At 38.8% G+C, this 72,089-nt stretch overlaps 1 protein-coding gene across 2 annotated transcripts; it reads left to right on the forward strand.

Annotated features, from left to right (window-relative positions):
• The first annotated feature begins 932 nt into the window (after positions 1-932).
• Wsck (tyrosine-protein kinase Wsck) lies at positions 933-60,074 on the forward strand. Of its 2 annotated transcripts, XM_053772430.2 has the most exons (5): positions 933-1,036; positions 3,917-5,347; positions 7,095-7,394; positions 44,954-45,010; positions 56,211-60,074. In XM_053772430.2, exons 2-5 carry the CDS (start codon positions 3,917-3,919, stop codon positions 56,754-56,756), a joined length of 2,334 nt encoding a protein of 777 aa, XP_053628405.1. In that variant the 5' UTR covers positions 933-1,036; the 3' UTR covers positions 56,757-60,074. The 2 variants fall into 2 exon arrangements, with proteins under 2 accessions (XP_053628405.1, XP_053628406.1); XM_053772431.2 differs by lacking the exon at positions 44,954-45,010.
• Positions 60,075-72,089: the final 12,015 nt, after the last annotated feature.

A 72,089-nucleotide genomic window follows, 5' to 3' on the forward strand; every position in this document is an offset into this window, starting at 1 on the left:
CGCACATCCGACCACTGACTTTTCTAGACTGAGCACCACCTTCCTTGTAGGAAATTAAAGTATGGGTTGGTTGATAACATCCTCTACTTACATACTGACTGTTCGAGGCTCGATCCCCGGCATGAGTAGAAACGTTGCGCACGTTTGCTTACACCTGTCCCTGTTCACCTAGCAGTAAATAGGTACCCGGGTGTTAGTCGACTGTTGTAAGTTGCAGTCTGAGGGACAAGACTAATATGTACTAAAGGACCTAATGGCAATAAGGTAGACAGTCCCCGATGACGCATTGGCTTTATTGGGTTATCCTGGGTAGCTTTCCTTTCTCCAGGATAAAAAACCGAATAAAATGTTAACTCGATTAGATAATATAAGTCAGACCCATTAGGCCTAACCTACTTCATCTATTTGCCCCAGTTCATAAGTGACCTCGTTTATAACTGCTGCATCACTACACTTCTTCCACTGGTTGCACTATATAAGGCTCAGTACTCATGTCCATATTAGATGATAAACCCCTGGTGGATGAAGTGTCTCAATGATACGCAGATGTGGTACATGTACATGTGTCTTATTAACATATAGTGAAATGTACTTTCATTAAATGAAACTACTGACCATATTTTCCTCTAAGGTCGTCAAAAATCCATATGCTATATGATCTTGTATGTGTTGTGTGTGTGTGTGTGTGCAGTAAACTTACTTTCACAATACATAAAAAAAATGGATAGTTTAAACTTTCCCGCTACTCAACATACCATCAGACCTCACCAACTCGTCCATGCATGTCAGACCATCCTATAAACAGTCAGAATAGAAAACCAACATTCTTCAAAATTAAAAGGATATACAAAAATCCGATACAAAAAAAAATGGATGAGATATAGGACAAATATATTTATATAAATTGAAAAGCATTGGAAGGGTTGGCCAACTTTGTTGTTTGGGTTGAGCAGCAGGTGTGGTTCAGAGGGAGGGCGAGGCGCTCATATATTGCAGTCATGGAAGGGTTTTAAAACGTTTTTTCCACGCTGCAAAGGTACGACCGGTATCAGTTTTTGTACCGTGGATGAACGTGATGCTAGAGGATGAGTTTTGTAAATGGGAGAAGGTAGGGAGGGAGAGTAGCGTGGTGGTGAAGATGACACTGATGATGCCTTGTTGACGTGCTAACAGGTGATTCATCTCTTGAGATGACATGACGACCTGCTCACTTACTTACTACCTGTGCCATAGTACAAATAACTGGCTTGTTGGGTGCTTACCTGGTCAACCAGGCTGTTGCTGATGGCAGGAAGGTGCTTTGGTGACGGTGAAGGGCTCTTGGTCAAAGAAATTTGGAGCCATCCTTTCCTTGGACCGGATCTGACTACCATTAAAGGAGATATATGACCCCTACGGGTTTAGCGCTCCCCACGAATAGGAGGAGGAGTATGGAAGAAGTGAATTTTTTTCAGATATTTGTGAGTTGATGTGTCAGCGGATGGATTTATGAAAGATGAGGTTAATCATAGAATTGATGAAGGAAAAAAGGCAAGTGGTGTGTTAAGGTATATGTGGAGACAAAAAAACGTTATCTATGGAGGCATGTTGGTATAGTAGTACTAACACTCTTATATGGGTGTGAAGCTTGGGTTGTAAATGTTGCAGCGAGGAGGCGGTTGGAGGCAGTGGAGATGTCCTGTCTAAGGGCAATGTGTGGTGTAAATGTTGTGCAGAAAATCCGGAGTGTAGAAATTTGGAGGCGTGGAGTTAATAAAAGTATTAGTCAGAGGACTGAAGAGGGGTTGTTGAGGTGGTTTGGTCATTTAGAGAGAATGAATCAAAGAATGACATGGAGAGTATAAATCTGTAGGGGAAGGAAGGCGGGGTAGGGGTCGTCCTTGAAAAGGTTGGAAGGAAGGGGTAAAGGAGGTTTTGTGGGCGAGGGGCTTGGACTTCCAGCAAGCGTGCGTGAGCGTGTTAGATAGGAGTGAATGGAGATGAATGGTATTTGGGACCTGACGAGCTGTTGGAGTGCGAGCAGGGTAATATTTAATGAAGGGATTCAGGGAAACAGATTATATTTATATAGCCGGACTTGAGTCCTGGAAATGGGAAGTACAATGCCCACACTTTAAAGGAGGGGTTCGGGATATTAGCAGTTTGGAGGGATATGTTGTGTATCTTTATACGTATATGCTTCTAAACTGTTGTATTCTGAGCACCTCTGCAAAAACAGTGATTATGTGTGAGTGAGGTGAAAGTGTTGAATGATGATGAAAGTATTTTCTTTTTGGGGATTTTCTTTCTTTTTGGGTCACCCTGCCTCGGTGGGAGACGGCCGGCTTGTTAAAAAAAAAAATGTACAAGGTATACGGGTCTAGCTGACATCAATGACATAATACTATTTAGAAAGCCGTTTGTTATGCAGAGCATTTCGGGCAAATTAGGTCAGTTTTATCCCAGGATGCAACCCACACCAGTCGACTAACACCCAGATACCCATTTTAAACTGATGGGTCAATCTCTGAATGTAAACAGAGGCACACATTTCTACTGCTGGTGGGGTACTTTAAGTTGGGATAGGTTGTGTTTAAGTTTCTTTTATTTGCACAATATAAGGCAGTGTCCATGGGAGAACCAACCTAATATTGGAAATGTTTAGGAATAAATTGTAGCCATTCTCACATATGGACTGGATCCCCATAATTACCAATTAACTTAGTAATCCAGAATTCTAGCTCTAGTTTTATAAAATAGCAATACGTATGACGTAACTGTACCTGTTAAATTTGCAACCCATGTCAGAACCAGTGTAGCGAGTGTAATACTAAACCCCTCAAGAAAAGTGCCTCAATGCTAGTGAGGGGCTCTTGATCCAAGGAATTGCTCCAGACTGTGGAACAGAACTTCCCCAAGCTGAGGGACTGACCACTTCTAAACTGCTACTTCATGGGTGATGGACCTTGTACATGTACTTGTAGAAATATATTATTGTTATTGCATCTCCACTGTTTCTGCTGTCTCCTCTGTATTTAAGTGAAGAACTTACTGTGTATGCAAAACATTTTAGAATAAAGATACCTAACTGTTGCACATGTGTCTTATTTGTGGACATTGTATATCGCTATTATATTCAGCATGGTAATTACTTTGAACACAAGAAAATATTCTGGAGACCCTTAACTTTGTTATGTATTTATGAAATTTGATCTGATCTTTAAGGGAATTTGTACTAGTCTGACCATCAGGCATTCAGCATGAGTCATCAGGAACAAATAAAAAAAGTTTATTTCTTTCTGCAGTATAAAAATGTAGTTTCTACATGTAATGAAATTCTGTTAAGCACAAAGAAAACCATCATTCATGAAGGGCACAAAATGCTGAACTATTTTCTTTCATGCAGTGAACAGTGATGCTACTGTGAAGAAAAAGTAAATTTAACCCAGTGTCCTGGTTTTATTTTAGAAAAATTGGACCACCAAGTGAAGTTTGTGTTCAACTGAGAGCTAGATAAGATTTTGTTTGGATTTTTAAACCCAGAGGGTTAGCCACCCAGGATAACCCAAGAAATGCAGTGCGTCATCGAGGACTGTTGTATGTCTCTGACCTCGTGACCTAGGTGACCCTGATCTCTTATCTTATTGTAACTTGCCCACTTTAGGTTGTTGCAGAATGAAGTATCTTTACTGCATGTCAAAGTGATCTCTCATTATTTTTGTATGAGACTTAAATACAGTACTGTATATATGTATACTCTGGTACATGTACTGCGTATTCTATGTTATATTGTAGTATAAGCTTAAGATGAGAATTTTGTATTTTTTAATGACATAATGTTTACTCACTGCTAGAAATACTAAATCTTCATTGACTTTTCAGATTATTTTGTAAATGTAATTGTTGTTTTTATAATGTGACTTTTTTTTGTTTACAGATGGGGAGGAGTACAGGAGATTTGTTATTAGCAACAATACTTGCTTATTGTTGCTATGTGATGTCACCGGCCGAAGAGATTTTGCCTCGAGGGTGTTTCACAAATGATGCAGAAAGACCTTTTATGTATCACTCATCCAGTGCAGCAAGTGGAAAGAGTGTGACTGCCTGTGTTGATGAGTGTAGAACCAAGTTAATGAGATATGCTGGATTACTTAATGGCAACAAGTGTTTGTGTGGAGATGTTGTTAGTGGCAATCCATCAGATTTGTGTACTGTGCAGTGTTCATCAAACTCTTCACAGGAATGTGGTGGTGATGGAGTAATGAGTGTGTATGAAACTGGCAAAGGGATCCTTGGTGCCCCAGTGTCTCTTACGCAGGTGGACAGTGGTCCATCTAGTTTGCATATTAACTGGGAACCTCCTGCTGAGGGACTTTCAGAAATTCTGGAATATTATGTAAGTGCTATTCCTGTTTTTACCTATAGTGAGAGTGACCCACCTAGACCAATGAAATGGGTGTACTCTGCCCATACTGGCACTGCTTGGCTTCATGGCGTACAACCTGGCACTAAATACTTGGTGGAAGTTAAGGCTGCTTCAGCTGCTGGTCTTGGTTACCCTCAGTCTAGGGAAATGTGGACCAAAGTTGGAAAACCCGAGACGCCTGCATCTCCGGAACTTATAAGCCGGACTTCCTCCACCATGACTGTGCAGCTCCAGTCTGTTCCTCCAACTAATGGTCCCATCACAGCCTATCAGATAGTGGTTATAGATGAAACTGTTACTGTTGAGTTCCAGCCCGAGCTACTTGAAGATTATCATGGAGCTATGGAGAAAGGTCTTCCATTTTACATAACAGCTCAGTTCCCTTCAGAAAATTTTGTGACCACATTTACAGTTGGTGATAGACAGCTTTATGGTAATTACTACAATGCTCCATTAAGTGAAGGTATAGATTATCACATATTACTTGGTGTTCTAAGTACACTTAATGAAACAAAAGCAGCTTATTCACCTTCAAATCATGAACAGCATGAAAGTACCATACTTGATGAATTTGTACATAGTAATGAGAATCCCAATATTAATATCCATTTGGCTAACAACAGGAAGCTGATCTTAGGATTGTCCATTGCTATAGGCCTCTTTGGCTTTCTTCTGGTTGCATCCATTGTTTTGTATGTTGCCTTGAGAGTGTTGGTCAAGAAAAATCGCCGGTCCTTAGAAAATCAAGAGCTTGCCATTCATGCTCATCAACCAAATCAAGACATTGAAAATGGCTATGCAGTGGGTGCTCATTACGTGGATGAGGAAACACCCCCAGCAGATCACTACCGCCAGTTGAAGGAGAGAGTTTGGATCATTCCTCACCAAGGACTTAACATTGTTGGAGACATTGGCACTGGGAAATTTGGAGATGTGAGAAAGGTAAGTGTCCACAATTCTATCATCTGTATATAGTGTATCTCAAACAGAAAAGATCCTGGGCACATATTGCATTTTAAGCATTCTTTATAAACCTAATCCCTAAGGAAAATCTTTCTTTCTCCTGCTCACTCATTCTTCTATTTTTCTCCTCCAACTTCAGGTAATAACTTTTTTTCTTTTGTACATCTTAGAAATGTCAGTATACCTGGAGGAGAGTTCCAGGGGTCAATGCCCCTTGGCCCGGTCTGTGACCAAGCCTCATGGTGGATCAGGGCCTGATCAACCAGGCTGTTACTGCTGGCTGCATGTAATCCAACATATGAGCCACAACCCAGCTGGTCAGGTACCGACTTTAGGTGCCTATCCAGTGCCTGCTTGAAGACAGCCAGGGGTCTACTGGTAATCCCCCTGATGTATACTGGGAGGCAGTTGAACAGTCTTGGGCCCCTGACACTTATTGTGTTGTCTCTTATCATGCTAGTGGCACCCCTGCTTTTCATTGGGGGATGTTGTACCATCTGCCAAGTCTTTTGCTTTTGTAGGGAGTAATTTTTGTGTGCAAGTTTGGTACTAGTCCCTCTAAGATTTTCCAGGTGTATATAATCACGTATCTCTCCCTCCTGTGTTCTAGGGAGTACAGGTTTAGGAATTTCAAGCGTTCCCAGTAATTGAGGTGGTTTATCACAGTTATGTGTGCCATGAAGGTTCTCTGTACATTTTCTAGGTCAGCAATTTCACCTGCCTTGAGAGGTGCTGTTAGTGTGCAGCAATATTCGAGCCTAGATAGAACAAGCGATCTGAAGAGTGTCATCATGGGCTTGGCATCCCTGGTTTTGAAGGTTCTCATTATCCATCCTGTCATTTTTCTAGCAGATGCGATTGATACAATGTTATGGTCCTTGAGGGTGAGATCCTCTGATATGATCAACCCCAAGTCTTTGACATTAGTTTTTTGCTCTGTTGTGTGGTTGAAATTTGTTTTATACTTTGATGAAATTTTAATTTCCTCACATTTTCCATAACCTTATCACAGGTCATAAGCTTTCCTTTCACAAATACCTCTTGATTTCTGGTTCCCTGAATTGAGCCTGAATAACTTCCATAACCCCCACCACCCACAGGTGCTGTATAATCCTACAGGTTTAGAGCTCCCCTATGATTATAATAGTTTCACAAATACCATACATCATAAATTGTTCATTTGAATACCCTTCATTGGCTTTCACATGGTGTGAAGCTTGTTGAATGACTCATCAGGAAATGTGCTTAAGTTCTAAAGATAAAAGACTTTCAATGTTGAAATTCCTTTATCTTTAGAACTTAAGCACATTTCCTGATGAGTCATTCAACAAGCTTCATATCATGTGAAAGTTATAAAATCCAGGAACAAACTACAAAAGAATAAACACCTCAGCAAATTATTATGGTTAACAATGAAAACTTGGATATTTAATTTTAACATTTACAGTGATAATATTATGAGCAGCATTATATAGGTAATGTGTATGCCTCAAAATTAACATCATTTATTGGTATTTTAGCTGTAAAGTGAAATATTAGCTCCTGGTTGTACCATGTCTCAGTGTCGGCTACTACACATCCTCTTTTCTTACATCCTCAATATAGTATATTTCATGTCACTACAGTACTTTATTCAGTAAATAAATGTCTGTGGAATTTGAGGGTTTTCATGTCAGAAAAGTTATAATTTTCTTTGGTATTATATAATCTATTAACTCTCTTTCAGGGAGTGGTGGTGAACAAAGCTAACCAAATAAATGTGTTGGTTCAGCGAATAACAGATGATACTCTGGATAGGAGTAGTAAGGTACAAATGTTGCGTGAATTTGATGCACACATACGCATTGGTTCCCATCCACACATCATCTCTCTTGTGGGACTCATGGAGGAACTCAGCATAATCTCTGTGGCCTTTGAATATGAAACTGCAACTCTCAAAACCCATCTAGTTGAGAGCCGTGCTGTCCAACACTATCCTGTGTATGCTGAGAAGAACAGAAGGTTTTCAACACTTCTGGAAGGACAGGTTAGTCAGATTCCTGCTTGATATCCTAATTTAATTTTCTTTGCAATTTATATAGGTTACTTTGTGCAGAAAAAACTCTGTAAGAAAAATATAAATCCAAATTTGTAAGTGCTACTATTTATTACATCATCAATGACATGGTCCATAGAAAGTAGCTGTGTACTTGCCCACTTGAAGATATGTAATATATGCTTGAGAAATTTTGAATTTAACTATGTCTTTTCTGTTTTTTCTGCATTATGTAAATTTTGTAACATATTGCAGATTTGCTTTAATCTGTTGTTTCTTTCCTTTGCCTTTGGTAATAATTATTTTAAAATACAGTGGATCCTCGGTTATCTGCCGTTCCGGATATTGGCCAACTCGGTTATCGCCTGTTTTTTGGGCCAAAATTTTATTTTGGTTATTGGCTGTTATTTCACTTATCGGCTGTATTGGACGCGTCCACCACCCGCCCGCCAGCTGCTCGCGCATTCGTGAGTCTGTCTGGCTGTGTCTCTGGGCGAGGGAGGAAACTTCTGCTCATTCATCCAAATTTTTTGCTATAATCCATTGTTTTTTGTGGTTATTAATTGAGTGCAACTGTGAAATAAGCAACCAGGGACCCAAAGAAAGTTCCTAGTGCCAGCCCTATGGTAAAGAAAGTGAGAAACACGATAGAATTCAAGAAAGAACTCCTAGCAAAGTACGAAAGTGAAGGAGGAAGAGAGAGGGGAGAATGTGCCGCCTTCAGTGATTCTGCGATATGTATGATACTAACGCAGCAGGAATTGATAAAGGCTATAGCGCCAGCCAGCGATAAAGTGTAGCATTAACAGTGTAGCAAGTGAGTTAAGCAATTAAGCAATAGAAAAAGGACACAAAACTAACTCCATCAATGTTGTTGGAGGTATATAGGGCCACAACAACATACACTGCCTGTGTATCTTCCACCACCCTAAACCAATGCCAGCATCTCCTCCAAGGTAAGTGTAAATATTTCTTATTTATAAAGTGTAAGTATTTCTTATTTATAAATAAAAGTGGAAATATTTCTTATTTATAAATTATGTACATTGTTTCAGTGTGAATAGTGGTGGTGGCCTCTGCTGCCCACCACCACCACCACTGTATGTACAGCTTATGCTGTCAGTGGTCCTTATACACCCAACAACAACAACATCACACCACTCCTCACATATGTAATGACATATTTTATTCATTCTAGAGTATATATCATATTTCTGTGTAATTAATATTGTTTATTATGTCATATTAGATGAATTTTGTTATAGAAATATGCCATAGAGTTGATAATAGCGTCATATTTAAGCATTTTGTCCTGTCTCCAAACAATAAACTCGCCTCCCTCTCTGCTCCTCGACGTTTTGCATATGCCAACAAGACTTCAGTAAAAGTAAAAGTGATTTAAATGTTCATTTATCCATTTCATTAGTCATTTTATTTAGTTCTCATTGTTTTGTGTATGTAAAACTATAGTTAATCTTTAAAAAATGTGTTTTTTGTTAATATTTTTGGGTGTCTGGAACGGATTAATTGTATTTACATTAATTCTTATGGGAAATATTGTTTCGGTTTTTGGGCATTTTGGTTTTAGACCAACCTTCTAGAACGGATTACGGCCGATAACCGAGGGCCCACTGTATATTTAGAATTTGAAAGAGGCCATTTAAATTAAATGAAGAGGAATCAGGCTAAGAGAAAGGTAGAAAACATCATTAAAGATGGTGTTCTAATCTTAAAATTGAAAGCTGGAATGGCTAAACTAAAAAAAAGAGGTGAAGCAAATTAGAATCTTGTGAAAGAATATCAAGAATAATGTATGGTAGGGTGCTTGGAGTAAAAATAAAATTTTTTTAGTTACACAATGTTTAAATGAATATCTTGTTATGCTCAACATGAACTGATTACACACTGTAAGGTGGAGTAACTGGACCACATTTTCATAGGCTTTATTAATGAAAAAGTAAGTGTTAAAAAGACTAGTAAATTTGTATTTGTAATTTGTGTTGTGTGTAGATAGAGCATCCAGTAAATGTTTTTTCTAATGTAACAGTGCATATTCATTGTTAATAACTGAAATTATAAAATGAGTCTAAAAAATGTATTTTTTATACACAAAAAACAATGAAATGGTTGTTTTGACACAGCCTAACAAAAAAATTCGACATTTTGACATGCCATATAAAGTAGCTATCTACTACATTAAGAGTTCCTTCTGGCACCTCATGATCTACGTACTGCACATATCACCACAAAAATGTTGCAAGGTATTTTAATTTACTTTTGCAGATGTTAGACACAGGTAAGATTTTTACAATTTGGTTAACTTTGAGGTCCATAATATCAGTATGAGTGGCTCCTGAAAATAAAAATACAGCATTCTGATGACATGCTGAAATCACATCTTAGGTATTTTATGTCCCAGCAAGTTTTTTCTGGCTCTACCAAGTTCAATAGTTTTTCCTCTTAATGAAATTCATGCTTCTTCCCTCTAAATTTCACCAGTACATAACCACCTACCTTCATAATGTGGTTGTCATGTTTCTGTTGCTGTCATTTGTGCCTCGTGCAGTTAGTGTGTCTTTTTCCTCTGTCTCTGTACAAGTTCAGCCTGATTTTTTTTTTAACACACTGGCCATCTCCCACTGACATAGGGTGACCCAAAAAGAAACCTTCACCATCTTTCACTCCATCACTGTCTTGTCAGAGGAGTGCAGACACTACAGTTCAGATGCCCTTCCAAATTGCAAATATTCCCACCCCTCCTTCAGAGTGCAGGCACTGTACTTCCCAACTCCAGGACTCAAATCCAGCTAACTGGTTTCCCTGAATCCCTTCACAAGATGTTACCTTGCTCACACTCAGCAGCTCAAGACCCAAAAGCCATTTGCCTCCACTACATACAGACATTAATTAGAAGTAGCCCAGTTGTCCTACCTGTTCTTTGAAGCTCTTTGTTTATCACCGTTTTCTCATTACTAAGTTAAAGTTTCTTATTCAGTTGATTAATCTTCAAAAGTTGGTGTGTGCACAACTTGGTAAGAAGATATAGCAGTTAGCCTTATCATTTCCATACTTGGAATGTGCAACTGTTTTAGATGTTCTTGCAGTACACCATTGTAAAATATGCTCTTAGTTGTCTCAAATCACTCTTAATGGAGTCATTATAAAATGTTCTTTATAAAATAGAAAAAATGTAAGCCAAATGTGTCCAGGAATTGAAAATATGACATTTTTCAATGTGTGGCCAAGTTACCTCACCTTATGGTATATATGAATACTGAATTGAATGAACCTATACATTAACTGTATGGGTAGTACACTTGAATAACTCACATTTATTGATACAGAAATGACACAAGAACATTTTGGTCTAAGTAGAGACCCTCCTCAGGCAATACTAAACTAGTTAAAAGAAACCCTTAAATATTGACACAAGTCAGGTGCAAATGAAAGCACCAGCATTGTAGCAGGCCGCCTGGCTCATGCCAGGCTAACTGAATACTTTTTTCACATTTTGAAGTCTAAATTAATCAGATTCATAAAAGATGGTAGTTGAATGTAACATTTACAGAGGCTTACTTTTTTGTTGGTCAGTTATCTTCCTTATTAATTTTTGAATTGTAAGTAGAAACATGTTCAGTAGAGACTCAGCATCCTCGTTTATAATATTGAAATGGGAAAAATGTTAACCCTTTAACCCTTTCAGGGTTTATGACGTAATAGTACGGCTTACACACCAGGGTTTTTGACGTACTAGTACGCCTAAATTCTAACGCCTTCAAATCTAGTGAGAGAAAGCTGGTAGGCCTACATATGAAAGAATGGGTCTATGTGGTCAGTGTGCGCAGTATAAAAAAAATCCTGCAACAAACAGTGCGTAATGAGAAAAAAAAAATTTGACTGTTTTTGGTTTAAAACAGCGACTTTGCACTGTATTTTCGTATGGTATTTATGATGGTATTCTAGTTTTCCTGGTCTCATTTTATAGAATGGAAGACATATTACAGAAATTGAGACGATTTTGATTGGTTTTACAATGAAAAGTACCTTGAAATTGAGCTCAAAGTAGCAGAAATGTTCGATTTTTACCAAAGTTCAAAAGTAAACAAATCATGCTAAGCGTCAATACACGTCAACTGGCGAGTTTGATATTCTTTCACAAGTGCGCCGATATTATTTATACCATTTCTACACTAATGCAGTAGTCTGCATAACAGTAAATCTTATTTTTTTGTGAGGATAATAAATCAAAGTGGAAAGCAAAAGAAATGTAAGAGGGGCGTGGGGACGTGACTAATGAACAGAGCAAATGTTATTTTAGTGCCAGGAATGTCTTTCTTGTTTATTCTGGACCCTATTTGGAAATTGGCATCTTTTGAAATTTGTGTGAAATTGGCAAAATTGCTAAATTTTGACCACTTTATTGGATAGTTGAAATCGGTAAATGGGTGGTTTCTTGTACTCATTCGATAGAAAAAATGGAGTTCTAGTGAAATAGTTATGATTTTTGTCGACTAGTACACTGGAATTGGCCGAAAATAGGGCTTAAAGTGGGCAAAATAGCCGATGTGTAAACATCGTCGAGACTGCTAACTTCGTGAGAGCATAATTCCGTAAGGTTTCCATCAAATTTCATACTTTTGATGTCATTATGATCGGGAAAAGATTCTCTATCTTTTCATAAGAATTTTTTTTTTTTTTTTTTTTTTTTTTTTTTTTTTTTTTTTTTTTTTTTTTTTTTTTTTTTTTTTGAAAATTTGTCGACCCTGAGAACAAGTCTGGGAGAGGGCCTGTCGACCCTGAAAGGGTTAAGCTGTCCTCACCCCAGGTTGAAATTCCCTACTATGGCCACAAATTTGAAACAAAACACTAATTTTGGCTTCAGAAACAGTAGAGGATTTTTTTTTTATAGACAAATTGACATAAAATATGCAAAGTTTGATGAAATGCCTATGAAATTACTCAGGCAGGAAGTTGGAGGTTGGGGATCACTTTATGCAAGTGCAATTTTGCCAACTGAGGCCAGTTTTAGTCCATTCCTGGCTATTTTGTTAGTATGTCTTCTGTGCTCTCCATTGAGTGCAAGAAACTGTTCATTCAGAAGTATCAGAACTACCCTATTAGTAGCCCATAATTTGCAAATTTGGCCATTTTCACACTATTTTCAACAAATTCCAGTTTAAAAACAGTCCAAGACAAACACTGTAGGTATTCCTTCCACTAAAGCAGCCTTCCCTCCATTCATTAATCACATCCCCAGGCCTCTCCTGTGTAGGTAGCACTTGCCCTCCATTTTGAATCCATTCTGTAACAAGTTCTAACTGCCTAGATATGGAAAGAATAGAGAGCTTAGGAGAGAGACTATATACAACATGCAAGATCACCAAATAGAAAGAAAGGAACATGTGAAAGATCTGGGCGTAATAATGTCAGCTGACCTTTCTTTCGAAGAACCCAAGTAAGGCAAATATCACAAAAGCCAGGAAAACTACGAGGTGGATAATGAGAATTTTCAGAACCAGGGAAATACTGTTAATGGTGACACTTTTTAACCCTTTCAGGGTCCGTCCCGTAGATCTACGGCTTTACATTCAGGGTCCAAACCGTAGATCTACGCCATGAGCTCAGCTCACTCTGATAAACTGTGAGTGGTACATTTGGGCGTAGATATGAGAGAATACATCTATGTGGTATATGTGCACCACATAAAACAGATCCTGCAGCACACTGTGTATAATGAGAGAAAAAAAATGAAATCATGATTTTTCGATTAAAACAGCAACTTTGCAGTGTTTTTTCGTATGTTTTTTATAGTTGTATTTGCGATTTCTTGGTCTCATTTGATAGAATGGAAGACATATTACAGAAATAGAGATGATTTTGATTGGTTTTAGCACTGGAAATGGCTTGAAACTGAGCTCAAAGTAGCAGAAATGTTAAATTTTTGCCGATATTCAAGAGTAAACAAACGACCTCACACATCTAATACACGTCAGCTGGTGGGTCTAATATACATTCACAAATATGGTGATGATATTTATACAATTATTACAGTATTGCATAACAGTAAATCTTCTATTTTTTGGTGTGAATAAAAATTCATTGTGAATAAAAAATCAAAATGGAATTTATTTGTAAAGCCTCAAAACATAACTAATGAACAGAGGAAATGTTAGTTTAGTGCCAGGAATGCCTACATTGTTCATTCTGGACCCTATTTTGAAATTGGAATACATATGTATTTTGAACTTTGTGTTAAATTGGCCAAATTAACAATTTCCGATTACTTTATTTTGTAGTTGAAACAGTTGACTTGGCGATTTCTTGTGCTCAATCGATAGAATAGAAGTAATACTAGTGAAATAGCTAAGAATTTGGTTGATTGGAATAATGTAATTGGCCTAAAATGGGAGTCAAAGTCGGCAAAATCGCCGATTCGTAAATATCGCTGACACATCAAAATTCGCGAGAGCATAATTTCGTCAATTTTCCACCAAATTTCGTACTTTTTGTTTTATTACCTTCACAAAAAGATTTTCTACGATTTCATAAGAAAAAATAACAAATTTTTTTTTTGAAAATTCTTGGACACTGGTGCGTGACTCCAGATTTGGGCCTTGGACCCTGAAAGGGTTAAGTCACCTGTACTCTGTTGCTTAGAGTATTGCTCTATGTTGACAGCTCCTTTCAAGGCAGGAGAGATACCAGAGCTGGAACAGATACAGAAATCATTTATGGCTAACATGGAGCCAATAAAGCATTCAGTTCCTGGGAATGCCCCTCAAAGTCCTACATACAGTGGTCTCCCCGTATCCATGGGTGATACGTTCCAAAACCTATCATGAATGAATGACTAAAACCACGTATAGTAGTGAACTCTGTGTACAAATTGTTTTTCATTTACATACATACCTATGATAAAGTTTAATTGATAAATTACACACAATAAGACATTACCAACATTAAATAATAATAAAATGCATTGTATATTATTATACTTGTACTCTCTCTCTCTCGAACAGGATTACGATGTTTTTAGCTTAACCCCTCAAAGGACGATGGAGCAATGAAAAATATCTTGCGCGCGCGCACACACACACACACACACACACACACACACACACACACACACACACACACACACACACACACACATACAGAGACAACATGGTTTCAGAGACGGGAAATCCTGTGTCACAAACCTACTGGAGTTCTATGACATGGTGACAGCAGTAAGACAAGAGAGAGAGGGGTGGGTGGATTGCATTTTCTTGGACTGCAAGAAGGTGTTTGACACAGTACCACACAAGAGATTAGTGCAAAAACTGGAGGACCAAGCAGAGATAACAGGGAAGGCACTGCAATGGATCAGGGAATACTTGTCAGGAAGACAGCAGTGAGTAATGGTACGTGGTGAGGTGTCAGAGTGGGCACCTGTGACCAGCGGGGTCCCACAGGGGTCAGTCCTAGGACCAGTGCTGTTTCTGGTATTTGTGAACGACATGACGGAAGGAATAAACTCCGAGGTGTCCCTGTTTGCAGATGACGTGAAGTTGATGAGAAGAGTTCAGTCGATCGAAGACCAGGCAGAACTACAAAGGGATCTGGATAGGCTGCAGACCTGGTCCAGCAACTGGCTCCTGGAGTTCAATCCCACCAAGTGCAAAGTCATGAGGATTGGGGAAGGGCAAAGAAGACCGCAGACGGAGTACAGTCTAGGGGGCCAGAGACTACAAACATCACTCAAGGAAAAAGATCTTGGGGTGAGTATAACACCAGGCACATCTCCTGAAGCGCACATCAACCAAATAACTGCTGCAGCATATGGGCGCCTAGCAAACCTCAGAACAGCATTCCGACATCTTAATAAGGAATCGTTCAGGACTCTGTACACTGTGTACGTTAGGCCCATATTGGAGTATGTGGCACCAGTTTGGAACCCACACCTAGCCAAGCATGTAAAGAAACTAGAGAAAGTGCAAAGGTTTGCAACAAGACTAGTCCCAGAGTTAAGAGGTATGTCCTATGATGAGAGGTTAAGGGAAATCAACCTGACGACACTGGAGGACAGGAGAGATAGGGGGGACATGATAACGACCTACAAAATACTGAGAGGAATTGACAAGGTGGACAAAGACAGGATGTTCCAGAGACTGGACACAGCAACACGGGGACACAGTTGGAAGCTGAAGAGACAGATGAATCAAAGGGATGTTAGGAAGTATTTCTTCAGCCACAGAGTAGTCAGGAAGTGGAATAGTTTGGGAAGCGATGTAGTGGAGGCAGGATCCATACATAGCTTTAAGCAGAGGTACAATAAAGCTCATGGTTCAGGGAGAGTGACCTAGTAGCGACCAGTGAAGAGGCGGGGCCAGGAGCTTGGACTCGACCCCTGCAACCTCAACTAGGTGAGTACAACTAGGTGAGTACACACACACACACACACACACACAAACACACACAAACACACACACACACACACACACACACACACACACACACACACACACACACACACACACACACACACACACACACACACACACACATACACACACACACACACACACACACACACACACACACACACACACACACACACACACACACACACACACACACACACACACACACACACAGAGTTTAAGTATATTTTTACATTTATTTCTTAAAGGGGAGGTAGTCCTAAATATTTTTGTTTCATTGTTTATCATCTGATTTTGAGATGTTCGAGGAAAATAGGGGTAAGCACATTACATGTACTTGGGAGAAAATATTTCCTTTTTATTTTTTGAGAACAATTGATGCTATTTATCTGTAAAAGCACACGAAAGGAGTGTTTTTCTACACTTCTTCTGCAGTTACCCCTAGTCATAAACACACATTCTCTAGTGGTAGTGGGTCAGAGAGGGCTTAATGTTATAATCATCATCATATTATTATTATTACAGGGGACCCTCAGTTAATGATGCTATCAGATAGCAATAAAATCGGATACCAATGCGTTTTTGCGTCAGAATGTTGGCTCGGCTAATGATGAAAAACTCGGTTAAGGACATTCGTCCTGAACATGTACGTGCTGCCTGAGCCCATGTAAAGCCAGTGTACCATTGTTTACAAGCCAGGGATATATTTTGTTATTCCATTGCTTTTAGTGCTTGTAACTGCTAAATAAGCCACTATGGGCCCAAAGAAAGTTTCTAGTGCTAGCCCTGTGATAAAGAAGGAAAGAAACACGATAAAATTCAAGAAAAAACTCGTAGCAAAGTGTACCAAAGTGGAGGAAGAAGAGAGAGGGAAGAATGTGTCTTCTACAGTGATTTAGTGATTCTACAATATGTACGATACTAAAGCAGCAAGTATCAATAAAGGCTATAGTGCCAGCCAGCAATAAAGTGTAGAATTAACAGTGTAGCAAGTAAGTTAAGCGAGTAAGCAATAGAAAAACGACACGAAAGTAACTCTCCAATGTTGTTGGTTGTGTATCTGGCCAATGAACATACGCTGGCCTGCTACGTATCTTCCACCACCCTAAACCTCTGCCAGCATCTCCTCCATCAAACTAACTAATTAAACAAGCGTCTCCTCCAGGGAAAGTGTAAATATAAAAGTGTAAGTATAAAAGTAAATATAAGTGCAAATATAAAAGGACTCCAATGGAAATAAGTCACTCTGACTTTTTTGGGTTATCCTAGGTACTTTACACACATGCTGCTATGTATGATAATCTATGTACATAACTGTATTTGTGTATACCTGAATAAACTTACTTATTTATAAATTAAAATGTAAATATTTCTTATTTATAAAGTAAAATGTAAATATTTCTTATTTATAAATTAAAATGTAAATATTTCTTATTTATAAATTAAAATGTAAATATTTCTTATTTATAAATTAAAATGTAAATATTTCTTATTTATAAATTACGTACATATATTGTTTGTGGATAGTGGTGGTGGCAGAAGCCTCCTCCACCACTAATATGTATGGCTTCTCTCATTGGCCATTGTAAACCCAACAACAACACTTCCACCACTTAGTACTCTTCACATACATTATGACATATTTTATTCATTCTAGAGTATACAGTTTATCATGGTTTCTATGTTATTAATATTGTTTATTTTGTCATATTAGATGAATTGTGATAGATAAATAAGCTGTAGAGTTGATAATAGCATCATATTGAAGTACTATTCTGTCATGCCTCCTGACAGCAGGAACGGATTAATTGGATTTCCATTATTTCTTGTGGGGAAAATTAAATAGGATAACGACAAAATCGGTGAAGGACAAGCTCTCTGGAGTGGATTAATATCATTAACTGAAGGTCCACTGTATAATTAGCAGCGTAGATTGCAGTATGCACTGTGCTCGTGGCTGCCACAATCCTATTGTGTCAGTTTCCTCCCTCATGATTGTATTAGGTTTTTATGTGTAGCATGTTTCTTATATAATTCTGAAAAACTTTCCTTCTTTCTTTCAACACACCGGCCGTATCCCACCGAGGCGGGGTGGCCCAAAAGGAAAAACGAAAGTTTCACCTTTTACATTTAGTAATTTATACAGAAGGGGCTACTAGCCCCTTGCTCCTGGCATTTTAGTTGCCTCTTACAACATGCATGGCTGACAGAGGAAGAATTCTGTTCCACTTCCCCATGGAGATAAGAGGAAATAAACAAGAACAAGAACTAGAAAGAAAATAGAAGAAAACCCAGAGGGGTGTGTGTGTATATATATGCTTGTACATGTATATGTAGTGTGACCTAAGTATAAGTAGAAGTAGCAAGACGTACCTGAAATCTTGCATGTTTATGAGACAAAAAAAAGAGACACCAGCAGTACTACCGTCTTTCTTCTTTCAACAAACCGGCCGTATCCCACCAAGGCAGAGTGGCCCAAAAAGAAAAACGAAAGTTTCTCTTTTTAAATTTAGTAATTTATACAGGAGAAGGGGTTACTAGCCCCTTGCTCTTGGGATTTTAGTCGCCTCTAACAACACGCATAGCTTACGGAGGAAGAATTCTGTTCCACTTCCCCATGGAGATAAGAGGAAATAAACAAGAACAAGAACTAGTAAGAAAATAGAAGAAAACCCAGAGGGGTGTGTGTATATATATACTTGTACATGTATGTGTAGTGTGACCTAAGTAGCAAGACGTACCTGAAACCTTGCATGTTTATGAGACAGAAAAATGGACACCAGCAATCCTACCATCATGTAAAACAATTACATGCTTCCATTTTACACTCGCTTGGCAGGATGGTAGTACCTCCCTGGGTGGTTGCTGTTTACCAACCTACTACCTATAATTCTGAAAAACATATATGTAAAATAATAAAATTGTCAATCATAACGTAAATATACAACTTTATAGCATACCAGAGTGACATACTTCTTTATGTCATGGAGTCTCAAGCACTGCTGTGCATCTTAGCTCTCCCTTGTCTGGGATAAGCTACTTCCACTTTGTATTGATGCTGAATGATGATTTTAATATGCATACAGCCTTTCCTCACTTAACAACGGAGTTCCATTTCTAAGACCACGTTGGTAAATGAATTCGTTGCTAAGCAAGGAGCATACTATAATGGTAGTGGGTTTGTGTCAGCCATCTTTGTTATTGTTTTAATGTCGCCTTTGCACCATTTATAACGTTAGTATATTTTTAAATGTTTATACAGGTCTCCCTCAACATTCACGAGGGTTAGGGGATCATGAGCCTCGCAAATGTTGAAAAATCGCGAATGTTTGGTGCCCCAATATATTGTATGGAAATATAATACAATACTGCTTCCTTAACTTGTTGAACCATGAACAGTCATAAAATACAGTGGACCCCCGGTTAACGATATTTTTTCACTCCAGAAGTATGTTCAGGTGCCAGTACTGACTGAATTTGTTCCCATAAGGAATATTGTGAAGTAGATTAGTCCATTTCAGACCCCCAAACATACACGTACAAACGCACTTACATAAATACACTTACATAATTGGTCGCATTCGGAGGTGATCGTTATGCGGGGGTCCACTGTACATGAAAACGTCGTAAATTGTACTAAATACATATGTTATGCCTTAATAACATTTATGTTATTAAATACCACTGCCTCCACCACTGTGAGTCCCTACTACCCTCCCTCCGACCTCCCACAACTGGCAGCCAGCCCTCCCACCACTGTGTGGTGAGTGTTTTGTTTGTTCATTATTTGCTATTTAAACTACAGTATAAATAATGTCAACCCATTTATGACTGCATATTGGAATGGCTATTCGGACAGGTATTGGAAGGTGACATCATGTGTTTACTCTTGAACACAGCAAAGAATCAAACATTTGTGCTACTGCTAATAATAATAATAATAATAATAATAATAATAATAATAATAATAATAATAATAATAAATACGATAGAATTGAAGAAGGAAATTGTACAAAAATACGAGGGTTGAAGCAGTGGTGGAGGAAGTGGTTGACGCATCGTCAGTGTGGCTTTGTTTATGCTGGAGTGAGTATTAGTCTCCGTGCTCTTCCAAACATTTCACAATAATTCATTGTACTTGGTGCTTGTAGATTGAGTGTGACTGGAGTGGTTGAGGCAGTGGTAGAGGCAGTGATAGAGGCAGTGATAGAGGCAGTGATAGAGGCAGTGATAGAGGCAGTGGGTGAGGCAGTGGGTGAGGCAGTGGGTGAGGCAGTGATAGAGGCAGTGGGTGAGGCAATGGTATTTACTAACATATATGTTATAAATAATAATAGTACATGTTAATATTAACCCTTTGAGGGTTTCGGACGTACTAGTACGGCTTACGACCCAGGGTTTTTGACGTACTAGTACGTCTAAATTCTAGCGCCCTCAAATCTAGTGGGAGAAAGCTGGTAGGCCTTCATATGAAAGAATGGGTCTATGTGGTCAGTGTGCACAGTCTAAAAAAAATCCTGCAGCACACAGTGCATAATGAGAAAAAAAAAAAACTTTGACCGTTTTTTTGGAATAAAACAGCGACTTTGCACTGTATTTTCGTATGGTATTTATTGTTGTATTCTAGTTTTCTTGGTCTCATTTTATAGAGTGGAAGACATATTACAGAAATTGAGATGATTTTGACTGGTTTTACAATGAAAGATACCTTGAAATTGAGCTCAAAGTAGCAGAAATGTTCGATTTTTACCAAATTTCAAAAGTAAACAAATCGTGCCAATGGTCCAATACACGTCAACTGGTGAGTCTAATATTCTTTCACAAGTGCGCCAATAATATTTATACCATTTTTTACACTAATGCAGTAGTCTGCATAACAGTAAATCTTATATTTTTTGTGAGAATAAAAATTCAAAGTGGAAAGCAAAAGAATATAAGAGGGGCCTTGAGACGTGACTAATGACCAGAGGAAATGTCATTTTAGTGCCAGGAATGTCTTTCTTGTTTATTCTGGACCCTATTCGGAAATTGGCATCTTTTGAAATTTGTATGAAATTGGCAAAATTGCTAAATTCTGACCACTGTACTGGATAGTTGAATTTCATAAATGGGTGGTTTCTTGCACCCATTCGATAGAAAAAATGGAGTTCTAGCGAAATATTCATGTTTTTTGTCGACTAGTACAGTGGAATTGGCCGAAAATGGGGCTCAAAGTGGGCAAAATCGCCAATGCGTAAATATCCCCGAGACCGCTAACTTCGCGATAGCATAATTCCGTAAGTTTTCCATCAAATTTCAAACTTTTGGTGTCCTTATGATCGGGAAAAGATTCTCTATCTTTTCATAAGAGAAAATTATTTTTTTTTTTTTAAATTTGGCCGACCCTGAGAACGAGTTTCGGAGAGGGCCTGTCGACCCTCAAAGGGTTAATAACATTTATTATAATAATAATAATAATAATAATAATAATAATAATAGTTATTCATAATGTACTATTATTATTTATAACATATATGTTAGTAAATATCACTGCCTCTATCACTGCCTCACCCACTGCCTCACCCACTGCCTCTACCACTGCCTCACCCACTGCCTCTACCACTGCCTCTACCACTGCCTCTACCACTGCCTCAACTGCTGCCTCTATAACTGCCTCTACCACTGCCTCTATAACTGCCTCTACCACTGCCTGTATAACTGCCTCTACCACTGCCTCTATAACTGCCTCTACCACTGCCTCTACCACTGCCTCTACCACTGCCTCTACCACTGCCTCTACCATTGCCTCTACCACTGCCTCTACCACTGCCTCAACCGCTGCCTCTATAACTGCCTCTACCACTGCCTCTATAACTGCCTCTACCTCTGCCTCTACCACTGCCTCTACCACTGCCTCTATAACTGCCTCTACCACTGCCTCTACCACTGCCTCTATAACTGCCTCTACCACTGCCTCTACCACTGCCTCAACCGCTGCCTCTATAACTGCCTCTACCACTGCCTCTATAACTGCCTCTACCACTGCCTCTACCACTGCCTCAACTGCTGCCTCTATAACTGCCTCTACCACTGCCTCTACCACTGCCTCTATAACTGCCTCTACCACTGCCTCTACCACTGCCTCTACCACTGCCTCTATAACTGCCTCTACCACTGCCTCTATAACTGCCTCTACCACTGCCTCTATAACTGCCTCTACCACTGCCTCTACCACTGCCTCTATAACTGCCTCTACCACTGCCTCTACCACTGCCTCTACCACTGCCTCTACCACTGCCTCTATAACTGCCTCTACCACTGCCTCTATAATTGCCTCTACCACTACCTCTATAACTGCCTCTACGACTGCCTCTACCACTGCCTCTATAACTTCCTCTACCACTGCCTCTATAACTGCCTCTACCATTGCCTCTATCACTGCCTCTATCACTGCCTCTACCACTGCCTCAACCACTCCAGTCACACTCAATCTACAAGCACCAAATACAATGAATTATTGCAAAATGTTTGGAAGAGCACGGAGACTAATACTCACTCCAGCATAAACAAAGCCACACTGACGATGCGTCAACCACTTCCTCCACCACTGCTTCAGCCCTCATATTTTTGTACAATTTCCTTCTTCAATTCTATCGTATTTATTATTATTATTATTATTATTATTATTATTATTATTATTATTATTATTATTATTATTATTATTTTTTTTTTTTATTTTTTTATTATCACACTGGCCGATTCCCACCAAGGCAGGGTGGCCCGAAAAAGAAAAACTTTCACCATCATTCACTCCATCACTATCTTGCCAGAAGGGTGCTTTACACTACAGTTTTTAAACTGCAACATTAACACCCCTCCTTCAGAGTGCAGGCACTGTACTTCCCATCTCCAGGACTCAAGTCCGGCCTGCCGGTTTCCCTGAACCCCTTCATAAATGTTACTTTGCTCACACTCCAACAGCACGTCAAGTATTAAAAACCATTTGTCTCCATTCACTCCTATCAAACACGCTCATGCATACCTGCTGGAAGTCCAAGCCCCTCGCACACAAAACCTCCTTTACCCCCTCTCTCCAAACTTTCCTAGGCCGACCCCTACCCCGCCTTCCTTCCACTACAGACTGATACACTCTTGAAGTCATTCTGTTTCGCTCCATTCTCTCTACATGTCCGAACCACCTCAACAACCCTTCCTCAGCCCTCTGGACAACAGTTTTGGTAATCCCGCACCTCCTCCTAACTTCCAAACTACGAATTCTCTGCATTATATTCACACCACACATTGCCCTCAGACATGACATCTCCACTGCCTCCAGCCTTCTCCTCGCTGCAACATTCATCACCCATGATTCACACCCATATAAGAGCGTTGGTAAAACTATACTCTCATACATTCCCCTCTTTGCCTCCAAGGACAAAGTTCTTTGTCTCCACAGACTCCTAAGTGCACCACTCACTCTTTTTCCCTCATCAATTCTATGATTCACCTCATCTTTCATAGACCCATCCGCTGACACGTCCACTCCCAAATATCTGAATACATTCACCTCCTCCATACTCTCTCCCTCCAATCTAATATTCAATCTTTCATCACCTAATCTTTTTGTTATCCTCATAACCTTACTCTTTCCTGTATTCACCTTTAATTTTCTTCTTTTGCACACCCTACCAAATTCATCCACCAATCTCTGCAACTTCTCTTCAGAATCTCCCAAGAGCACAGTGTCATCAGCAAAGAGCAGCTGTGACAACTCCCACTTTGTGTGTGATTCTTTATCTTTTAACTCCACGCCTCTTGTCAAGACCCTCGCATTTACTTCTCTTACAACCCCATCTATAAATATATTAAACAACCACGGTGACATCACACATCCTTGTCTAAGGCCTACTTTTACTGGGAAATAATTTCCCTCTTTCCTACATACTCTAACTTGAGCCTCACTATCCTCGTAAAAACTCTTCACTGCTTTCAGTAACCTACCTCCTACACCATACACTTGCAACATCTGCCACATTGCCCCCCTATCCACCCTGTCATACGCCTTTTCCAAATCCATAAATGCCACAAAGACCTCTTTAGCCTTATCTAAATATTGTTCACTTATATGTTTCACTGTAAACACCTGGTCCACACACCCCCTACCTTTCCTAAAGCCTCCTTGTTCATCTGCTATCCTATTCTCCGTCTTACTCTTAATTCTTTCAATAATAACTCTACCATACACTTTACCAGGTATACTCAGCAGACTTATCCCCCTATAATTTTTGCACTCTCTTTTATCCCCTTTGCCTTTATACAAAGGAACTATGCATGCTCTCTGCCAATCCCTAGGTACCTTACCCTCTTCCATACAGTTATTAAATAATTGCACCAACCACTCCAAAACTATATCCCCACCCGCTTTTAACATTTCTATCTTTATCCCATCAATCCCGGCTGCCTTACCCCCTTTCATTTTACCTACTGCCTCACGAACTTCCCCCACACTCACAACTGGCTCTTCCTCACTCCTACAAGATGTTATTCCTCCTTGCCCTATACACGAAATCACAGCTTCCCTATCTTCATCAACATTTAACAATTCCTCAAAAATATTCCCTCCATCTTCCCAATACCTCTAACTCTCCATTTAATAACTCTCCTCTCCTATTTTTAACTGACAAATCCATTTGTTCTCTAGGCTTTCTTAACTTGTTAATCTCACTCCAAAACTTTTTCTTATTTTCAACAAAATTTGTTGATAACATCTCACCCACTCTCTCATTTGCTCTCTTTTTACATTGCTTCACCACTCTCTTAACCTCTCTCTTTTTCTCCATATACTCTTCCCTCCTTGCATCACTTCTACTTTGTAAAAACTTCTCATATGCTAACTTTTTCTCCCTTACTACTCTCTTTACATCATCATTCCACCAATTGCTCCTCTTCCCTCCTGCACCCACTTTCCTGTAACCACAAACTTCTGCTGAACACTCTAACACTACATTTTTAAACCTACCCCATACCTCTTCGACCCCATTGCCTATGCTCTCATTAGCCCATCTATCCTCCAATAGCTGTTTATATCTTACCCTAACTGCCTCCTCTTTTAGTTTATAAACCTTCACCTCTCTCTTCCCTGATGCTTCTATTCTCCTTGTATCCCATCTACCTTTTACTCTCAGTGTAGCTACAACTAGAAAGTGATCTGATATATCTGTGGCCCCTCTATAAACATGTACATCCTGAAGTCTACTCAACAGTCTTTTATCTACCAATACATAATCCAACAAACTACTGTCATTTCGCCCTACATCATATCTTGTATACTTATTTATCCTCTTTTTCTTAAAATATGTATTACCTATAACTAAACCCCTTTCTATACAAAGTTCAATCAAAGGGCTCCCATTATCATTCACACCTGGCACCCCAAACTTACCTACCACACCCTCTCTAAAAGTTTCTCCTACTTTAGCATTCAGGTCCCCTACCACAATTACTCTCTCACTTGGTTCAAAGGCTCCTATACATTCACTTAACATCTCCCAAAATCTCTCTCTCTCCTCTGCATTCCTCTCTTCTCCAGGTGCATACACGCTTATTATGACCCACTTCTCGCATCCAACCTTTACTTTAATCCACATAATTCTTGAATTTACACATTCATATTCTCTTTTCTCCTTCCATAACTGATCATTTAACATTACTGCTACCCCTTCCTTTGCTCTAACTCTCTCAGATACTCCAGATTTAATCCCATTTATTTCCCCCCACTTAAACTCTCCTACCCCCTTCAGCTTTGTTTCGCTTAGGGCCAGGACATCCAACTTCTTTTCATTCATAACATCAGCAATCATCTGTTTCTTGTCATCCGCACTACATCCACGCACATTTAAGCATCCCAGTTTTATAAAGTTTTTCTTCTTCTCTTTTTTAGTAAGTGTCTACAGGAGAAGGGGTTACTAGCCCATTGCTCCCGGCATTTTAGTCGCCTCATACGACACGCATGGCTTACGGAGGAAAGATTCTTTTCCACTTCCCCATGGACAATAGAAGAAATAAAGAAGAACAAGAACTATTTAGAAAAAGGAGAAAAACCTAGATGTATGTATATATATATGCATGTGCGTGTCTGTGAAGTGTGACCAAAGTGTAAGTAGGAGTAGCAAGATATCCCTGTTATCTAGCGTGTTTATGAGACAGAAAAAGAAACCAGCAATCCTACCATCATGCAAAACAGTTACAGGTTTCTGTTTCACAGTCATCTGGAAGGACGGTAGTACTTCCCTGGGTGGTTGCTATTATTATTATTATTATTATTATTATTAGCAGCAGCAGTAGCACAAATGTTTGATTCTTTGCTGTGTTCAAGAGTAAACACATGATGTCACCTTCCAATACCTGTCTGAATAGCCATTCCAATATGCAGTCATAAATGGGTTGACATTATTTATACTGTAGTTTAACCCTTTGAGGGTCGACAGGCCCTCTCCGAAACTCGTTCTCAGGGTCGGCCTAATTTAAAAAAAAAAAATTATTTTCTCTTATGAAAAGATAGAGAATCTTTTCCCGATCATAAGGACACCAAAAGTTTGAAATTTGATGGAAAACTTACGGAATTATGCTCTTGCAAAGTTAGCGGTTTCGGCGATGTTTACGCATAGGCGATTTTGCCCACTTTGAGCCCCATTTTCGGCCAATTCCACTGTACTAGTCGACAAAAAACATGAATATTTCGCTAGAACTCCATTTTTTCTATCGAATGGGTGCAAGAAACCACCCATTTATGAAATTCAACTATCCAGTACAGTGGTCAGAATTTAGCAATTTTGCCAATTTCACACAAAGTTCAAAAGATGCCAATTTCCGAATAGGGTCCAGAATAAACAAGAAAGACATTCCTGGCACTAAAATGACATTTCCTCTGGTCATTAGTCACGTCTCAAGGCCCCTCTTATATTCTTTTGCTTTCCACTTTGAATTTTTATTCTCACAAAAAATATAAGATTTACTGTTATGCAGACTACTGCATTAGTGTAAAAAATGGTATAAATATTATTGGTGCACTTGTGAAAGAATATTAGACTCACCAGTTGACGTGTATTGGACCATTGGCACGATTTGTTTACTTTTGAAATTTGGTAAAAATCGAACATTTCTGCTACTTTGAGCTCAATTTCAAGGTACCTTTCATTGTAAACCCAGTCAAAGTCATCTCAATTTCTGTAATATGTCTTCCATTCTATAAAATGAGACTAAGAAAACTAGAATACAACAATAAATACCATACGAAAATACAGTGCAAAGTCGCTGTTTTATTCCAAAAAAATGGTCAAAGTTTTTTTTTTCTCATTATGCACTGTGTGCTGCAGGATTTTTTTTAGACTGTGCACACTGACCACATAGACCCATTCTTTCATATGAAGGCCTACCAGCTTTCTCCCACTAGATTTGAGGGCGCTAGAATTTAGGCGTACTAGTATGTCAAAAACCCTGGGTCGTAAGCCGTACTAGTACGTCCGAAACCCTCAAAGGGTTAATAGCAAATAATGAACAAACAAAACACTCACCACACAGTGGTGGGAGGGCTGGCTGCCAGTTGTGGGGGTCGGAGGGAGGGTAGTAGGGACTTGTGATGGTAAACCTAAATATGATTTGGCGGTTGGGAATTCGCAAATGTGTGAAGCCCGCGAAAGTTGAAAACGCGAATGTTGAGGGAGACCTGTACATTAGTGTACTGTACGTATATTGTAATAAACAGAATAGAAGAAATCAGCTCTATTATACATTATTTAGGTATGCATATGGGTCAGAGAGTCTGTCGTAAGTCTAAGTACATTGCTAAGTGAGGAGAGGCTGTATTAAGTAATAATAATAATAAATATTATTAATGTAATATATAATAATTATTATTATTAATAATATATTAAAATCACCATTTGGCATACATACAAAATGGGAGGAGCCTATCCCACACAAGGGAAATTATTATTATTATAATCATAGCACTTGGTTATGATAATAATAATAATAATAATAATAATAATAATAATAATAATAATAATAATCTCCCTTGTCTGGGATAATCTTCTCCCACTTTTTGACGATGCCAAATGTTAATTTTAATACCCATATTAAATAATAATAATTATTATTATTTATTTATTATTTATTATATTATATAATTATTATAGGTAGTAGGTTGGTAGACAGCAACCACCCAGGGAAGTACTACCGTCCTGCCAGATGACTGTGAAACAGAAATCTGTAACTGTTTTGCATGATGGTAGGATTGCTGGTTTCTTTTTCTGTCTCATAAACACGCTAGATAACAGGGATATCTTGCTACTCCTACTTACACTTTGGTCACACTTCACAGACATGCACATGCATATATATATACATACATCTAGGTTTTTCTCCTTTTTCTAAATAGCTCTTGTTCCTCTTTATTTCTTCTATTGTCCATGGGGAAGTGGAAAAGAATCTTTCCTCTGTAAGCCATGCGTGTCGTATGAGGCGACTAAAATGCCGGGAGCAATGGGCTAGTAACCCCTTCTCCTGTAGACATTTACTAAAAAAGAGAAGAAGAAAAACTTTATAAAACTGGGATGCTTAAATGTGCGTGGATGTAGTGCGGATGACAAGAAACAGATGATTGCTGATGTTATGAATGAAAAGAAGTTGGATGTCCTGGCCCTAAGCGAAACAAAGCTGAAGGGGGTAGGGGAGTTTCGGTGGGGGGAAATAAATGGGATTAAATCTGGAGTATCTGAGGTAGTTAGAGCAAAGGAAGGGGTAGCAGTAATGTTGAATGATCAGTTCTGGAAGGAGAAAAGAGAATATGAATGTGTAAATTCAAGAATTATGTGGATTAAAGTAAAGGTTGGATGCGAGAAGTGGGTCATAATAAGCGTGTATGCACCTGGAGAAGAGAGGAATGCAGAGGAGAGAGAGAGAGATTTTGGGAGATGTTAAGTGAATGTATAGGAGCCTTTGAACCAAGTGAGAGAGTAATTGTGGTAGGGGACCTGAATGCTAAAGTAGGAGAAACTTTTAGAGAGGGTGTGGTAGGTAAGTTTGGGGTGCCAGGTGTAAATGATAATGGGAGCCCTTTGATTGAACTTTGTATAGAAAGGGGTTTAGTTATAGGTAATACATATTTTAAGAAAAAGAGTATAAATAAGTATACAAGATATGATGTAGGGCGAAATGACAGTAGTTTGTTGGATTATGTATTGGTAGATAAAAGACTGTTGAGTAGACTTCAGGATGTACATGTTTATAGAGGGGCCACAGATATATCAGATCACTTTCTAGTTGTAGCTACACTGAGAGTAAAAGGTAGATGGGATACAAGGAGAATAGAAGCATCAGGGAAGAGAGAGGTGAAGGTTTATAAACTAAAAGAGGAGGCAGTTAGGGTAAGATATAAACAGCTATTGGAGGATAGATGGGCTAATGAGAGCATAGGCAATGGGGTCGAAGAGGTATGGGGTAGGTTTAAAAATGTAGTGTTAGAGTGTTCAGCAGAAGTTTGTGGTTACAGGAAAGTGGGTGCGGGAGGGAAGAGGAGCGATTGGTGGAATGATGATGTGAAGAGAGTAGTAAGGGAGAAAAAGTTAGCATATGAGAAGTTTTTGCAAAGTAGAAGTGATGCAAGGAGGGAAGAGTATATGGAGAAAAAGAGAGAGGTTAAGAGAGTGGTGAAGCAATGTAAAAAGAGAGCAAATGAGAGAGTGGGTGAGATGTTATCAACAAATTTTGTTGAAAATAAGAAAAAGTTTTGGAGTGAGATTAACAAGTTAAGAAAGCCTAGAGAACAAATGGATTTGTCAGTTAAAAATAGGAGAGGAGAGTTATTAAATGGAGAGTTAGAGGTATTGGGAAGATGGAGGGAATATTTTGAGGAATTGTTAAATGTTCATGAAGATAGGGAAGCTGTGATTTCGTGTATAGGGCAAGGAGGAACAACATCTTGTAGGAGTGAGGAAGAGCCAGTTGTGAGTGTGGGGGAAGTTCGTGAGGCAGTAAGTAAAACGAAAGGGGGTAAGGCAGCCGGGATTGATGGGATAAAGATAGAAATGTTAAAAGCAGGTGGGGATATAGTTTTGGAGTGGTTGGTGCAATTACATATGTATTTAATAAATGTATGGAAGAGGGTAAGGTACCTAGGGATTGGCAGAGAGCATGCATAGTTCCTTTGTATAAAGGCAAAGGGGATAAAAGAGAGTGCAAAAATTATAGGGGGATAAGTCTGTTGAGTATACCTGGCAAAGTGTATGGTAGAGTTATTATTGAAAGAATTAAGAGTAAGACGGAGAATAGGATAGCAGATGAACAAGGAGGCTTTAGGAAAGGTAGGGGGTGTGTGGACCAGGTGTTTACAGTGAAACATATAAGTGAACAGTATTTAGATAAGGCTAAAGAGGTCTTTGTGGCATTTATGGATTTGGAAAAGGCGTATGACAGGGTGGATAGGGGGGCAATGTGGCAGATGTTGCAGGTGTATGGTGTAGGAGGTAGGTTACTGAAAGCAGTGAAGAGTTTTTACGAGGATAGTGAGGCTCAAGTTAGAGTATGTAGGAAAGAGGGAAATTATTTCCCAGTAAAAGTAGGCCTTAGACAAGGATGTGTGATGTCACAGTGGTTGTTTAATATATTTATAGATGGGGTTGTAAGAGAAGTAAATGCGAGGGTCTTGGGAAGAGGCGTGGAGTTAAAAGATAAAGAATCACACATAAAGTGGGAGTTGTCACAGTTGCTCTTTGCTGATGACACTGTGCTCTTGGGAGATTCTGAAGAGAAGTTGCAGAGATTGGTGGATGAATTTGGTAGAGTGTGCAAAAGAAGAAAATTGAAAGTGAATACAGGAAAGAGTAAGGTTATGAGGATAACAAAAAGATTAGGTGATGAAAGATTGGATATCAGATTGGAATGAGAGAGTATGGAGGAGGTGAATGTATTCAGATATTTGGGAGTGGACGTGTCAGCAGATGGGTCTATGAAAGATGAGGTGAATCATAGAATTAAATAACAAAAAGGCACAATACCGTGACTGGAACGATACACAAATAACCCGCACATAAAAGACAGAAGCTTACGACGACGTTTCGGTCCGACTTGGACCATTGACAAAGTCACACTAACAGAGGAGGAGCAGGACGGCTATATATAGGCAGGAAGAGGTGGAGGTAGTAGAAGTGGTAGTAGTAGTAGTAGTAGTAGTACAAGAATTGTATATAATACCGACAGGATGAAATGACACATGCACAACACCCGGGCATCCCCACCGTAGACGTTTCGCCATCCAGCCAGCCACTGGATGGCGAAACGTCCACAACAAAGACAACCAGACGCCGCACATGTGTCTAATTTCATCAGTAGATGTAGTAGAAGAAGAAGAGGTAGTAGTAGTGGTAGAAGTGGGAAATAAGGAAGACGAGCCAGTCAAATACAAAGGAAGGGGAGCACTGCAAGAGAGCTAGAAACCCACAGAGGGAGAGCAAGCACACCGAGGTGCGTGAAAGGGGAAGTGGTGAAATAAAATAAAGAAGGAACAGAAACACGAGACAGGAGAGAGAAAGACAACCCAGAGGAGAAAAGGAGAGAGGAAAGGGGAAGAGGAAGAAGAAAAAGAAGAAGAAGAAGAAAAAATGAGGATTCAGGTTAAGTCACGGGTGTTCTGAAGTTTGGAGCATTTTACAATGTAGTGGGAGAGGAAGGCATCTACAGAGACGAAGCCAGGGCTAAGGTTCATACAAGGAAAGTTGTGTATAAGAGAGGATTCAACTAAACGGCGACTGTTCGAGTTGGAAGTAGGGAAGACAGTTTTAGCAGAAGACCAGTCAATAGGATGGCTATGATCTCTGACGTGACAGAAAAGAGCATTGTTAGTGTCGGCAAGCCTAACACTATTTTTGTGCTCCCTAAGTCTGTCAGAAAGAGATCGACCAGTTTCTCCAAAGTATTGAAGAGGACAGGAGGAGCAAGAAATAGAGTAGACACCAGGAACATCTGGTTCCTGGTTCCGTCCCTTAGACATCAAGCTTACCTTCCGCCAGACTAACACTCTTCGCACTAATCTTGTTCATACCTCTCCTCCCTCTACAGATGTTCCTGGTGTCTACTCTATTTCTTGCTCCTCCTGTCCTCTTCAATACTTTGGAGAAACTGGTCGATCTCTTTCTGACAGACTTAGGGAGCACAAAAATAGTGTTAGGCTTGCCGACACTAACAATGCTCTTTTCTGTCACGTCAGAGATCATAGCCATCCTATTGACTGGTCTTCTGCTAAAACTGTCTTCCCTACTTCCAACTCGAACAGTCGCCGTTTAGTTGAATCCTCTCTTATACACAACTTTCCTTGTATGAACCTTAGCCCTGGCTTCGTCTCTGTAGATGCCTTCCTCTCCCACTACATTGTAAAATGCTCCAAACTTCAGAACACCCGTGACTTAACCTGAATCCTCATTTTTTCTTCTTCTTCTTCTTTTTCTTCTTCCTCTTCCCCTTTCCTCTCTCCTTTTCTCCTCTGGGTTGTCTTTCTCTCTCCTGTCTCGTGTTTCTGTTCCTTCTTTATTTTATTTCACCACTTCCCCTTTCACGCACCTCGGTGTGCTTGCTCTCCCTCTGTGGGTTTCTAGCTCTCTTGCAGTGCTCCCCTTCCTTTGTATTTGACTGCCTCGTCTTCCTTATTTCCCACTTCTACCACTACTACTACCTCTTCTTCTTCTACTACATCTACTGATGAAATTAGACACATGTGCGGCGTCTGGTTGTCTTTGTTGTGGACGTTTTGCCATCCAGTGGCTGGCTGGATGGCGAAACGTCTACGGTGGGGATGCCCGGGTGTTGTGCATGTGTCATTTCATCCTGTCGGTATTATATACAATTCTTGTACTACTACTACTACTACTACTACCACTTCTACTACCTCCACCTCTTCCTGCCTATATATAGCCGTCCTGCTCCTCCTCTGTTAGTGTGACTTTGTCAATGGTCCAAGTCGGACCGAAACGTCGTCGTAAGCTTCTGTCTTTTATGTGCGGGTTATTTGTGTATGGAATCATAGAATTGATGAGGGGAAAAGGGTGAGTGGTGCACTTAGGAGTCTGTGGAGACAAAGAACTTTGTCCTTGGAGGCAAAGAGGGGAATGTATGAGAGTATAGTTTTACCAACGCTCTTATATGGGTGTGAAGCACGGGTGATGAATGTTGCAGCGAGGAGAAGGCTGGAGGCAGTGGAGATGTCATGTCTGAGGGCAATGTGTGGTGTGAATATAATGCAGAGAATTCGTAGTTTGGAAGTTAGGAGGAGGTGCGGGATTACCAAAACTGTTGTCCAGAGCGCTGAGGAAGGGTTGTTGAGGTGGTTCGGACATGTGGAGAGAATGGAGCGAAACAGAATAACTTCAAGAGTGTATCAGTCTGTAGTGGAAGGAAGGCGGGGTAGGGGTCAGCCTAGGAAAGGTTGGAGGGAGGGGGTAAAGGAGGTTTTGTGTGCGAGGGGCTTGGACTTCCAGCAGGCATGCGTGAGCGTGTTTGATAGGAGTGAATGGAGACAAATGGTTTTTAATACTTGATGTGCTGTTGGAGTGTGAGCAAAGTAACATTTATGAAGGGGTTCAGGGAAACCGGCAGGCCGGACTTGAGTCCTGGAGATGGGAAGTACAGTGCCTGCACTCTGAAGGAGGGGTGTTAATGTTGCAGTTTAAAAACTGTAGTGTAAAGCACCCTTCTGGCAAGACAGTGATGGAGTGAATGATGGTGAAAGTTTTTCTTTTTCGGGCCACCCTGCCTTGGTGGGAATCGGCCAGTGTGATAATAAAAAATAAATTATTATTTTCTTTAGAAACATCACATGAATATGAAATTTACACCAAAATGTTGCCAGATTGTTGAACTATTTAATTCATCTTCCAATTTTTTTTTGTTTAATATTTTTGATGGTTTTCATATCCTCCCACCTGAGTTCTGCTACCTCTCCTTAATTAAAAAATATCTTACCGTATTGTGGGTACTCACCAACTTCTCCGTTCTTCATTGATATATGATGATGATGATGATGATGATACAATGACTTCAGTGATGAGATGAAGCGAGGTGATGGTGTAGGCATTGTGATGCTGTGTTAGGATATTGAGAGATGAGTCATATACTGAGTGTGATGGGGCAAGAAAACTTATGAATCATTTATTTCTGGAATTTTCCCTTTAATATTTTCGGGCCATGGTAAACTGCAGATAACTGAAACCATGGTAACCAAATCTGTGGATACAGGAGTTCTACTGTATGTACTCACTGGACTGGAGGGGAAATACATGGTAATATATACTCGGGAGGTGCTTAAAGGCCTAGTCCCAAATCTGCACACTGACATAGCAACATATTGGAGTGAGAGATACGGGAGAATGTGTATAATAAACCCAGTGAAAAAGAGGACCACCATGACCATAATAAGATAACATTGTTCCAACATCCTTGGGCCCAGACTGTTGAGCACTCGACCACAAAATATCAGGAATACTGCCAAAACAAGTGTAGAAAATTTTAAGGGAAATTGGAGATGAACCTCCACCTAGTGCCAGATCAACCAGGCTGATGGATATTTGGGCCAGTAGGCTGCTGGCAGTAACAGCCTTGTTGATCAGGCAACTACCAGACAAGCCTAACCCAGGGTTGGGTTGCAGGAGCAGGAAAACTCTTGAAACCCTTCAAAGTATTTCAAAGGTATACAAAAAAATTGTTTTCCTCCATTTTTCAGCAAATAAACCATAACCAGAAAATTTTAGTTATGACTGAGGCCATCCCAGTGATTGATGCACACCTAGGAAAACCAATAAAACATATTTTTCTCAGAAAAATTGCCTAAAATCAACCATTTCCTCCACTTTGAGGCCTGTTTCAGGCAATTCTGGTTACTGACTGAAATCTCCGTATCACCTGGAAAACGATGAAAACCATTTTAACTCAAACACAGGGTAGAGGTTAGCTGTTCCTATCATACAGTGCATGGGGCAGGATTTTTTTTTTTAATACTGCATATACCCACTTCACAGACCCATTCTTGTCTAGGCCAAAATTTTCCACTTGCAGCAAATTTGAGGGTGTTACGAATTATGTATATTAATATTTCATGGACTCTGATCACTATGGCATTATAGTACATGAAAGATAGCTAAAGGGTTATAATTATTACTGGCAGAGGAAGAATAGGCATGGATTGGGGTTGAGAAGGACCTGCCTGACATGGGCCTGTAATCTGTTGCAGTGCTTCTTGTGTGTGGATCTGACTTGTTTGCATATTTAACCCTTTCAGGGTCGCCAGGCCCTCTCAAAGACTTGTTCTCAGGGTCGCCCAAATTTCCAAAAAAAAAAAAAAATATATTGTTTCTTATGAAAAGATAGTTTTTTTTTTTTCTAAACATTATAGGCTAAACAAAAATTTTTTACCATCAATACTTGCCAAGATATGGAGATGTGAAGTTGACAGAAAATGCCCTGTATATGGTAACATCGCCGACTGCCGTCACCCAATATTATTTTTTTTAGTTTTTTTATGTACTATTTTTATTATTTTTTATTTTTTTTTTCCAAGTAACTTTTATGGTCTGTGAGACCAATATGATCACTATTTTGTAAGTTGTTTCTTTTTCTATATTACACAATAACTACATAAACACTGTTGTCACTGTTTTGTTTACAGAAAATATTTACACAAACAAACGATATGAAATGTTGTTTATTACTATTTTTCTATATTTTATATACATATATACAATCACAGGGAATGTTTCTAGAAGTTCTGCAGCCTGTGGAAGTCTTTGAAACATGGTGTCATGCACAGTGGTGTTTTACACTCCTCACACATAAAACGAGTGTCTCTGTGTTGTGGGTGTTTTTTTGTATGTGCACAGACGTAACACCTCTTCTGAGCCTTTTTCTTGAAAGCAGTAGCAGGCAGTTTTACTAGGAAGTGATCACCATGCTTCAGACGAGAAGGTAGTTGTTGATAACTTAGCGGGCAGTCTATTGCAGGTGTTGTTCCTTGGTACTTGAATACTATTTGTTTGATGACAGACAAACAGAATTCGCCATATGGTGGTTTGTTTCTGGTCCTCATCTTATACATATTATAAGCATTGAGCATGGAAATGTCCAGAAGATGGAAAAAGAGTTTTATGTACCACTTATAACTCTTGCGAACACAATCAGTAAACCCAATCTGCATGTCACATTTGTCCACTGAGTGCATATTGAGGGTGTAGTCAATCACAGCTGCAGGTTTTAGAATGGGTTCATTGCTTTCTCTATGCTGCCTGCCAGTGTCTGCCATTTCATTAGGGTGAACTGATGACAACAGTGTGACATCTCGTTTATCATGCCACCGAAATGTCATGATGTCATTGGTAGCAAACGCCTGCACCTCACCTCTACGAGTGCCAGCGTCAAACCTGGGCATATGTTTAAGATTTGCATGCACTGTGCCACACACATCTGTCATGTTCACTCGCAAAAAATCACTGAGTGAGGGGCTTGTGTACCAGTTATCAGTATATAATATATGCCCCTTACCAAGGGGCATATATTATATACTGTTGGAGTGTGAGCAAAGTAACATTTATGAAGGGGTTCAGGGAAACCGGCAGGCTGGACTTGAGTCCTGGAGATGGGAAGTACAGTGCCTGCACTCTGAAGGAGGGGTGTTAATGTTGCAGTTTAAAAACTGTAGTGTAAAGCACCCTTCTGGCAAGACAGTGATGGAGTGAATGATGGTGAAAGTTTTTCTTTTTCGGGCCACCCTGTCTTGGTGGGAATCGGCCAGTGTGATAATAATAATAATAATAAAAAAAACCAAGGTATGGTTCTATCATTGTTCTAACCACATCACCAGAGATGCCCAATAACTTCCTGGTATTTTGCAGTGTATAACTTCCAGTGTACACAATAATATCCAATACCAGACCACTGTAACAATCACAAAGCACAAACAACTTTATACCAAAGCATTTTCTCTTGCTTGGTATGTACTGCTTGAAAGAGAGTCTTCCTTTGAACAGAATCAAAGACTCGTCAATTACAAGCTTCCTGAAGAGATAAAAATACATATTGAATTTCTTTTTCAGATACACAAACACATTCCTAATCTTATATAACCTGTCGGTTCTGTCAGGCCTGGTTTTGTCTGAGAAGTGAAGCATACGTAACAGTAGCACAAATCGATTCACTCCCATTATATCACTGAAACCTGGGGTTGCAATCAGGCGGTCTGTTGACCAGTATGATTTCACAATGTGCTTATACACATGTGGCATAAGCATTATTGTGGCAAAGAAAAGATACATCTCAGCCACAGTTGTCTCCTTCCACTGGTGTAGACGTGATTTTGGTGAAAGTATTGTGTTTGCCATGGTGTACTCGTAGTATCTGTTGCTTTCCCTGACAATAATTTCCATCAGGAGTTCATCAAAGAATAACTCGAAACATTCCAGTTCACTGGCATTGTTCCCCAGTGTACAACATGGCCGTATTCCACTTTGGCTTTCATCAAACTGGTGGGGATTTGGAACAAAATTGACAGCTTCCTGCCAATCCCAGGTGCGGTCTGCTGGTGGGTACTGGACATTGACAGGTGGTTGTGGAGGCTGGTGTGGTGGGTGGGTGGGGGATGGTGGCCTTTATTGTAGATCAGCTGAGGCAGCAGCGTGGGTGGCAGTGTGGGTGGCAGCATGGCCCACTGCTGGTGCCTCACGGCCGGCACCACCACTACCACTACCATGCACATTTTTCATCCCAATTGCAACACTATCATTGTCATTTTCACTGTCTGTTCCTGTTGTACAGTCACGGGACATACTCTGAGATGTACTCCTTCCCCTTGGAATATCATATGGCACACTACCAGAGCGCATATATCGCCGTATATGCTGAAGCTTCACTGGAGAATATTCCACTTCACTATCACTACAGGAACTGGTTTCAAGAGCTTGTAGTTCATATTCACTATCACTATCATCACCAATGCTCACATCTGAGTCCGGGATTTGGGAAAATAGGAGTTTCCTCTTTGATTCTAGTTCAACTGAACGTGAACTAGACGGCCCAGCACCAGAGGTGGAAGGCTGAGGGTCGTCTGGGTTTTCCTCACTACAGTGGACCCCCGCATAACGATGGCATCGCATAGCGATTTTTCCGCATAACGATTACTTTTATCGGAAAATTTTTGCCCCGCATACCGATTAAAAACCCGCATACCGATTTTCGTCCGAGACGCGTCCAATGTGCCCTCAGCCAGCCTCACATGTGCCGCTCCGTCCCATTGTTTACCAGCCAGCCTCCGCGGTAACATCCAAGCATACACTCGGAATATTTCGTATTATTACAGTATTTTCGGTGCTGTTTCTGGAAAATAAGTGACCATGGGCCCCAAGAAAGCTTCTAGTGCCAACCCTACACCTCAAAGGGTAAGAATTACTATAGAGATGAAGAAAGAGATAATTGATAAGTATGAAAGTGGAGTGCGTATAGCCGACCTAGTCAAGCTGTACAAGAAACCCCAATCAACCATCGCTACTATTGTGGGCACCAGAAAGACAATCAAGGAAGCTGTTCTTGCCAAAGGTTCAACTGTGTTTTCGAAACAAAGATCGCAATTGATGGAAGATGTTGAGAGACTCTTATTGGTGTGGATAAATGAAAAACAGATAGCAGGAGATAGCGTCTCTCAAGCGATCATATGTGAAAAGGCTAGGAAGTTGCATGACGATTTAATTAAAAAAATGCCTGCAACTAGTGATGATGTGAGTGAATTTAAGGCCAGCAAAGGTTGGTTTGAGAGATTTAAGAAGCGTAGTGGCATCCATAGTGTGATAAGGCATGGTGAGGCTGCCAGTTCGGACCACAAAGCGGCTGAAAAATATGTGCAGGAATTCAAGGAGTACATAGAAACTGAAGGACTGAAACCTGAACAAGTGTTTAATTGTGATGAAACAGGCCTGTTCTGGAAGAAAATGCCAAGCAGGACCTACATTACTCAGGAGGAAAAGGCACTCCCAGGACATAAGCCTATGAAAGACAGGCTTACTTTGTTGATGTGTGCCAATGCTACTGGTGATTGCAAAGTGAAGCCTTTATTAGTGTATCACTCTGAAACTCCCAGAGCGTTCAGGCAAAAGAATGTCCTCAAGGATAATTTGTGTGTGCTGTGGAGGGCAAACAGTAAGGCATGGGTCACTAGGGAATTTTTCTATAACTGGTTACACCATGCATTTGCCCCCAATGTGAAAAATTACCTAACTGAAAAGAAATTAGAACTTAAGTGCCTCCTGGTGTTAGACAATGCCCCTGGTCATCCTACAGACGTGTCAGAGCGACTTTATGGGGACATGAGCTTCATTAAGGTGAAGTTTTTGCCTCCTAATACCACTCCTCTCCTGCAGCCCATGGACCAGCAGGTTATTTCCAACTTCAAGAAACTGTACACAAAAGCTCTGTTTGAAAGGTGCTTTGTAATGACCTCAGAAACTCAACTGACTCTAAGAGAGTTTTGGAGAGATCACTTTAATATCCTCAATTGTGTAAACCTTATAGGTAAGGCTTGGGAGGAAGTGACAAAGAGGACCTTGAACTCTGCTTGGAAGAAACTGTGGCCAGAATGTGTAGACAAAAGGGATTTTGAAGGGTTTGAGGCTAACCCTGAGAATCCTGTGCCAGTTGAGGAATCCATTGTGGCATTGGGAAAGTCCTTGGGGTTGGAGGTTAGTGGGGAGGATGTGGAAGAGTTGGTGGAGGAGGACAATGAAGAACTAACCACTGATGAGCTGCTAGATCAACTTCAACAGCAAGAGGCCACACCTGAGGAAATTGCTTCGGAGGAGGGGAGAGAGAAATTGAAGAAGTTGCCTACTTCAAAGATTAAGGAAATCTGTGCTAAGTGGCTTGAAGTGCAAACCTTCATGGATGAAAATCACCCTCACACAGCTATTGCAAGCCGTGCTGGTGATTATTACACTGACAATGTTGTGAAACACTTTAGGCAAGTCATAAAGGAACGAGAGGTACAGGCCACTATGGACAGATATCTTGTGCGAAAGAAGTCCAGTGACTCTGAAGCTGGCCCTAGTGGCATTAAAAGAAGAAGGGAAGTAACCCCAGAAAAGGACTTACTACCTCAAGTCCTAATGGAAGGGGATTCCCCTTCTAAACAGTAAGAAGATATTGCTCTCCCCTCCTCCCATCCCATCAATCATCACCAGATCTTCAATAAAAGTAAGTGTCATTTAATTGTGCATGCCTTTTTCAGTTTGTGTGTATTAAAATTAACATTTCATGTGGTAAAAAAAATTTTTTTTCATACTTTTGGGCGTCTTGCACGGATTAATTTTATTTCCATTATTTCTTATGGGGAAAATTGATTCGCATAACGATTATTTCGCATAACGATGAGCCCTCTTGCACGGATTAAAATCGTTAACCGGGGGTCCACTGTATTACCGATATTATGGTCATTAGTTTCGGTCACAACCTCACCAAAACCTTGAAACTCATCTTCACTGGCACTTCCATCTGTATTAGGACTTTCACTGGGGAACAAAAGTGTTCTTACCGCGAGGCATGGTGAACAAGGTCTGCTAAAATGGCGTTCCCACAATGCGCCACTGGGTCCCAGATTTTTTTTCTACCACGCACACTGACGACCACACACCCATTCTCTCACATCTAGGCCTACGAGCCTTTTCCCGTGAGATTTGAAGGTGCTAGAATTTATGCGTACTAGTACATCAAAAACCCTGGCGTGTAAGCCGTACTAGTACAGCTGGAACCCTGAAAGGGTTAAGGGCTTCTTCTCAAGTAGTTTGGTATTGCCAGAGGAGGGTCTCCAGTTAGACTGAAAATTTTCTTGCATTATTTCTGTACTGTTGAATGGGGGTTATTTAAATTAATACTGAAGGATTTTCTATTCCTGAATCTAGAGTACAGTGGACCCCCGGTTAACGATTTTAATCCGTGCAAGAGGGCTCATCGTTATGCGAAATAATCGTTATGCGAATGAATTTTCCCCATAAGAAATAATGGAAATAAAATTAATCCGTGCAAGACGGCCAAAAGTATGAAAAAAAATTTTTTTTACTACATGAAATGTTAATTTTAATACACACAAACTGAAAAAGGCATGCACAATTAAATGACACTTACTTTTATTGAAGATCTGGTGATGATTGATGGGATGGGAGGAGGGGAGAGCATTATCTTCTTACTGTTTAGAAGGGGAATCCCCTTCCATTACGACTTGAGGTAGCAAGTCCTTTTCCGGGGTTACTTCCCTTCTTCTTTTAATGCCACTAGGACCAGCTTGAGAGTCACTGGACCTCTGTCGCACAACAAATCTGTCCATAGAGCTCTGTACCTCCCGTTCCTTTACGATTTGTCTAAAATGGGCCACAACATTGTCATTGAAATAGTCACCAGCACGGCTTGCAACAGCTGTGTCAGGGTGATTTTCATCTATAAAGGTTTGCAGTTCAACCCACTGTGCACACATTTCCTTAATCTCTGAAGTAGGCACAGTGGATTCCACAACTGGCATAGGCTTCTCAGGGTTAGCCCCAAACCCTTCAAAATCTTTCTTAATTTCCATACTAATTCTCACCCTTTTTACCACAGGGTTGGCACTAGAAGCTTTCTTGGGGCCCATGGTCACTTATTTTCCAGAAACAGCACCGAAAATACTGTAATAATACGAAATATTCCGAGTGTATGCTTGGATGTTACCGCGGAGGCTGGCTGGTAAACAATGGGACGGAGCGGCACATGTGAGGCTGGCTGAGGGCACATTGGACGCGTCTCGGACGAAAATCGGTATGCGGGTTTTTAATCGGTATGCGCGGCAAAAATTTTGCGATAAAAGTAATCGTTATGCGGAAAAATCGCTATGCGATGCCATCGTTATGCGGGGGTCCACTGTATATTGCAGTCATTGTAATTCAGAATGGCATTATGCTAATAGTTAAGGAGAATATAAATACAGGTATGAATATTCTTAGAGATATGCTATATTTTGTTTTCTGTAGTAGATTCTGCTACACTATACACTAATTACTTCACCAAATAACCTGAAGTATTTATATAGTGTTTCTTGTGTATGATTGGAGGTAAGATTCATAACATAAATTTTGAACTTTAGATTTAGAGTCATCACTGATCTGGGAGACTGCTGAGGTAGCATTTTGTCAGTGGATGGTCAACATTGTACTGTTGACCGTAAGTTGTCCTGCCTTTTGTAGCAGAGCAGCCATATCTTTGTTTTGATATATTATGTAACAATAATTACTAAGAGCACCATCGGGCATCAAGCAGCGAGTGTAGGATGCTACTAACCCCGTACTTACCGAATGCCTCAAACACCTTTGCTGGCAAAGTATTTCTTGATAAACAACGAACTCTAAGTGTTTTTGTGGCTTCATAGTTTTGTTCAAGTAATACAGCAATACAAGAAAAAATCAACACAAATATATATCATCAAATATATATAACTGGTCATGAAAATGGCAGACCAACTGTGGTTACTGTAGCCAGGAGACCAGTGTAGAGGTAGCCAGGAGACCAGTGTAGTGTTAGCAAGGAGACAAGTGTAGAGGTAGCCAAGAGACCAGTGTAATGCTAGCCAGGAGACCAGTGTAGTAGTAGCCAGGAGACCAGTGTCGAGGTAGCCAGGAGACCAGTGTAATGCTAGCCAGGAGATCAGTGTAATAGTAGCCAGGAGACCAGTGTCGAGGTAGCCAGGAAACCAGTTTAGTCATAGCCAGGAAACCAGTGTAGTGGTAGCCAGGAGACCAGCAAAGTTGTAGCCAGACCATTTTTTAATTAATTTTGGGACAGTAATGCTACTAATGTAATGTAACTAAAAATCATTATTATAGCTCTTAAGTTTTCCAGTGGTGTGACATTTCAGTACGGGTGGAAACATTAGGACATGTTTCCTTAAGACACCTGCTGTCCATGTTCACCTAACAGTAAAACAGGTACCTGAGTGTTAGTTGACTGGGGACAGAATTGACCAAATTTGCTCGAAATGGTCTGCAAAACAAGGGATTTCTACATAATACTACGTAGTAGGTCATTGATGTCAGCTAGGCTCTTATACCTTGTACATATACTTATGGAAATAGATTATTATTATTATTATTATTATTATTATTATTATTATTATTATTATTATTATTATTATTATTATTATTATTATTATTATTATTATTATTACATATTATAATGTGACCCAACTGCAGAGACCACTAAACCATGAGGCTTCAGTAATGAGTTCTGAAGCATTTTGTCATCTTAAGTACAGAGAATCATAATGCTAACTATAATGATTCTACAGTATTCATGGCATGCAACAACAAGCAGCAGGAGGGGACTAAGAAATTGGTGATTATTCATGTTTCTAATTCCAGTACAACTTAGGATGAGAATGTTGAGCCTTTATTGAATACGTTTCTTCTTGAATTTGAAAAACTGTTAAGGAAGACAATTGACCAACAAAAAAGCAAAGCTGAAGACTCTTTTAATGTTAGAGCACCCATTCCTTATTAATCTGATTAACTTATTTGGATATAAAAAGTGTGGAATTGTACTTGATTAACTTGAGTCAGCAAAAACAACAATTTGGCTAGCTTGAGAAATAGGCTAGACAAATTATGAGTTAGGTTGAGTTAGATTGGGACCAGCCTGGTGTGGGTTAATGTCTTTCCTATGTCGTGTGCACCTGACATGTTTGTATATTAAGTGCTTCCATCCTCCCATCTGGTACAGCATTAAATGAGTAGGGTCTCTTGTTAGACTGAAGGTATTCCCTTATTTCTGTACTGTTGAATGTAGGTTTTCATATGTATTACCCATACAGAAAGTGTATGGGTCTCTATAGAAAGTTAGTAAACTTTCTTAATTTTTTCTTCCTATATTAGAACCTGTGATAACTAATGAATATGCAGTTAAAGAATACATATACCTACATACATACATATGATATATATATATATATATATATATATATATATATATATATATATATATATATATATATATATATATATATATATATATATATATATATATATATATATATACATACATAATGTATATGTCATGCCGAATAGGTAAAACTGGTCAATTAGCAAAAACTCATTTAAAATTAAGTCCTTTCTAAAATTTTCTGTTATACATTTAAAGATATATTTTTTCATTTATGTTAATATAAAAATTAATAATTTGTACCAAAAGAACCTTAGAAAACCTGCCTAACTTTATTATAACAAACACAATTTAATTTAGCCTAATCCAGCGAAATATATTTTAGATAAGTTTACAATAATTTAATAATAAACAAACACAGTGAAATATATTTTTTTTGTTAGGTTCAGAATGAATTTTGCGAAATTATTGTATACGCAAATTTTTGCTTGTCTTATTTGGCAAGAAGAGTGCTGCGATTTAAGTCAAAATCACAAATTTTACCTATTTGGCATGACATATATATATACTATATGCATACATATACAAACATATATGTACTTACATCCATGCATATACAGCCTCTCCTCACTTAGTGACGTATACTTGTTTACCGACAACTTGGACTTACGACGGGCTCTCTGACCAATATGCATACCTAAATAATGTATGCAGTATTAGAGCTGATTTCCTCTATTCTGTTTATTACAATATACAGGACACTACTGTATAAACATGTAAAAATATGCTAAAAATGTTATATATGGTGCAAAGGTGACATTAAAACAATTAAAACAATATAAAAAATGGTTGACACAAACCCACTACCATTATAGTATGCTCCTTCCTTAGCGACGAATTCGTTAACCGATGTGGTCTTACGAACGGAACTCCATTGTTAAGTGAGGAGAGGACACACACACACACACACAGGCATGCACGCACGCGTGCGCGCGCGCACACACACTCACACACTCACGCACACATACATACATACATACATACATACATACATACATACATACATACATACATACATACATACATACATATATATACATTCATTCATTTGTTATTTATTTATTTATTGTTTGCAAATATAGATTAAATGTTCTTTGTTGACTTCCATACTAGGAGCGGGGTGTGAGCGGTCCAATCAGTGCATCACAGGCACCATTGTTGGCAATACAGGTTTTACACTCCTCTTTTTTTTTGTAAATTGTATACTCCTAACATAGCACTATGCAGATTAGGACAGGTGATCAGGTGGTTGTGGGAAGGAATGCTCTTAGTGGAAGTGATAATTAAATTAAAATGTATAAAAGATAAATAAATTATATACATGAGTGTATATATATATATATATATATATATATATATATATATATATATATATATATATATATATATATATATATATATATATATATATATATATTACATGCACACACACACGTGTATATATATATATATATATATATATATATATATACTGTATATATATATATATAAATATATATACATATATATACATGTATATCCACATATATACAGTGGAACCTCGGCTTACGAATGCCCCACCATATGAATTTTTCAGGATACGAACCATCATTCGATCAAGTTTTTGTTTCTGGATATGAATGAAATTTCAGGATGCGAACTTTCCCCTCAAGGGAGGTTCCTTAAATAAATAAATAAATAAAATATTTATTTCTTTGCAAAGGTTACAGTATGTGTTTACATATAATATGATTGGAGCAAAGAAAGCCACTATCATGCCAAGGCATTTTGGGCAGACTTAACGTAATGCTAATAGACTACTAAGTCTAGACAGGTGAAAAGTGTACTAGTAGTGGTTACCACCACTGTGGCCGCCACCACCACCACCACCACCACTGTGGCCACAGTGATCATGTCTTCACCTATATATACATCTGTCTTGACCACACCTGTGGTTACATATGTGACAACCTCATCACTAATAATAGATAAACACAAGCTAGGTGTAGGGTTATGGACTGGGAAGATACTAGAGTGGGAGAGTAAATGGCAGATGCTTTCTGCCGCTACTGGCATCGCCATCACTTGCTATATTATGGCCTATTTTATTCATTCTAGAGTATATATCATGTTTCTATGTTATTAATATTGTTTATTATATCATTTTAGATGAATTGTGATAGATAACTAAGCTGTAGAGTGGATATTAGCATTATTTTGTCATGCTTCCTGAGAGGCTGGAACAGATTATTTGCATTTCAATTAATTTAAGTTAGGAAAATTGACTCAGTATACGAACAAATCAGTATACGAACAAGGCCACTGAACGGATTAAATTCATAAACCAAGGTTCCAATATGTGTGTGTGTGTGTGTATACATATAGTATAACTTTCTTTCAACGCACCAGCCGTATCCCACTGGGGTGGGGTGGCCCAGAAGGACAAACGAAAGTTTCTCCTTTTAAATTTAGTAATATATACAGGAGAAGGGGTTACTAGCCCCCTTGCTCCCGGCATTTTAGTCGCCTCTTACAACACGCATGGCTTACGGAGGAAGAATTCTGTTCCACTTCCCCATGGAAATAAGAGGAAATAAACAAGAACAAGAACTAGAAAGAAAATAGAAGAAAACCCAGAGGGGTATGTATATATATGCTTGTACATGTATGTGTAGTGTGACCTAAGTATAAATAGAAGTAGCAAGATGTACCTGAAATCTTGCATGTTTATGAGACAGAAAAAGGGACACCAGCAATCCTACCATCATGTAAAACAATTACAGGCTTTTGTTTTACACTCACTTGGCAGAACGGTAGTACCTCCCTGGGCAGTCCTGCCAAGTGAGTGTAAAACAAAAGCCTGTAATTGTTTTACATGATGGTAGGATTGCTGGTGTCTTTTTTCTGTCTCTTAAACATGCAAGATTTCAGGTACGTCCTGCTACTTCTACTTACACTTAGGTTACACTACACATACATGTACAAGCATATATATATATATACACACCCCTCTGGGTTTTCTTCTATTTTCTTTCTAGTTCTTGCTCTTGTTTAATTTCTTCTTATCTCCATGGGGAAGTGGGACAGAATTCTTCCTCCGTAAGCCATGCGTGTTGTAAGAGGCGACTAAAATGCCGGGAGCAAGGGGGCTAGTAACCCCTTCTCCTGTATGTATTACTAAATATAAAAGGAGAAACTTTCTTTTCTCCTTTTGGACCACCCCGCCTCGGTGGGATACGGCCTGTGTGTTGAAAGAATGTATATATATATAGACATGTATGTATGTGTATATATATATATATATATATATATATATATATATATATAATGTATATATATATATATATATAATGTATATATATATATATAATGTATATATATATATATATATATATATATATATATATATATATATATATATATATATATATATATATATATATATATAATTACTGGACTAACTAAAGTAAAGATTGACATTGCTTGGTGATCAGCATATTACTAACCTGTCTCTGCACTTGCTGTTGAAAAATTAAATCTGGTTGTGTTGACTCACTAGGTAAGATGGTGTTTGGCTCAATTTTAAGACATACTTTCATGTACAAATACTGTAGATATCAAATGTTTAATTTGCACAAAACATAAGTGGCACCAATTTCTGTGTGGCTGTATTTTTCTTGTTTGTTTGCACCTTTCCAACAGGTTGGCATACATCTATTTTCAAAGCTTATGAACTGTTAAATAATATAAAGGCACAATGCCATGACTGGAACAGTGCAAAAATAACCTGCACATAGAAGACTGAAACTTATGATGGCATTTCAGTCCGACTCATGACCATTAGGTAGTCACACAGAAGTGCGAAGGGAAGGGAGCCAGAATACATATGAGAGGGGGACAGACTAATACTCTTCGTAGAAATCTAGTTCATATCTCTTCACTACCACCGATGCTACTGGATTCTTCTCCATTTCCTGCTATTGTCCTCTCCAATACTTTTTAGAAACTGGCTGCTCCCTGACAGACTTAGGAACGTACAAGAAATGTTAGCCTTTTGGACACTAATAATGCTCTTTTATGTCTTGTTAGAGATCATGGTTATCCTATTAACTGGTCCTCTGCCAAAACTGTGCACACTTCTAGTCTTCACAGATGCCATCTTGTTGAAGCATCCCTGATGTAAAACTTTCCTAATATGAATCTTAGTCCTGGCTTTGTCTCTGTAGATGTATTCCTCCCTCATTACATTGTCAAATGCTTCATACTTCAGAACACTCATAACCTGACCTGATTTTTATCTCCCAATCTCCTTACCTCTTTTCCTTTCCTATATTTTCATTGCCTTACTTATCTTCTGCCTAGGTTGGTTCTGTGCCTGTGGGCTTTTGTGCCATTGGGATCTGGTCCTACCCTTATGGGCCATTAGCTCTCCTGCAGTGCTCCTCTTTTATCTTGCTCTTAGACTGCCTACACTATTACTAATACTACTACTACTACTATCTCTTCACTAAGTCTCCACCCTCTGACCCCTTTTTTTTTCGTTACCACTACTACCTTTTTATTGCCACCTCTACCACTATTTAACTAATTTTTCTAATACTACTACCACCACTGCTACTATCACTAAAATAATATTCCCTCCTCTCATTATTCTATTCCTGTTTCTGCCTTCCTGTAGTATATATTCTGGTTCCCTTCCCTTCACGCTTGTGTGTGACTAGTTAACCCTTTTAGGGTCCATGCCGTAGTTCTACAGCTTTGAGTTCTGGGTTCAAACCGTAGTTCTATGCCATGAGCTCAGTTCACTCACATAAGCTGTGAGCGGTAAATTTGGGCCTAGATATGAGAGAATACATCTATGTGGTAAGTGTGCACCACATAAAACAAATCTTGCAGCACACAGTGCATAATGAGACAGAATGTAGGATTGCGGATGAGCAAGGAGGTTTCAGAGTGGGTAGGGGATGTGTAGATCAAGTGTTTACATTGAAGCATATATGTGAACAGTATTTAGATAAAGGTAGGGAAGTTTTTATTGCATTTATGGATTTAGAAAAGGCATATGATAGAGTGGATAGAGGAGCAATGTGGCAGATGTTGCAAGTATATGGAATAGGTGGTAAGTTATTAAATGCTGTAAAGAGTTTTTATGAGGATAGTGAGGCTCAGGTTAGGGTGTGTAGAAGAGAGGGAGACTACTTCCCGGTAAAAGTAGGTCTTAGACAGGGATGTGTAATGTCACCATGGTTGTTTAATATATTTATAGATGGGGTTGTAAAGGAAGTAAATGCTAGGGTGTTCGGGAGAGGGGTGGGATTAAATTTTGGGGAATCAAATTCAAAATGGGAATTGACACAGTTACTTTTTGCTGATGATACTGTGCTTATGGGAGATTCTAAAGAAAAATTGCAAAGGTTAGTGGATGAGTTTGAGAATGTGTGTAAAGGTAGAAGGTTGAAAGTGAACATAGAAAAGAGTAAGGTGATGAGGGTATCAAATGATTTAGATAAAGAAAAACTGGATATCAAATTGGGGAGGAGGAGTATGGAAGATGTGAATGTTTTCAGATACTTGGGAGTTGACGTGTCGGCGGATGGATTTATGAAGGATGAGGTTAATCATAGAATTGATGAGGGAAAAAAGGTGAGTGGTGCGTTGAGGTATACGTGGACTCAAAAAACGTTATCTATGGAGGCAAAGAAGGGAATGTATGAAAGTATAGTAGTACCAACACACTTATATGGGTGTGAAGCTTGGGTGGTAAATGCAGCAGCGAGGAGACGGTTGGAGGCAGTGGAGATGTCCTGTTTAAGGGCAATGTGTGGCGTAAATATTATGCAGAAAATTCGGAGTGTGGAAATTAGGAAAAGGTGTGGAGTTAATAAAAGTATTAGTCAGAGGGCAGAAGAGGGATTGTTGAGGTGGTTTGGTCATTTAGAGAGAATGGATCAAAGTAGAATGACATGGAAAGCATATAATTATATCTATAGGGGAAGGAAGGCGGGGTAGGGGTCGTCCTCGAAAGGGTTGGAGAGAGGGGGTAAAGGAGGTTTTGTGGGCAAGGGGCTTGGACTTCCAGCAAGCGTGCGTGAGTGTGTTAGATAGGAGTGAATGGAGACGAATGGTATGTGGGATCTGACGATCTGTTGGAGTGTGAGCAGGGTAATATTTAGTGAAGGGATTCAGGGAAACCGGTTATTTTCATATAGTCGGACTTGAGTCCTGGAAATGGGAAGTACAATGCCTGCACTTTAAAGGAGGTATTTGGGATATTGGCAGTTTGGAGGGATATGTTGTGTATCTTTATATATGTATGTATGCTTCTAAACTGTTGAATTCTGAGCACCTCTGCAAAAACAGTGATAATGTGCGAGTGTGGTGAAAGTGTTGAATGATGATGAAAGTATTTTCTTTTTGGGGATTTTCTTTCTTTTTTGGGTCACCCTGCCTCGGTGGGAGACGGCCGACTTGTTGAAAAAAAAAAAAAAATTGAAAATGTGTAAAAAAAACTTTGATCTACATATTTTTTTTTTTGTTATATTTGAAAATATGTAAAAAACGTAGATCTACTTTTGGAGCACTACGCATGTGAACGTAGATCTGTTTGGACAGTTTAAGGGTTAAAACAGCGACTTTGCAGTGTTTTTTCATATGTTTTTTATAGTTATATTTGCGATTTCTTGGTCTCATTTGATAGAATGGAAAACGTATGACAGAAATAAAGATGATTTTGATTGGTTTTAATACTGAAAATGGCTTGAAACTGAGCTCAGAGTAGTGGAAATGTTAAATTTTTGCCGATGTTCAAGAGTAAATAACTCATCACTCATCCAATACACATCAGCTGATGGGTCTTATGTACATTCACAAATGCGCTGATATTATTTATACAATTATTACAATATTGCATAACAGTAAATCTTCCATTTTTTGATTTGAATAAAAATTCATTATGTTAATAAAATATAAAAATGGAATTCATTTGTAAAGCCTAAAAACATAACTAATGAACAGAGGAAATGTTAGTTTAGTGCCAGGAATGCCTGCATTGTTTATTTTCAACCCTATTTTGAAATAGGAATATTTTGAACTTAGGAATATTTTGAACTTAGGAATATTTTGAACTTTGTGATAAATGGGCCAAATTACCAATTTCTGATCACTTTATTGGGTAGTTGAAACAGTTGACTTGGTGATTTCTTGTGCTCAATTGATAAAATAGAAGTAATACTAGCAAAATGGCCAAGAATTTGGTCGACTGGAATAATGTAGTTGGCCTAAAATGGGAGTCAAAGTCAGCAAAATCGCAAGTGTGTAAATATCGCTGATGCATCAAAATTTGCGAGAGGATAAATTCGTCAATTTTCCATCAAATTTCGTACTTTTGGTTTTATTACCTTCAGAAGAAGATTCTCTACTATTTCATAAGAAAAAATAATAATTTATTTTTGGAAAATTCTTGGACCCTGTGGACACGTCTCAGATTTTGGGTCTGGACCCTGAAAGGGTTAATGGTCCATGTTAGACCAAAACATCATCATATGTTTCAGTCTCCTATGTGCAGGTTATTTATGTACTTAGAAGCTGTTGACCATCTCCACTTCATTAAATGTTGAGTGCGCATTGGTAATGTTCAAAACACCTAACAGTGCTTCTAGTAGTTGCCTTGGTTTTTAGATTAGCAGGTTTTGCTTGTTTTATTTTCGGACTAACCATATACAGTTTAACCCTTTGACTGTCGCGGCCGTATATATACGTCTTACGAGGTACCATGTTTGACGTATATATACTCATAAATTCTAGTGACTTCAAATCAAGCAGAAGAAAGCTGGTAGGCCCACATGTGAGAGAATGGGTCTGTGTGGTCAGTGTGCACCATATAAAAAAAATCCTGAAGCACGCAGTGCATAATGAGAAAAAAAAACTCCGACCGTTTTTTTTAATTAAAATGCCGACTTTGTGGTCTATTTTCGTGTAGTATTTATGGTTGTATTCTCGTTTTCTTGGTCTCATTTGATAGAATGGAAAACATATTATAGAAATAGAGGTGATTTTGATTGATTTTACTATAAAAAGAACCTTGAAATGGAGCTCAAAGTAGGGGAAATGTTTGATTTTTGCCAATGTTCAAAAGTAAACAAATGGTGTCATTGTTCAATAAATGTCCAACTAGCCATTCTAATATGTAGTCATGAATGGGTTGATGTTATTTATACAATTATTACAGTATTGTAGTAGTCTGCATAATAGTAAGTCTTCTATTTTTTGTTTGAATAAAAATTCAAAATAGAAAGCAAGAGTAATATCAGAGGGGCCTGGAGACATGACTGATGAACAAAGAATATGTTATTTTAGAGCCAGGAATGTCTGCATTGTTCATTCTGGACCTTATTTTGAAATTGTCATATTTTTTTAATTCTTGTGAAATTGGCCAAATTGCAAATTTCTGACCACATTATTGGGTAGTTGAAATCGGTAAATGGGCAGTTTCTTGTACTCAATCGATAGAAAAACAGAGTTCTAAAGAAATAGCTATGAGTTTGGTCAACTGGAACAATGGAATTAGTCGGAAATAGGGCTCAAAGTGGGCAAAATCGCCGATTTGTAAATATCGCTGAGATCACTAACTTCGCAAAAGCGTAATTTCGTCAGTTTTCCATCAAATTTGTTTTTTTGGTATCATTACAATCGGGAAAAGATTCTCTATCATTTCATAAGAAAAAATAATTTTTTTTGTTTTTAAATTTTGCGACACCAGGAGAGACCTCAGGATTGGGGGTTGCGACAGTCAAGGGGTTAATTGCTCTGGGGATCATCTCCAGTTTGGCTTTGTTCTTGGTCTAAATTGAAAAATATATAATAGATAAAAGGACAGAAGTGCAACTAATGTGACATTTTATTGTGGCAATGTTTTGCTCTCCAGGAGCTTTATCAAGCTGGAATAATAACTGTTAAGAAATAAGTGGAAAAGTGAAGATAAGTGTATAATGATTGTATGTAGAAGTATATAAAATTTATCTGTCATGTGTTTATGAGACAAAGAAACGACCAGCAATCCTGCCAGAGTGCAAAACATGTAGGTAAAAGAGGATTCTGTTTCACACATATGTAACAGGACAGTAGTAACTCCCTGAATGGTTGCTGTCTGCTAAATGCTTAAAGAGAATATGAATTTATTATCAGAGACATAGTGGCAGTTAAAAGTAGGTTGAAGAATGGGGGGAAGTACAGTACAGTACAGTGCTGTACTCAGCTGAAGGAAAAGGGGACGTGGAAAGATAATACAGTGGAACTTCTACTTGTGAGCGCATCCACGTGTGAGTTTTTCCAAATACAAACAGTCCATGGGTCGAATTTTTGCTTCCATACGCGAGTGAAATTTCTATAAGTGAGCGGTCCTCAAGGGAGGTTCGTTGATGCTGGTGAGGGGCTCTTGCTCTTGATCTAGGGAATTGGATCTCATTTGTTTGTTGGACTATCTTATTGAAACTTGGGCAATGTATGATGGAAAGATGCTTCTTAATGTACACCAAAAATGAAAGAAATTGGACCATAAATAATGGAGTTCACTTCTCAGCAATTAGCCACCCCTTAGTGGTATTTTTGTATGGTTTTTATGGTTGTATTCTTGTTTTTTTGGTCTCATTTGATAGAATGGAAGATATATTACAGAAATAGATATGATTTTGATTGCTTTCACAATGAAAAGTACCTTGAAATTTACCTCAAAGTAGGAGAAAAGTTTTCAATTCTTTGGGTGCGTTCAAGAGTTAACAAATGACATCACTGTCCATTCCAATATGCAGTCGTGAATGGGGTGACATTGTTTATACAATTATTGCAATAAGGCAGTAGCCTGCATAACAGTAAATATTTTTTTGTGTGAATAAAAATTACAAATTATTTATATTGTAATAATAATAATAATAATAATAAATAATAATAATATGTATAATAATAATATAATAATAATTATATAATATGTATAATAATAATAATATATAATAATAATGCACTATATAATAATACATAATTATAATAATACTGTACATGGCTTCAAAAGGCTGTCACTAGATGGTAGTGTTTACCACAACAAAGAGGGAGCAGTTGTGGCTACCTCCACCTGTTACATAATGACATATTTTATTCATTCTAGAGTATATATCAGGTTTCTATATTATTTATATTGTTTATTATGTCATATTAGATGAACTTTGATAGATAAATAAGCCGTAGAGTTGATAATAGCGAAATATTCAAGGAGTATTTTGTCTTGTCTCCAGACAAACTCTTGTTGGCCGCTGACGCCGCCACATATATAATGACATTTTATTCATTTTAGAGTATATATCAGGTTTCTATGTTATTTATATTGTTTATTATGTCATATTAGATGAATTTTGATAGATAAATAAGCCATATAGATGATATTAGTGAAATTATTCAAGAAGTATTTTGTCCGGTCTCCAGACACTCTCGCCCGCTGACGATACCACTACATGAATGACGTTTTATTCATTCTAGAGTATATATCAGGTTTCTATATTATTTATATTGTTTATTATGTCATATTAGATGAATTTTGATAGATAAATAAGCTGTAGAGTTGATATCAGGGAAATTATTGAAGCACAGAATTCCACCGGAATGGATTAATTGCATTTCAGTTAATTTAAATGAGGAAAATTGACTCTGCAAATGAGCAAATCCAGTTGCGAGCAAGGTCACAAAACAGATTAAACTCTCAAGTAGAGGTTCTACTGTACTGTGTACCCTTGGGATGCATCATGTTCTAAGACCAGCTATTACCTACAGGCCTGTGCTGGATATTATACCTTGAAAAAGTGTTTTGTTGTACAGTATATACTTACCGTATAGGGGTCTTCATACTACAAGCAATGGTGCTTAAGAAATGAGGCTTATAAGAGCAAATAATTGTATTATGAACATCTAGAAGCAGTTCTGAACATTGTGACCGAGTGCAACCTTCAAGCCAGATTCCAAAAATTAGTTTCCCCATTATTTTCTTTTTTTGTGAATGCGCTGACTTTTTTAATACAGTTTTTAATTTTAGGAATGTGTGGGGAGTTCACATTTGTTTGGCAGATTTTAGTCAAGAATTATAAAATTAATTACATCTTTTGAAATCTGAATATTATAATTTTTTTTCAAAGTCCCAGAAACCATTTGCTTCCACTCACTTCTATCTAACTTGCTCACACATGCCTGCTGGATGTCCAAGCCCTTTTCACACAAAACCTCCTTGACTCCTCTCCCTGCATCCTTTCCTAAGATGCCCCCCACCCTGCCTTCACTCCACTACATATTTATAACCCTCCAAGTCATCCTATTTTGTTCCATCCTCTTTAAATGACCAAAACACCTCAGCAACTCCTTCTCAGCCCTCTGGATAATACTTTTAGCAACTCTGCACCTCCTCTTAATCTCCAAACTACAAATTCTCTGCATGATATTTACAACACACATTACCCTCAGTCACGACATCTCCATTGCCTCCAGTCTCCTCACTGCAACATTCACAACCCAAGCTTCACACTCATATAAGAGTGTTGGTGCCACTATCCTCTCATACATTTTCCTCTTTGACTCCATGGATAAAGTTCTTTGCAGGGAAGTGCTAAATCCTTAAGGGTTATAGAGAGCCTGGGAAATGAGATATAACTAGGTTCAGTTGAAAGAATGGAAGGATAGCATTAATTCCATGGCTAAAGAGCCCTTCACTGGCATCAAAGCAGCCTCCTCTTACCCCATGAAAAAAAAAAAGAGAGAAATGAAATAATGGTAAAGACTGGTTGGAAATCTTATTGAAAATAACAAAAATTCTTGGGCATAAATAGATTTATGTTAGGAATGAAAGCATTGATATGCTGGATAAGGAGAGATGGGGAAGAATATTTTGAAGTGATGAATGTAGATGTCAGTATGGAGACAGCTTTATAATGCACAAGGCATTTATAAACAAGCATTATTTGTAGAAGGGAGACTAGGAGGAGGGAGACACTGGAAGAAGGTTTGTAGGAATCATTTATTAATTATTTAACTTTTTATGTTTTACAGCTTTACATTTGCTCAATATCCTGTATGCAATTTAAAATACAAAAACCATTGCAGTATTTACTGTAATTTGTTAACCTACCATTTAATGCAAATTTTGCATATAAAATGATCTTATTTAATATTTGGCACCTATCTCTTAATACAATGGAATGGTCACCACAGTCATATACAACATCTTAAATTATTCAGAGCTCTCTCATAAATATTCATTTTCAGCATACTATTTGGAATTTTGCACTATTCCAAGCTTTAATTTATATAATTATAATTTTCTAATATTTTTCAGCATTTTAATTGCATATTGTCTTTGCAGGCCCTAGATGTTTTGGCTGGAGTAGCTCGAGGCATGAGTCACCTAGCATCACTTGGTGTGGTTCATGGTCAACTGTGTGCTAGGAATGTGGTACTTGTGGATGGTACTCACCCAAAAGTTACTGGATTTGGCCTTCTTCATTACCATAATGATCTATATGTGCCAGATTACAGGCGGTGGCATGCAGTTGAAACTTTACGAACCAAGTTGTCAGTATCAAAGAGTGACACTTGGTCATTTGGCTGCCTGATGTGGGAAGTTACAACTCTTGGTGGAACTCCCTATGCAGACGTACGCACTGAAGATGTTGTTGGCAGAGTAATGCGAGGACTCCGGTTATCTCAGCCTCAGTATGTTGGTGATGAATTGTACCAGATGATGCTTGACTGCTGGCAACAAGATTTAGATGAACGTCCTACATTCCCTGAGCTTGAAGACAGTCTGCAAAGGTTGGCCAATGATGATATAACCCCCCACCTTTTGTTCTCTCTGTATCCATCATTTCAGTATGAACTGTATGCACCTCATCTAGAGTTTTTGGATTAAACTCCTCAGATAAATATTGAGTCATGTACCAATTAACTTTCAAGTTTTTAGACTCTTGACTTGCCAGGTGTATTTACACATTCAGTTATCACTGTTCATTTTGTGAATTGCTTGGTGGGATGAAGTGCATGACGTATGTCCCAAAAACTGTCCAACAATGTTATCGTAAAATATAGTACAGTGTTCTTGAATAATTGTGGATTATTCATAAATATTTTAGCCAAACAATGAAATATTGTGCCAAGAAAATGGTATTACTTTGCACATGTTTTTGTACAATATCTCATCACAAGGATTTTTTATTTTCAGGTCAAATATAGTTTTATAAACTTAGCAACTTAAGTCAATATAATTGCTACAACTTAGTTATGAATCTTGTAAATATCCTGTACTGTTTATGCGGGTCAGCATTGTAGGTGGTTCACACTCCTTTAGAGATTTATCATAGATAACAAGAAAGAATTGTGATGGAACTTGATCATCATCTTGTAACAGACTGAAGGTTAAACCTATTTTAGCTTAATTTTGTCTTTTTTTTTTTTTTTTTTTTATATTTGAATTTTCAATATTGAATTTTATGAAATGATGTATATTGTAAGGGAATTAGAAATAGCTTGCCACTATTCAGGTACTTTCAGCTAATGGAAGCTTATTCTCTTTTCTGTCATTCTACATTAGTGATATTTCAAGTTTGTAGCATAAAAAAGAATGAAGCTTGCATTATTTGCACATAATATTAATAGATAAAAATTAATCCTACTGATCAAGTTCAACATAAAAAATTAGGTAATAAATGAAATGGTTATTATTAGATTTCAATAATGTTTGAGAGGCTCAATCATTTTCACCCACTACATAGGTTGTATTGTAATGAGTTATTCTGAAGCATTGTTGCTTACTGTAAAGTTTGTCATTGGATGGACTGCCATGTGGATATGGCAATAGTAGTTATAAACAAAATATTGTAACTCGTAAAAACAGAGGTGGTACCAAGGGGGAGGGGCTTGGGGGTGACTTAGCCACACCCAAAAAAATTCCCTGAGCTCCGAAAGCCCCCTTCAAATAAAAATAGTGATAATAGTATTAAAGCTGCTTCAAAACAAATCTTCTAGCTCTCCCTGCCAGCCAGATAGCCACTCCCCAGACCCTCCCACCCCATGTATAGAATTCTGGTGTTGCCCCTGCATAAAAACTGTAGTTTAATATAACCAATCCATATTTCATTGGAAATATATTTAAGGACAAGTACTGCCAATTTTTAAAAATAATTTTCAGTTTTGTGTGTATTTTATACAAGTGCAGTATATAAAGCTTTAAGAGAATTTGGCAAAGCATAACTCAGATGTTTGGTCACAAATCGGACAACTTGCCCTTATAAGACACTGCAAAAGCAGCTGTATGGTGTTAATGTATGGTTATACTACCAGTATATTATTTAAATAATGTAGAAATGTTAGATGGTGTGAAAGAACATTATGTACTTAATTATCATGTATTAGTGTATACATGCAGCATGCATGCTGCAAACTGAATACTTATTTTTTTATGTAAAACAAGCAAAAAATATTTTGCTGACATTCCATTTTTTGTACAGTGAACACTACTACCTAACTGCATCCCTAAGAACAAGCCTGGTTGTCATTAGCAGAGGCATGTACAATGTATGTGTTTATTTAAATCCATCTCAATAATTTTACTACCATGTGGCATGGTTGAGGATATTCCCACTTCTTGAGTATTCATTGATTTGGTTGACAAAGATAAAGTTTTTAAAAACAGTGATTGATGACAGCCTTAACCAGATCATAGAAGTGCATCTGATGTTTTACCAGATGATCGATGTGCACTGGACTGCTCAAACACAGTTAAAATCTCTTCCTTTTTCAAGAAAACAAATGACAGGACTGAAAATCATATGCCATCCTTTCAGTCTGCAACCTTCTCTATACCCTCCCCAAATTGTATACTATTCTCATTACCACCAACACATTAGGTAACATATTAGTTTTATTTTTTATTATTTTTTTTTTTCAACAAGGCATTACCACCCCCTTGCTTCCAGCGTTGTAGTCGCCTCTTACAACATGCGTGGGTTATGGAGGATGAATTCTGTTCCTTTTCCTCATGGAGTTATTTGTTTTTCTTGTTTTTAATATACAGTGGTACCCCGACTTTCGTTCAACTCCCAACTCGAACAATTATGTAAGTTCATTATTGTAAGTGCTTTTGTGAGTGTATTATTGGGGGTCTGAAACAGACTGATCTAATTTACATTATTCCTTATGGGAACAGATTTGTTCGGTAACGGCACTCGAACAGCCTTCTGGAATGAATTATGTACAAAACTTGGGGTACCACTGTAATCGCTTCTGTAACTTTTTTATTTATATATATTACTGTTAGTTGTTCAGTGCTATGTGGATTTTGGGTGAGAGATCTCCAGTCTCTACCAAAAATAACTGTGTACATGGTATCTATGCATGATGAATTCACATGTTGGTAGCAGATTTTTTTTGAGTGTATAATGAGCATTTTTTGCTCTTTATGCAAAACATATGGGTTTCATATAATGTACTTATTAAATGTTATCAACTGCTGTGTCAGGAAAGCTAAGTTTATTTGATTTAAATGTCTAAGCACAATGTTATTGATCTCAGCAACGTTGAATTGGCTGTGGCTTATTTCTGTGACGGCACAGTCAGACTATGCATATTACCAAGCCATTTAAAAATTGTGTTACTGAATCTCATGTTAAATTTCCATCAGCTATGTATATTAGCTGGTTATATTGACAAAGGATTACGAGAGTGAATCTCATTTAAATGCTAACTTCTACATTCTGACCATTTTGCATATGTTGAGAATCCATATACTAAGTGGGATAAGGGACTTCAGTACAGGAGGGCCTCTCTTTACAGTGCTTTGCTTTGTGGTAATTCAGTAATATAGCAGTTTTCAGTGTATACCCATTCTTCATTTATTCAGATTTCCTACAATAAATATATTCACCACTCACTATAAGCTAAGGACAAAAATATTTTAAGGTAATTAATGTGTGTTCTGTATATGCATTTTTAAGACAGCTCTATTGCTCACTTAACATATGATAGTGTAAATATGTTATCAGGCTTTTATATGCATTTGAAAGTGATAAAAAGACTATGATTCATTTTACAGCAATTTTTGCTTTACAGCAGTAGTCAGGAACCTAACCTGCTGTATAATCGGGGCCCTCCTGTAGTTGGTTCACATTACTTATGGAAAAGTAAATGCAGATAATTTATAAGGATGTGTTAGGTGTAGTCAGATGCACACCTTTAATAAATCAACCCCCTCAAAGAAAGTGCTTTGATGCTGGTGAGAGGGCTTTGATCCAAGGAATTGGAATTGTCATACCATTCCTTGGATTAACCCTATTTGCCCAGGGACTATATGATCTCTAAAGGTTTTTAGTACTTCCCCCAATAATAATTTAGTGAGTAAAGTTTGAAACATTGGAGTTTAGATTTTACATTTTTTTTTACCCTCCTGGCCCTTGGCTGGCTGTTTTATCTTCTTTTGACTAAACAGTGACCAGCCATAATGAAACATGTATATTTTCTGCATATTTGTTTTATCCAAGAATTATGCTGCAATCTTCAAAGAAGTGCAGTGTGTTTTACTTTCAGTAAAATAAAGTTAATTAAGGATTTAGAGTGGATTAGTAAGCTTGCAGGAGGTCTTTTTCAAATAACCAAAAGCTCTACCGAGATGGTTATGTGACTAAGACCAACTTTTAGTAGGTGGTCATAGCATGAGTCATCAATTCTGCTGTGTCTTGCTAATGTTTATTATTTTACATACATCCTAATAAAATAATCTTCACAGGGGTAACCATTAATTGTACAGACTTGGAATTTACCAGAAAATTTGTGGCTTCTTGTGATCCAGCATATAGAGATACCCTTGGGCTGTAGGTAACAATAGCCTGACTGATCAGGCAGTCATCAGGGAAGTCTGGCCACATGTCAGGCTCTGGGAGTAGAACTTCCAAAACAGTTTACAGGTATGTACCTTACTACATTTATTTTTATTCAAAACTCTGTGATTTTTCTTAGGCAAAAATTTTCAGTGATACAACAGGTGTACTATTAATACAACTGCTGATTACAGAATTATTCGAAGGGTGTTTATCAGTTGAGTTGTCAACATTATAGTTTGATATCAAATGGTATTTATACACAATCCATGTACTTTAGCATGATATATATATTTAACCAAATTGAAAGTAATTATGAGAACTTTCATGGGGAGTGATGTCAGAATTGTAAAGAACTATGTAGTTCCATGCCACATGATACTGTAGTGGTTTTAATCAAAACTATGACTGTCAAGCATTTCACAGTTTATATTTTTATATGTTAATACTGTATGAATATAGTAGTACCTTATATATGATATACATTAAAATTCACTTGATCGTTTTATTGGAGAATGTCTGTACACAGACTGTATGCTTATCTTATCAAGTCAAATTTGAGTTCTGGAGATAAGAAGTATAGTGCCTGAAGGATGGGGAAAAGAATGTTGGTGTTCAGAGGGTCATTGTACTTCTGGCAAGACAGTTAGGGAATGAGTGATTGTGAATATTTCTCCTCTTGTTTACTCTACCTTGGTGGCAAAAAACTGCATAATTGAATTTTGTAATCTCATGCCATTTTGCTGGCAGTTCTTTGAAACAAGAAAACATGAAGATAAGTTAAAATAAGACTAGCTTCATTTAAGAAATCTACAAATTATGATTTTTCTGACAATAGTATAAATTTATACATTGGTTTTTGAGGGCACATAAATATAGGTCTTCTTCTTTCAACAAAAAAGCCGTATCCCATCAAGGCGGGGTGGCCCAAAAGGAAAAACAAAAGTTTCTCCTTTTACATTTTGTAATACATACAGAAGGGGTTACTAGCCCCTTGCTCCGGGCACTTTAGTCGCCTCTTACGACACACATGGCTTACGGAGGAAGAATTCTGTTTCACTTCCCCAGGGAGAATAAATATAGTTTTTTTTTTTTTCAACAAGTCGGCCGTCTCCCACCGAGGCAGGGTGACCCAAAAAAAAGAAAGAAAATCCCCAAAAAGAAAATACTTTCATCATCATTGAACACTTTCACCACACTCACACATTATCACTGTTTTTGCAGAGGCGCTCAGAATACAACAGTTTAGAAGCATATACGTATAAAGATTACTTCCATTGGGGGATTACTTCCATTGGGGTCACAGTTTCTGATTTCCTTTCTAGAAGGTCATAGGCCAGTGTTTCAAAATGCAGACAGGAGGTTAAGATTTCTTTCTTTTTGACTTTTTTTATAAAATATAATAAATAGGATAACCAGTCTCTTGTTCTTGGCAGTGTGGTTGCCTTCTTGTGATGAAGGATTCTAACCTTACTTGACGTGTGGGTAAAACAGAAAGTTAAATTCAAAAAGATGATTCATGAAGGATGCAGGAAATAAAAGCTGTATTGTATAATATAAATAGCAAAGGTGTGTAGTGTAGAAAGGAAATCTGTTTAATGAATGCCGTTAGAAATTGTAATTTGCCTGTTAACCTGATGTTCATGATTAAAAATCAATTAGCTTCTCAGAGTGCAATATGCTAAGCAGATTTCAGTATTATCACATGCAAATTACAAATTCCAGCTAGAACAAAGGGACAAATCTAGCCCCCTCCTGAAGGCATTGTTTACACATTTGGCCATATGTGAAAGATACATTGAATTATCCAAATAATATCTTAATGCCCCTTTATTTATAGTTAGGGTTTGGAAGTTACCTGGATAACTCCATTTTGTGAACATAATTATAAGACAACTTGCATATTTGAGGCTTAACCCTTTGACTGTCCATCACATAGAGCTACATTATTGATGCCAGGATCCATCTATCATGTGCTCAGCTCACTCAGATAAACTGTGAGAGGTAAATTTGAGAGAATGGGTCCGTGTGGTGAATGTGCACAGTAAAAAAAAAAAAAAATCATGTTTGGTTTAAAACAGTGAGTTTGAGGTATTTTCCAGGATGGTTTTTATGTTTTTACTGGCTATTTCTCAGTATCATTTGACAGAATGAAAAAATACTACTGAAGTATATAGTCTGAAATTGGCTTCAAAGTAGCAAAAATATTCAGTTTTTGCCGATATTCCTGGGGAAGGGTAAGGCCTTTCTTACACCTACTGATCTGTTTTATGGTTTTTATTAGGTCTGATTCAATTATTGGGACACCATAAACCATGACAAATCATTCCTGGTTATATTATCTGAGAAATAGGGTAAATCTTCAATTTTTTGTGTGATGAATTCAAAATGGAAGGCAAGTGTAATATAGGAGAGACTTGAAGATGTGATTATTTCTCAGAGGAAAGGTTGTTTTAGTGCCTGGAATATTTAGAGTGTTTATTTTGGACTGGTTTTAAATTGGAGCTTTTTAATTGGAAGTTTTTTAATTTGACCAAGTTACTGAACTCTGTGCACTTTGTAGGGTAATTTTGATATGTAGTTTAATGGACGATTTCTTGTGCTCACTCAATAGAACAGAAGGCATAGTAGTGTAGCTAAGAATTTGGTTAAATTAAGCAATGGAATTGGCTTAAAATAGTACTCAGAATCAGTGAAATTTCCAATGCATAAAATGTGCCCAGACCTCTGACTCTACATTTGCATAAGTCCAAAAGTTTTCCACTAAATTTTGTATTTTTCGTGTCATTACCTTCATGAAAAAATCTCATATATATATATATATATATATATATCCTGTGATTGTTTTACATGATGGTAGGATTGCTGATGTCTTTTGTCTGTCTCATAAATATGCAAGATTACAGGCATGTCTTGCTACTTCTACTTACACTTAGGTCACACTACACATACATGTACACATTTATTTATACACACTCATCTGAGTTTTCTTTGATTTTATCTTAATAGTTCTTGGTCTTATTAATTTTCCTTTTATATCCATGGGGAAGTGGAATAAGAATAAGAAGAAGAAAATTGTCAAAGTGGGAAGTCTGAATGTGCGTGGATGTTGTGCAGATGATAAGAAAGAGATGATTGTGGATGTTATGAATGAGAAGAAGCTGGATGTCCTGGCTTTAAGTGAAACAAAGCTGAAGGGGGTGGGAGAGTTTCAGTGGAGAGGAATAAATGGGATTAGGTCAGGGGTTTCAAATAGAGTTAGAGCTAAAGAAGGAGTAGCAATAATGTTGAAGGATAAGCTATGGCAGGAAAAGAGGGACTATAAATGTATTAATTCAAGGATTATGTGGAGTAAAATAAAGATTGGATGTGAAAAGTGGGTTATAATAAGCGTGTATGCACCTGGAGAAGAGAGAAGTGTAGAGGAGAGAGAGAGATTTTGGGAAATGTTGAGTGAATGCGTGGGGAGTTTTGAATCAAGTGTGAGAGTAATGGTGGTTGGGGATTTTAATGCTAAAGTGGGTAAAAATGTTATGGAGGGAGTAGTAGGTAAATTTGGGGTGCCAGGGGTAAATGTAAATGGGGAGCCTTTAATTGAGCTATGTGTAGAAAGAAATTTGGTAATAAGTAATACATATTTTATGAAAAAGAGGATAAATAAATATACAAGGTATGATGTAGCACGTAATGAAAGTAGTTTATTAGATTATGTATTGGTGGATAAAAGGTTGATGGGTAGGCTCCAGGATGTACATGTTTATAGAGGGGCAACTGATATATCGGATCATTATTTAGTTGTAGCTACAGTTAGAGTAAGAGGTAGATGGGAAAAGAGGAAGGTGGCAACAACAAGTAAGAGGGAGGTGAAAGTGTATAAACTAAGGGAGGAGGAAGTTCGGGTGAGATATAAGCGACTATTGGCAGAAAGGTGGGCTAGTGCAAAGATGAGTAGTGGGGGGGTTGAAGAGGGTTGGAATAGTTTTAAAAATGCAGTATTAGAATGTGGGGCAGAAGTTTGTGGTTATAGGAGGGTGGGGGCAGGAGGAAAGAGGAGTGATTGGTGGAATGATGAAGTAAAGGGTGTGATAAAAGAGAAAAAGGTAGCTTATGAGAGGTTTTTACAAAGCAGAAGTGTTATAAGAAGAGCAGAGTATATGGAGAGTAAAAGAAAGGTAAAGAGAGTGGTGAGAGAGTGCAAAAGGAGAGCAGATGATAGAGTGGGAGAGGCACTGTCAAGAAATTTTAATGAAAATAAGAAAAAATTTTGGAGTGAGTTAAACAAGTTAAGAAAGCCTAGGGAAAATATGGATTTGTCAGTTAAAAACAGAGTAGGGGAGTTAGTAGATGGGGAGATGGAGGTATTGGGTAGATGGCGAGAATATTTTGAGGAACTTTTAAATGTTAAGGAAGAAACAGAGGCAGTAATTTCATGCACTGGTCAGGGAGGTATACCATCTTTTAGGAGTGAAGAAGAGCAGAATGTAAGTGTGGGGGAGGTACGTGAGGCATTACGTAAAATGAAAGGGGGTAAAGCAGCTGGAACTGATGGGATCATGACAGAAATGTTAAAAGCAGGGGGGGATATAGTGTTGGAGTGGTTGGTACTTTTGTTTAATAAATGTATGAAAGAGGGGAAGGTACCTAGGGATTGGCAGAGAGCATGTATAGTCCCTTTATATAAAGGGAAAGGGGACAAAAGAGACTGTAAAAATTATAGAGGAATAAGCTTACTGAGTATACCAGGAAAAGTGTACGGTAGGGTTATAATTGAAAGAATTAGAGGTAAGACAGAATGTAGGATTGCGGATGAGCAAGGAGGTTTTAGAGTGGGTAGGGGATGTGTAGATCAGGTGTTTACATTGAAGCATATATGTGAACAGTATTTAGATAAAGATAGGGAAGTTTTTATTGCATTTATGGATTTAGAAAAGGCATATGATAGAGTGGATAGAGGAGCAATGTGGCAGATGTTGCAAGTATATGGAATAGGTGGTAAGTTATTAAATGCTGTAAAGAGTTTTTATGAGGATAGTGAGGCTCAGGTTAGGGTGTGTAGAAGAGAGGGAGACTACTTCCCGGTAAAAGTAGGTCTTAGACAGGGATGTGTAATGTCACCATGGTTGTTTAATATATTTATAGATGGGGTTGTAAAGGAAGTAAATGCTAGGGTGTTTGGGAGAGGGGTGGGATTAAATTATGGGGAATCAAATTCAAAATGGGAATTGACACAGTTACTTTTTGCTGATGATACTGTGCTTATGGGAGATTCTAAAGAAAAATTGCAAAGGTTAGTGGATGAGTTTGGGAATGTGTGTAAAGGTAGAAAGTTGAAAGTGAACATAGAAAAGAGTAAGGTGATGAGGGTGTCAAATGATTTAGATAAAGAAAAATTGGATATCAAATTGGGGAGGAGGAGTATGGAAGAAGTGAATGTTTTCAGATACTTGGGAGTTGACGTGTCGGCGGATGGATTTATGAAGGATGAGGTTAATCATAGAATTGATGAGGGAAAAAAGGTGAGTGGTGCGTTGAGGTATATGTGGAGTCAAAAAACGTTATCTATGGAGGCAAAGAAGGGAATGTATGAAAGTATAGTAGTACCAACACTCTTATATGGGTGTGAAGCTTGGGTGGTAAATGCAGCAGCGAGGAGACGGTTGGAGGCAGCGGAGATGTCCTGTTTAAGGGCAATGTGTGGTGTAAATATTATGCAGAAAATTCGGAGTGTGGAAATTAGGAGAAGGTGTGGAGTTAATAAAAGTATTAGTCAGAGGGCAGATGAGGGGTTGTTGAGGTGGTTTGGTCATTTAGAGAGAATGGATCACAGTAGAATGACATGGAAAGCATATAAATCTATAGGGGAAGGAAGGCGGGGTAGGGGTCGTCCTCGAAAGGGTTGGAGAGAGGGGGTAAAGGAGGTTTTGTGGGTAAGGGGCTTGGACTTCCAGCAAGCGTGCGTGAGCGTGTTAGATAGGAGTGAATGGAGACGAATGGTACTTGGGACCTGACGATCTGTTGGAGTGTGAGCAGGGTAATATTTAGTGAAGGGATTCAGGGAAACCGGTTATTTTCATATAGTCGGACTTGAGTCCTGGAAATGGGAAGTACAATGCCTGCACTTTAAAGGAGGGGTTTGGGATATTGGCAGTTTGGAGGGATATGTTGTGTATCTTTATATGTTTATGCTTCTAGACTGTTGTATTCTGAGCACCTCTGCAAAAACAGTGATAATGTGCGAGTGTGGTGAAAGTGTTGAATGATGATGAAAGTATTTTCTTTTTGGGGATTTTCTTTCTTTTTTGGGTCACCCTGCCTCGGTGGGAGACGGCCGACTTGTTGAAAAAAAAAAAAAAAAAAAAAAAAAATATATATATATATATATATATATATATATATATATATATATATATATATATATATATATATATATATATATATATATTATATATATATATTATATATATATATATATATATATATATATATATATATATATATATATATATATTATATATATATACATACATACATACATACATACATATACATACATACATATATATACATATACATACATACATATATATACATATATACATACATATATATACATATATACATACATATGTATATACATATATATATACATATATATATATATACATATATACTTACATACATACACACACACACACACACACACATACACACACACACACACACACACACACATACACACACACATACACACACATACATACACACATACACACACATACACACATACACACACACATACACACATACACACACACACATACATAAACATACATACATACACACACATACACACACACATACATACATACACACACACATACACACACACACACACACACACACACACACACACACACACACACACACACACACACACACACACACACACAATGATGAATGAAATGATGGAATATGTAGCAACAAAATGCAAGGAGGCAGTGGAAAGGTTCATTCCCAAGGGCAACAGTAACAACGGGAAGACCAGAACGAGCCCCTGGTTTACCCGACGGTGTAAGGAGGCAAAAACAAAGTGCAATAGAGAATGGAAAAAGTACAGAAGGCAGAGAACACACGAAAATAGGGAGATCAGTCGCAGAGCCAGGAATGAGTACGCACAGGTAAGGAGGGAGGCCCAGCAACAGTATGAAAATGACATAGCATCGAGAATCAAGACTGACCCGAAACTGTTGTATAGCCACATCAGGAGGAAGACAACAGTCAAAGACCAGGTGATCAGATTAAGGACAGAAGGTGGAGAACTCACAAGAAATGATCAGGAGGTATGTGAGGAGCTGAACAGGAGATTTAAGGAAGTTTTTACAGTAGAGACAGGAAGGGCTGTGGGAAGACAGCACAGAAGGGAACATCAAGAGGGAATATACCAACAAGTGTTGGATGACATGAACAACTGAGGAGGAGGTGAAGAAGCTCTTAAGTGACCTTGACACCTCAAAGCGATGGGACCGGACAACATCTCCCCATGGGTCCTTAGAAGGAAGGAGCAGATGCTGTGTGTGCCTCTAACCACAATCTTCAACACATCCCTTGAAACTGGGCAACTACCTGAGAAATGGAAGACAGCTAATGTAGTCCCCATATTTAAGAAAGGAAACAGAAAGCGAGGCACTAAACTACAGACCTGTGTCTCTGACATGTATTGTGTGCAAAGTCATGGAGAAGATTATCAGGAGGAGAGTGGTGAACACCTGGAAAGGAACAAGATTATAAATGAAAACCAGCATGGGTTCATGGAAGCAAATCTTGTATCACAAACCTCCTGGAGTTTTATGACAGGGTAACAGAAGTAAGACACGAGAGAGAGGGGTGGGTAGATTGCGTTTTCCTAGACTGCAGGAAGGCCTTTGACACAGTTCCCCACAAGAGATTAGTGCAGAAGCTGGAGGATCAGGCACACGTAAAAGGAAGGGCACTGCAATGGATAAGGGAATACCTGACAGGGAGGCAGCAACGCAGTCATGGTACGTGAAGAGGTATCACAGTGGGCGCCTGTTACGAGCGGGATCCCACAGGGTCAGTTCTAGGACCAGTGCTATTTTTGATATATGTGAAGCGACATGATGGAAGGCATAGACTCTGAAGTGTCCCTGTTCGAGATGACGTGAAGTTGATGAGAAGAATTAAATCGGACGAGGATGAGGCAGGACTGCAAAGAGACCTGGAGAGGCTGGACATGTGGTCCAGTAACTGGCTTCTCGAATTCAATCCAGCCAAATGCAAAGTCATGAAGATTGGGGAGGGGCAAAGAAGACCGTAGACAGAATATAGGCTAGGTGGACAAAGACTACAGACCTCACTCAGGAGAAAGACCTTGGGGTGACCATAACACCGAGCACATCACCGGGAGGCACACATCAAATAAATAACTGCTGCAGCATAGGGCGCCTGGCAAACCTGAGAATAGCTTCCCGATACCTTAATAAGGAATCGTACAAGACACTGTACACTGTGTATGTTAGGCCCATACTGGAGTATGCAGCACCAGTCTGGAACCCACACCTGGTCAAGCACGTCAAGAAGTTAGAGAAAGTACAAAGGTTTGCAACAAGGCTAGTCCCAGAGCTCAAGGGAATGTCGATGCGAGGAAAGGTTAAGGGAAATCGGACTGACGACACTGGAGGACAAGAAGGGTCAGGGGAGACATGATAACGACATACAAGATACTGCGGGGAATAGACAAGGTGGACAGAGATAGGATGTTCCAGAGAGGGGACACAGGGACAAGGGGTCACAACTGGAAGCTGAAGACTCAGGACGAGTCACAGGGACGTTAGGAAGTATTTCTTCAGTCATAGAGTTGTCAGCAAGTGGAATAGCCTAGCAAGTGAAGTAGTGGAGGCAGGAACCATACATAGTTTTAAGAAGAGGTATGACAAAGCTCAGGAAGCAGAGAGAGAGAGGATCCAGTAGCGATCAGTGAAGAGGCGGGGCCAGGAGCTGAGTCTCGACCCCTGCAACCACAATTAGGTGAGTACACACACACACACACACACACACACACACACACACACACACACACACACACACACACACACACACACACACACACACACACACACACACACACACACACACACACACACACACACATAGCACATAGCTTTAAGCAGAGGTATGATAAAGCTCACGGCTCAGGGAGAGTGACCTAGTAGCGATCAGTGAAGAGGCGGGGCCAGGAGCTCGGACTCGACCCCCGCAACCTCAACTAGGTGAGTACACACACACACACACAGACACACACACACACACACACACACACACACACACACACACAGACACACACACACACACACACACACACACACACACACACACACACACACACAGTGCTTAGAAGTGCTTAGAAGAGAAACTGCAAAGCCTGAAACAGATTAGAGAGATAAATGACAATTCAGATGTGACATCAGGAACTTCAAAGTCAGGCGCAGACAAGGGGATGGTAAGCAACAACGGAGACATACCGTACACGAAGGCCCTATCAGACCCACGTGGGGCCAGGGAAAAGACGATGAGCACACTGAGATCAAGCGACAGGTCTGAAGACAATGATGGAAATTCAAAGTCAGGCGCAGACAAGGGGATGGTAAGCAACAACGGAGACATGCCGTACACGAAGGCCCTATCAGACCCACGTGGGGCCAGGGAAAAGACGATGAGCACACTAAGATCAAGCGACAGGTCCGAAGACAATGAAAGTTTGTTATATGCAGAGATTCTAACAGCCAACTGCAGTAGCAAGGGACAGCTGGCCAGGAAAGACAGTCCACTGAGAATAGAAGTTTCAGATATGACAGGGACTGAAGGCAAGAACATGTCAATGGAAGGAAATAAAATGCCTCAGAGGAAGCAGATGGAGACTCAGTGGGAGGAGGAAAGGGCGAGGTCAGTCTTTGTGTACGGGCTCCAAGAAGCCAAGGGGGCCAACTTTGAAGAAATAAAACAGGAGGAGAAAAAAATGATTGAAGGCATCATGAAAACAATAGGGGAGGGCAATATGACCCCAGGTGACAAATTTTCAGAGAATTGGGTGGTTTGCGAGTGGAAGGATACGGCCTGTCAGAGTAACTTTCAAGGAAGAATCAGTTCGAATCAGGATTCTGCAAGAGAAAGCAAGACTGAGGGACAAAGAGGGGTACCAGAGAGTATACCTCGACCACGACAGAACACAAGAAGAAAGGACTACACTGAAAGAGAGGGTACAGAGACGCAAGGAGGAACGAGAAGCAATGAAATGAGCAGGACCCAGACACAGGAGGAAGGGCAAACACACCCCACAGAATCTCCCACCAAAAGACCCCACCCGCAACATTCCCAACGCAACTGAGCAACCTATACTACAACCCACTCACTGTTCCCTCTGCCACCAACCCCCATATCACAAACCTCACCCCAACAGCTGTCCCTTATGGGCATTCTGACCCCACCCCCATCAACACATACCCCACCTACACCACAGCCCCATATAGGCCCCCACCAAGGCTCTCGCCCCCCCAATATACTTGCATGACCACAATGATAGAAAAGAAACTAAAGGTTTGGTACACAAACGCGGATGGAATAACAGAATAAACATGAGGAGGTGGAATGAAAGAATCAGTGAAAATCCCCAGACATCATAGCAGTCACAGAAACAAAACTCGCTGAGATAATAACAGACACAATCTTCCCAACAGGATATCAGATCCTGAGGAAAGATAGAAGGAGTAGAGGGGGAGGAGGGGTTGCACTGCTCATAAAACACCAATGGGGAATGGGGATTTGAGGAAATGGAAGGCATGGACATGATTGGAGAAAGAGACTACATTGTTGGTACAATTCAGTCCGGAGAACATAAAGTAGTCATTGGAGTGATGTATAACCCACCACAGAACTGCAGGAGGCCAAGAGAGGAGTACGAAGAAAACAACAGGGTGATGGTGGACACACTGGCTGAGGTGGCAAGAAGAGCTCACTCGAGCAGAGCAAAGTTACTGGTAATGGGCGATTTCAACCACAGGGAGATCGACTGGGAAAACCTGGAGCCACATGGGGGTCCCGAAACATGGAGAGCCAAGATGTTGGATGTGGTACTTGAAAACCTCATGCATCAACATGTCAGGGACACAACCAGAGAGAGAGGGGAGGATGAGCCAGCAAGACTGGATCTTGTGTTCACCCTGAGCAGTTCAGACATCGAGGACATCACTTACGAGAGGCCCCTTGGAGCTAGCGATCATGTGGTTCTGAGTTTTGACTATATAGTAGAGTTACAAGTGGAGAAGGTAACAGGAACTGAAGGGGACAGGCCAAACTATAAA

Source organism: Cherax quadricarinatus, chromosome 23 (genome assembly GCF_038502225.1).
Source record: "Cherax quadricarinatus isolate ZL_2023a chromosome 23, ASM3850222v1, whole genome shotgun sequence".
Taxonomy (NCBI): domain Eukaryota; kingdom Metazoa; phylum Arthropoda; class Malacostraca; order Decapoda; family Parastacidae; genus Cherax; species Cherax quadricarinatus.

Bases quoted from the DNA above. Each gene is read 5' to 3' on its own strand.
- Wsck (XM_053772430.2), top strand. From the start codon at position 3,917: ATGGGGAGGAGTACAGGAGATTTGTTATTAGCAACAATACTTGCTTAT. The intron at 5,348-7,094 runs GTAAGTGTCCAC...ACTCTCTTTCAG, and splicing joins AATTTGGAGATGTGAGAAAG to GGAGTGGTGGTGAACAAAGC. The intron at 7,395-44,953 runs GTTAGTCAGATT...CTTCCATACTAG, and splicing joins CAACACTTCTGGAAGGACAG to GAGCGGGGTGTGAGCGGTCC.